At 47.2% G+C, this 57,398-nt stretch overlaps 3 protein-coding genes across 3 annotated transcripts in view; 1 reads left to right on the top strand and 2 right to left on the bottom strand.

Annotated features, from left to right (window-relative positions):
* Positions 1-6,941: 6,941 nt before the first annotated feature.
* Positions 6,942-10,859, bottom strand: LOC149370992 (uncharacterized). Its single transcript, XM_089578967.1, has 3 exons — positions 9,921-10,859; positions 9,633-9,723; positions 6,942-7,048 (listed from the first exon to the last, which is right to left on the bottom strand). Exons 1-3 carry the CDS (start codon positions 10,857-10,859, stop codon positions 6,942-6,944), a joined length of 1,137 nt encoding a protein of 378 aa, XP_089435093.1.
* A 931-nt stretch (positions 10,860-11,790) lies between these two features.
* LOC149370991 (uncharacterized) lies at positions 11,791-15,869 on the bottom strand. The gene is made up of 3 exons (XM_089578955.1): positions 14,416-15,869; positions 12,035-13,350; positions 11,791-11,847 (listed from the first exon to the last, which is right to left on the bottom strand). Exons 1-3 carry the CDS (start codon positions 15,731-15,733, stop codon positions 11,791-11,793), a joined length of 2,691 nt encoding a protein of 896 aa, XP_089435081.1. The 5' UTR covers positions 15,734-15,869.
* A 31,489-nt stretch (positions 15,870-47,358) lies between these two features.
* The window catches only part of LOC149370990 (ras-related protein Rab-7a-like), a 13,620-nt gene continuing 3,580 nt past the window's right edge, over positions 47,359-57,398 (top strand). Inside the window, exons 1-6 of the mRNA XM_089564204.1 lie at positions 47,359-47,379; positions 52,341-52,617; positions 52,731-52,824; positions 53,690-53,749; positions 53,889-54,001; positions 57,112-57,208. Coding sequence (XP_089420330.1) covers positions 52,505-52,617; positions 52,731-52,824; positions 53,690-53,749; positions 53,889-54,001; positions 57,112-57,208 — 477 coding nt within the window. The 5' untranslated portion in view covers positions 47,359-47,379; positions 52,341-52,504. The remainder of the gene's footprint in view (positions 47,380-52,340; positions 52,618-52,730; positions 52,825-53,689; positions 53,750-53,888; positions 54,002-57,111; positions 57,209-57,398) is intronic.

Raw genomic sequence — 57,398 nt, 5'->3', positions numbered from 1 at the left:
AGGAGAATATAAAATACATATAAACACAGAATGATGGTTATATATTAAACAAACTTCCGCGGTGAAGCAACACAAAAAGATAGGTTTCGCGACAACTCATTTTAGACATGAATTAGCGTTTGTGATGGATGACACTGACAGAAAACCGGGGAAAATTTACAAAAACCAAAGGTTTGCATATTCCTTACGGGTACCTATATTGTTACGTACTCAGCGGGCACTGAGCGCGTCTGGGACGTCTTTTTGAGACGTTTTATGACAGAGCGGAGAGCTCAAAACCAGCCAGACCGACCACCTTCGTTTTCCTCTACAGTCCGATCTCCTCCGCTTCGTCGTCGACACAAAGCACGTTGCACTTCTCCCTCCGCAGACGAAGCCGCCCACGGCAAGCTAAGCAGTGTCCCGAGGACTGAATCGTTTCAGCCTAGCAACAAGCACCACCTGGGTCTTTCGTGAGCATCGGCCACTGTCAGTAAGGCGCGAGACGACGTAGTTCAAATCACTGATGCGCTCAAGCACAACAAAAGGGCCAGTGTAGTGAGACAGAAGCTTCTGACACAAGCCACGCTTCCGTAGTGGCGTCCACAACCACACTCGATCGCCAGGGTCATAGGAGATGGGCTGGTGACGGGTGTCGTAGCGGTGTTTAGAGCGCTGCTGTGAGTCCAAAATGCGGAGGCGTGCAATTCGACGTGCTTCTTCAGCTCGGCAGAGTGTGGCGGCGATGGAAGGCTCATTGTGGATAGAAAAAGGAAGGATGGTGTCGATGCAGCGGTGGGGAACGCGAGCGTACACAAGGTAAAATGGGCTGTAACCAGTTGTTTCATGTTGGGCAGTGTTGTATGCATACGTAATAAAAGGGAGGATGTCATCCCAGTTCTTATGGTCAGAATCGACGTACAGGCGCGGCCATAAGTAAACGGAGCACGCTAATCCGTTTGAAGTGCAATCACGCTTTCTCCATTGGTAATGAAGAAGTGTTGTTTGTCTGCAAGAAAGCCCACCAACCTCCTCTACCAGCATGAGCGTACCACTGCTGGAAATTTCAATTAGGTGACGCGTGAAAAATATTCTAAGACAACTGCGTGCTCCGTTTACTTTTGTCCGCGCCTGTACATGGCCAGCATAGTGGTGAGGGTGCGGTTTGTGCGTTCAACGAGGTCGTTCGTTTGTGGGTGATACAGTGTCGAGTGACGAAAATTGCATTCGCAGCTACGAAGCAGTTCTTCGACAACATCTGCGGTAAACTGGCGCCCACGATCACTGATGACGACGCGAGGAGCTCCATGACGGAGAATGAGGGAGCGCAGGAGGAAAATAGACACATCAGAAGCAGTGCCCTTATAAAAATGGTCTATAGACTTTCTATAGACTTTTTATAGACTCTATAGACATCCTATAGACTTTTACTTTTGTCTATAGACAGTCTATAGAAAATCTATAGACTAAAGTCTATAGCTGTCTCAATTTCCTTTTGTCCATAGACTATCTATAGACTCTCTATAGACTAAAGTCTATAGCAGCCTCAATTTCGTTTAGTCTATAGACGGTCTATAGATTCTCTATAGACTTAAGTCTATAACTACCTCAATTTCCTTTTGTCTATAGATGGTCTATAGACTATCTATAGACTAAGGTCTATAGCTGTCGCAATTTCCTTTCGTCTATAGACGGTCTATAGACTCCCTATAGACTAAGGTCTATAGCTGTCTCAATTTCCTTTCGTCTATAGACGGTCTATAGACTCCCTATAGACTGAGGTCTATAACTACCTCAATTTCCTTTCGTCTATAGACAGTCTATAGACTCGCTATAGCCTAAGGTCTATAGCTGCCTCAATTTCCTTTTGTCTATAGACTCTCTATAGACTAAAGTCTATAATTGCTTCAATTTCCTTTTGTCTATAGACGGTCTATAGACTCGATATAGACTAAGGTCTATAGCTGTCACAATCTCCTTTTGTCTATAGACGGTCTATAGACTCTCTATAGACCAAGGTTTGTAGTTGCCTCAATTTCTTTTTGTCTATAGACGTTCTATAGACTAAAGTCTATAGCTGGCTCAATTTTCTTTCGTCTATAGATGGTCTATAGACTGTCTATTGACTAAGGTCTATAGCCTCAATTTGCTTTTGTCTGTAGACGGTCTATAGACTCTCTATAGACTACGGTCTATAGCTGCTTCAATTTCCTTTCGTCTATAGTCGGTCTATAGACTCTCTATAGACTACAGTCTACAAATACCTCAATTTCCTTTCGTCTATGCACTGTACACTAGAGATAGTCTGCTGTCTATAGACCAGTCTATAACAATCCTAATTTAATCTAACAATGTTCGATACACTGACTTTCGACTAAGTATAGAACAATGCCAATTTATTTTTGCACTGCATGCTGCGGGGACCTGCATCTGGTGACCGCAACTATGTCGGGAGTCCTCCACCTCCTTCGCTATTACGGAAATTAAAAAAGTATTGCGTGAGGACATTACAACACCCACCTGTATATTTTCAGGAGCCTTGACAAGCTCCTTTTCGTTATATCGTGACGTATATTGTCAATACAGTTAAATAGTTAATGCTAACAAGTAAGCCGCGGAAAGGCAGCCGTTTTTGAAGTAAAGGCGCCGCAAACTGTACTACATCGAATGAATACGCTGTCCCTTAAAGGAATCGCTCGACACAGTTCCATTCCATCTTTCGATCGTTACTGTCCAACGCGCTGAAATCAGACACATTTCATCAACGCTTCTACATTTCTCTTTAAAACGTCCTGAAAATAAAGGGGGAAAGACGGGTGTGAGAATTCAAGGAAGCGCCCATCGCTTAGAAACACCTCAGAATAGTCTCAAAGAGCCTGGTCCTCTGTGCGATTAACATCTCCCTTTTATACCTTTGCAGTTTGTATTCACGTGAATAAGTTCACCGACGCAACAATCAGAAAGCCAGTATTTTTTCGTTCCTACCCTTGCACCTGTTGCTTCGGAGCCGATGACACGCTGATGTCGAGCATATCAGTTTTCTAAACACGAACACACGCAAAAAAGACGTTATGCTATGCAACATTATAATTATTATTTGAGAATTGTACCACATACTATTCGGTGGGAGATGCGGCGCGTATACAGTCATGCAGTTAGATTTCGGTTCTCTTTTCACGAAAACAATAAGGTTTTTAGAGGGTATGCGAAGAATTCACGCTTATATACCAGTTACCTTCTGTGGTCTTGGATATCAGATCAAGCTCCACACGGAAAGAGTGCGAGCGATAAAGATACGACCGTGAAATGGGTTTCTGTTTCACGTTTTACCGTTTTACCACGACACGGTGGAAAATCATTCGGGCTGCAAACAACCCTGTGCGTGGCTGCATCGGTGGAGTCCGCGTTTTTTTCGCGGATTACGTTTTCTTCAAAATCCAGCTGCATCGTCCGCTTACGGTAAGTCTATACGTTTATATTTTATTCATTTGGTCCCCTAAACCACTCTAAGCAGAGCTGTGTGTGCAGAACAGATTATGTGCGCAGTGACAAACGTCCTATCTTCGTTTCTAAGGCGGAAGCCATCGGGTTCTCGACTAATGCCGCTTATCTCTGTGCCGCTGTCTTTACTAACGCGCGGAGAGGCAGTCTGTGCGATGCCCTTGATGATAAGCCGCTCCTCGCGAGCTGTCTACTAGAGTTTTCGTGTTTCAAGGTAGACGCGCGGCCAGAAATGTCGTTTAGCCTGTGAATGACGGCCGAAATGGAACTGTGCGGTAGTTAGCGCCGTGTGAGCTCAATTTACTTTGCACCTCCGAAAACGTACTTACATACACTCTCGTTCTGTGGTGGATTACATTTATTTTCTAATCTTTGTGTTATCGCTTGTCTGGACCTTGGAGTGCTGTTCTTTTTGAGGTGTGCATTTCCTTCCTACGTATATGGACGCTCGCTCGGTGCGCGTCGTGGGCGCCGACGTTTCAGCAAAGGTGTCTTGTAACGCTACAGACTGGAGCGCGAGACGTTTGTCAAAGTTGTAGTTAAGCAGCGCTGAAGGAATTCTTTTAGTGTGATGGTATCAAATTCATTGCCCGCGCGATTGGCCGGCGTGCTCAAACACCGCGAAGAACCCACGAGCTCCATCCCGTCTCCCCGTCGTTGCACACGTACGGATTCCTCCATGTCTGTCATCAGAGCCGTTGGCCGCCGCCGCTCGCCTGCGGGCACTTCATTTTGAAAGCTGGGTAAAGGTCTGCTCGACAAGAGGTGGCTTACATTTCTTTCCGAGTGGTTCGTTCATGAATCCCGCTCACGCGTGCACAGATTTCTCTAATACCATTTGCGCGAGAGGCAAAGTATGTGTTTCTGATTTCAGACTGCTAACTTACGAAAGCGCCGATGTAATTCGCCGCTTATTTGCGCCTAAAATTAAATTAAGCTCTCGTGTTACTATAGCTGCAGCTCTTCAAAGCGTTAATTGCTTCATTTAAATAATACTTCGTACTTTGAGCGCGTTCAATGCTTTCGTTGATTTTTCTAGCAGCGTTGGGTTAGGCTACCTCCATGCAAGAAACACACCTCTTTACGGCGCTGTTGGGGCTGCACTTGAAGGAAAGACTAATTGAATTTCAGACGGTATTTTATCGTGACAGTAATTTGTTGTCTTAAACTCGCGACTGCTTTTGAAACGGCGCAGCTGCAGCCTCTGTGTGCAGTATGGGTTTTCTGAATAATGAGCGCGGCATGGAAGCGCTGCAACCCGCTTGTTTCTAAGAGCACGCGCAGATGTATGAGTATGCTGTTCCATCTTTGTGCTTCAAGTTATAGGCGCAAATCTGTGGTGAACTGGTCGCTTCTGCCTGCCGGTTTTGTATAGCTTGTGCCCGTTTGAGTATCGACTTACGTACACCCGGCCAAATCTTTAACTGGCTCTGGTGTTGCATCGATAAATGAACCTTGTAAAAAAGGTGCCTTTTGGCTACACTGCTGGCATATTCATGTTGTAATTTGACACGTGAGATGGCATTTCATAGTTTCTTTTTGTTAATATAACGTTTGAGTGGAGTACTTGCGTGTTTCGATCAAAGTTATCAGAAATATTCATCGTCTGCTGCTACGAACAGCCGAAACAAGCGGAATACGCACCAATGGTTCTGGTGGCGCATTTGCACTTACTATAGGTAAACGACTTGTCCGCCATGAAAGGAGTGGTAGTTTACCCAGAGGATGAGGCCATATGGACCAGATTCATTGCTGCGTCTGCCGCTTGTTTCAGCTGTTGTAGTGGCAGACGAATATTTCTGATAACGTTGATCTAAACACGCAAGTGCTGCACTCAAACAATATATGAACAAAAAGGAACCACGAAATGACATTTTACTCGTCAAATTACAGCATGAATATGCCAGCAGTGTAGCTAAAAGGCACCTTTTTTACAAGGTGCATTTAGCGATGCAACACCAGAGCCAGTTAAAAATTTGGCCGGGTATACCAGGCTTCACGCAGGGTATTTTGAAGCGCTTCTTCTATAGCGGTTATAAGAATAAATGCTGCAATATTCTTCTTTTTGGATCCCTGTGTAAGGTGCGCTGAATCTGTATTTTATGGAGGTGGCATTCTTAACACCTCCTTGCGAGTCAATGCAGATATGTGGCACAATTGTTCAATGTCTTCTGTTACAAATAATGTAAAAGGATTGCCATACAGAAATCAGTATCAGTACTGGATTCAGAGTAGAGTGCTCCATGGATTACGGGTCTTTGTTACAATGTTTTATGAAGACACTTATAATCTGTCGTGTATTTACTGAAATGATTGCGCCGGCGTGATAGCTCAGTGGCTATCATGTTCGTCTGGCGACCTGAAAGATGCAGGTTCGATTCCGACCTATGCGGTCGCATTTTAATAGAGGCAAATTGCTAAAGGCTTGTGTACTCTGCAGAGTTGACCGAAATTATTCCGCAGCCTTTCACTTCAGCGTCTTGTAGCCTGTGTCGCCTTGGGTCTTTGAACCCCATAAAACCAAACCAAAAGATCAAGATTGCCTTTCTAGAATGGCATAGCCAGGATATGCCTTTCATTGTAAAGCACATGTGTAGAGATGGTATGGGAATTTTTTTTTTCAGTTCCTCTGTTATTTTTTTCCTTTGTGCTGTACAGGTGAACATGCCCGGATGATTGACTGCAGACAACAGGCCGCAAGAATGCTTCTGAGGAAACTAGCGGGACTGTTACTTTCAACATTTATGTTATTGTGCATTCTTATGGTCCATGTATTGCGTATTCCCGGCCTGGAAAGCTTCGAAATAAAACTAAATTTGTAAGTATATTGATTGTGTCATTTGTGAACTCTGGTGACTTTTTTTCAGTGGTTGTAGACTGTCTATAGGCAGTTTATAGATAATGGTCTACTAATAGTTTAGTAGACAGAGGTCTATAGACTGTCTATAGACAAAGGTCTATAGCACTGCCAGGCCACACACCTATGGAATGTCTATAGACAGTCTATAGACATATGTCTACTGGACCAGTAGACTTTTGTCTGTAGACTGTCTATAGACAGTAATCTACAGGAAGTCCATGGCCATAAGTCTATAGGTCGTCTATAGTCCGTCTATAGACAAGTGTCTATAGACGGTCTATAGACAACTCTATAGGAAATGTATGACCATAAGTCTATAGATCGTCTATAGACTGTCTATAGACATGTGTCTATAGACTTCCTATAGACCTATATACTTTCAGTAGACATTTGTCTATAGACTGTCTATAGACAAAAGTCTACTAAAAGTGTATGGCCATAAATCTATAGACTGTCTATAGACCAGTCTAAAGGATTTGTCTATAGACAGTCTATAGACTTCATAGACTAAAGTCTATAGACAGTCTATGGACTTTCTATAGAAATTTTTATAAGGGTGGCGGAACGTATGGCGGCTGTTTCACAGTAGCGTGTTAGGTGGTCAAATAACCCAGCGGTTACCATTCGCAGACCGTGGAAAAGGGCCTAGCAGGTCGATGCGCACTTGCTCAAATGGTGTGGTCGGAGGTGTGATAGGGTGCAGCTGGCCTGGCGAACACGACGTAGGAAGCTTAAAACGCTGGCATTGGACACAGCTGGCTACGTACTGTTGAATCGTTTGGCGCATTTTGGGCCAGTAAAACCGTTCTTTTGTGCGGTGAAGGGTACGAGCAACTCCCAAGTGGCCAGACATGGCATCGTCGTGCATCAGTTGAAGGACAGGGATTCGAAGGCTTGCCGGCACGACGAGAAGAAACCGCGCACCGCCGGGCGTGAAATTCTTCTTGTAAAGTAAACCGGCGCGAATACAGAAACGGGCAGCAGTGGAATGACTGGCGGAGTCAAAGAGGACCGTCCTTGCGCTGTTCAGTCTTGAATTGGTTAGGATCAGGAAACGTTGGTGATACAGAAGCGAGGTAGTCGTCGAAGTTGTCGCCGTCGCAACCGGTCGTCGGAAGAGGCAAGCGCGAGAGACAGTCAGCGTCGGCATGTTGACGGCCACTTTTGTACACGACAGTGAAGTTGAACTCTTGTAGCCGCAAAGCCCAGCGGGCAAGTCGGCCGCATGGGTCACGGAGGCTTACGAGCCAGCAGAGCGAATGATGATCCGTGACGATGGTAAAAGCATTGCCGTACAGGTAGGAACGAAAGCGCTGCACAGCAAAAACTACCGCCAGACACTCTTGTTCGGTAACTGTGTAGTTCCGTTCCGACTTGCTCAGTGACCGGCTGGCATAAGCTATCACGTGCTGTTCTCCGCTGTGGCGCTGGATGAGCACAGCGCCAACTCCGACACCACTGGCGTCGGTGTGAACTTCGGTGGGAGCAGACGGGCAGAAATGGCGCAGGATAGGGCCCGACGTTAGGAGAAATTTCAGATGGCGGAATGCAGACTCACAGTCAGGGGTCCACTGGAATGGCACGTCTTTTTGCAGAAGGCACGTGAGAGGGGAGGCGACGTCGGCAAACCGGGGAACAAAACGGCGAAAATATGAGCAGAGCCCCAAAAAACTGCGAAGTTCCTTGACTGATGTCGGCGCTGTGAAGTTGCTGACAGCCTCAACTTTCTGGGGATCCGGTCGGACACCGTCCTTATCGACCAACTGACCGAGGACAATTATTTGGCATTCGCCAAAGTGACACTTCTTAGAGTTAAGGACCAGGCCCGCTCTTTCAACGCAGTCGAGGACGATAGCGAGGCGGCTGTTATGTTCGTTAAATGTCTTCCCAAAGATCACAACATCGTCCAAATAACACAAACAAATCTGCCACTTCCGACCACGCAAAATAGTGTCCATAAATCTTTCAAATGTGGCAGGTGCATTGCAAAGTCCAAAAGGCATAACGTTGAATTCATACAGTCCGTCAGGCGTGACAAACGCTGTCTTTTCTTTGTCGTTCGGGTGCATTGGTATTTGCCAGTATCCTGATCTCAAATCAACCGAGGAAAAGTATGAGGCGGAGTGAAGACAGTCGATGGCATCGTCTATGCGTGGGAGCGGATACACGTCTTTTTTGGTGATGGTATTCAGGCGACGATAGTCCACACAGAATCGCCACGTATTATCTTTCTTTTTGACGAGAATAACTGGAGCCGCCCAAGGGCTTGAAGATTCCTCGATAACTCCTCGGTTTAACATGTCCTGAACTTGTTGGTCTATTAGCTCACGTTCGGTCGGTGATACGCGGTAAGGCCTCTGTCGTATTGGAGGTGCGGAGCCGGGGTTGATCACATGATGAGTGCGAGAACGCGGAATGGGTGCTGGATTTTCTCTGGAGAAATCAAACACAGTGACATACTTCGAAAGCAGTTCCACCAAAATGCGGGGCTCGGTTGTGGAAAGAGACTTGTTAACCATAGCTTGAACTTTGGAATCTTCACAGGGGTGTTCCAGCTCTTCAAAAGCGCGGTTACTGAGCGCCGCGATTGAAACAGACAAACTGTCCTCGAAATGCGCAAGTTTCATGCCATGAGGTAATACGGCGGGCTCTTCCGAATAGTTCACTGTCCACAGCGCGGTGTGGCCACCCGTCACGGGGACTATGCAACGAGGCACGAGGACACTCTTCTTAGCGCACGTAAGTGCAGTGGCTTCCACCACGGCGTCAAAGGCGTCGTACAAAATTTTAGATGAAACAACCGGCACGAATACGGCGGACGTCGCCGGAACAACTGTGTCCTCCGACATAGAGAACGCTCCGAAATCAAGAGAGGAGCTTTCCACTAGAGCCGACATCAGAGTTGCGTTCAATGAAATCTCTCCTGTACGACAATCTAATGTTGCACCACACTGCTGCAAAAAGTCAATCCCAAGTATGACGTCATGCGTAGAACGTGACAGCACAGTAAATTCAGTCCTGAACATTTGTCCACCGATAATAACATTCGCAGAGCAGACACCAAGTGGAACTAATCTTTCACCACCAACACCCCGAAACACCACAGCCTGATCCCAGCCGAACATAACTTTTCGTCCCAAACTATTCTTAAACGTCAAACTCATTACAGATACAGTCGCACCGGTGTCTACTAAAGCCATAGTTCGAATTCCGTCTATAAGTACTTCAAGTTTGTTCTTTAGCATAAACACAGGAAGAGGTATTGATGTCATCGCATCGCCGGCGGCCTCACCTCCATCGGCCGCGCCGTCTAGTTTCCCGGAAGGGGAGAGCGGCGCCGAGGGGACGGTGATCGTCGTTGACGTGAAGGTGGTGGAGTCAGGCTGCGGTCAGAGGCAGGCGAGGAGTTTCGCAACAGTGCCGCACGGTAGTTACCCCAAGAGGATGGTGGCGTAGGGTGCTGAACTTCAACATCGGGGTTAAGGGAAGGGTTCGGCCATGAGCGGCGGTCTTGTTGCATGGGGCCTCGTCGGCGGCAATATCGCGATATGTGTCCGGTCATGCCACAGCGGTAACACACTGGTGGAGGGCGCCAGCGGTCAACGTATGGCGCCTGCCAAGCGGGGTCAAAACGTTGGTTGTAGTCAGGTGGAGGCTGCTGTCGCGCGAAGTCACCGCCTGTGTAAGCGCGCCGTCTTCCCAGAGACTGGGAGGCGGACCGTAAATCGCAGGGTCTCCGGTCGGCGATGTTCTGCGCACTGCCAGCTGGAACCCAAGAAGTGGATGGTGTCGCGGCCTCTGCCTGCAATGCGCAACCATCCTGCTGGGCGTCATCACGGTGCACAGGTTCTTGATGCCGGAGGAGTTCCTCGCGCACAATTTGTCGAATCATGTGAGCCATCGGCACTGGAGCAGCGAAGTCAACGCTGGCGATGGAGGTGACATTGGCCAGGCGTCCAAATTTCGGGACAATACGACGAAGCTTCAGGGCCTCGAACGTTCTGCAGTGCCTAATGACGTCGGCAGTAGACTTCAAGCTGTCTTTGCTGATAAGGAAGTTGTAGACATCTTCTGCGATCCCTTTAAGTAAGTGCCCAACCTTATCTTCTTCAGACATCCGTGAATTCACTACCCGGCACAATTTTATGATGTCTTCGATGTACATGGTGCAAGTCTCACCAGGTAATTGGGCCCGTTGAAGCAGCGTTTGTTCAGCTCGTTTCTTTTTGGCAGAACCGTCACCAAAACACTTTTTTATCTCTTCTGTGAAACGGTCCCACGTGGTGAGGGAGTCTTCATGGTTGTCAAACCAAATCAGGGCTGTCGCTTCTAAAAAGAATACGACGTTGGCTAGCTTCACTGTAGCATCCCATCGGTTATACCGGCTTACCCGCTCGTAATTAGTGAGCCACTCGTCGACGTCTTCATCGGACCTTCCAGCAAAGGTGCGCGGTTCGCGGTGATGCTGCGAGTGGCTCGCAGCGGGTGCTGCTTGCTCGGCGTCGGCGTCCCGAGGCATATCCAATGTAAGGGGCGGTAATCCAACAACTCTGCGGCTGCGTCGAGGACCAGAGGGATCCGTGTTGGTACCCCGCAACGTCCACCACAACTGTTACGTACTCAGCGGGCACTGAGCACGTCTGGGACGTCTTTTTGAGACGTTTTATGACAGAGCGGAGAGCTCAAAACCAGCCAGACCGACCACCTTCGTTTTCCTCTACAGTCCGATCTCCTCCGCTTCGTCGTCGACACAAAGCACGTTACAATATGTATAAATTATCTTCAGTGATCTGTAAAAATTCTTTATAAGTTGATTTGAATAACTTAGATGCTAGCGTAAAATCAATGTAGCGTCCATGGCGGTTAAGTATCCTTATTACTTGATAATCAATATCCTGTTTACCATAATTAGTTCTAATTCTTTTAGTTGTATGTGTATGAGTTCGGAAGCTGTAGTGTGGCGACCTACTTGAAAGTGTAGTGTAAAGCTTTTCTTTGTGGATTAATTTCATCAGTTTAGAGTAATATAGTTTATTGGCCGGTAACATATCGTGTCTTAAGAATAGTGGCTGGGTTGGTAAGTCACTTATTCTGCCTTTATAATTTTCAAAGAGACGTAGAAAGCGTTTTTGCAGCACGAGCGACCTATCATAATGTAACATAGCCGCGGCCGATAGGCCACGGCAGGAACGGAACGAGCGTACACGCCTGGGAACGAGACAAGCGAAAAACAACGTTTATTGCAACAGAGGGTGATTATATAGTATTCCAGGGGAGAGGGGAATGGAAAGGGGGGACATGGCGAGGTACAAAGAAAACTTCACGCTTGCGCCGTGTGTAGCCCGCACAATGACACAGCGGCCGATACAACACTTCTTCCTCCTAAAATCGGTCAACTGGTTTCCTCGTCCTCGTCGAGCGTCGTAAGGCTTGAGCGGGTTCGCTTGGCACTACTGCTCCAGATGACGGAAGTGCCGGGAATGCGCCGTCAGCATGATGATCCCCAACTGCAGGCGGCAAAGTAGATCCTTCCAGTCTCATATCGAGCTGTGATGCAGATTCCTCTGGCCTGAATGTATCGCCGTCCGGGCGCGCGTCTTCCGCAGTGTCGGGTGACTGTGTTTCTCTAGCGCCGTCGGGGTGTGCCTCTCCCGCAGTGTCGGGTGACTGCTTTCCTGCATGCCGAAGACGTACCTGGTCCACGTGCCGCCGAACAAGTGCTCCAGGTGTTTCTACTGTAACCATTCTGGTCCCAGAAGTAGATTTCACATGCCCTGGTGTCCATTTGTCTCCTGTCCCATAGTTGCGAACGTGCACACGGCTCTTTAGTTGGGGCAGCCACTCCTGGCTGTCCAACGGTGCGTCTCCACTACCCTTCGGGAAACACGTATCCAGGCGCGATCTAATCTGGTATCCTAGAAGCATCTCTGATGGCGACTTGCCGCTCTTCTGGGGCGTCCTTCTGTAATTGAGCAGTAGACGCATAAGTTTGTGCTCCAATTTGCCAGGCATCAACTTCCGGAGACCATCTTTCACCGTTCGGACTGCTCTTTCGGCAGCCCCGTTAGATTGCGGGTGGAAGGGGGCGGTCCTAACGTGGGATATGTTGTTGTTCTCGACAAATGTTGCAAATTCACGACTAGTGAATTGTGTTCCGTTATCGGAAACGATCGTTCTTGGCACGCCAAATCGGCTGAATATGTCCCGCAAACAGTGGATTGTAGCTGTCGTGGTAGCGTGCTTCAGAGGGATTGCTTCTATCCACTTGGTGTGCGAATCGATTAGCACAAGCACCATCTTGCCTTCTATCGGTCCGGCAAAATCCACATGGATGCGCGACCACTTCTCAAACGTTTGTGGCCAGCTTGCTGGTGGAGCGGCTGGCGGCATGGGCAAATTGTCGATGCAATTCTTGCACTGAGCCGACATTTCCTCAATCTCTCGGTCAAGGCCTGGCCACCAAAACAACGATCGCGCAATGGATTTCATCGGCGAAGACCCTTGGTGGGTTTCATGCAGCAGCTGCAGCAATCGTTTTCGTGCACCGGCAGGTATAACCACTCGATGTCCCCAATAAATTAACCCATGTGCCAGGGACAACTCAAGTCGACGGTCAAAAAATACCGCCAGGCACGGCTCAAGGCCTTTAAAGCTTTTCGGCCAACCGTGTAGCACGTAATATTTGACGCGATCTAGTGTCGAGTCGACAGCTGTGAGTTCCTTCAGTTCTCGTGTCGTAACGGTGCCTTCGTCCAGGCTTTCCAAAGAAAAAACGTACTCTTGCGGCTCTTGGGGCTCCATACTAGGACCGGGCGACTGCAGAGGAAGCCTGCTGAGGGCGTCCGAGTTCAGCAGTTGTCTTCCGGGAGTGTACTGAAGTTTGTACCGATATCCTCCGAGATAGAGTGCCCAACGCTGAATGCGGGCTGCAGCCATAGAGGGTGTCGGGCGGTCGGGTCTTAGCAATCCAAGGAGAGGCTGGTGATCTGTAACCAAGGTGAATTCACGGCCAAACAGATAGTCTCGGAATCTGGTGACCCCAAAAACTAGTGCCAGCGCCTCACGCTCCAGTTGCGAGTAATTCCGCTCGGCTTTAGTTAGAGTCCTTGAACGGAATCCGATCGGTCTGTGGACGCTGCCTACTGTGTGAAACAGAACTGCGCCAATGCCGTGTGGCGAAGCGTCGCACTCTAGCTTCAGCTCCTTTAACGGGTCAAAATGGGCAAGCACTTCGGCATCCTTGAGGCACTGTTTGGCCTTGACGAACGCTGTTTCCTGAGGGTGGTTCCACTGCCATCGCGTATTCTTTTCCAGTAACTGGTATAACGGGGACAACACGGTTGACATGTTCGGCAGAAACCTTGAATAAAATGTTATCATTCCGACGAACGAACGCAGCTCGCTCACGTTACGAGGACTCGGTGCTTTCATGATAGCTTCCACGTTCTTTTCCGTCGGGTGAAGACCGAGACGATCGATACGGTGTCCCAGATAAGTAACCGATGGCTGGCTGAAATTGCATTTGTCGTATCGCAGCTTTACGCCGTGCTCTCGAAATCGCTGCAAGACAGTTTTCAGCCGAGCTCCGTTGTCTGCCGCTTTTTCAGACACAAGCACGTCATCTAAGTATGCCTGAACTCCAGGAAGGCCCGCTAGAATGGTGTCCATCTTCCTTTGAAATATAGCAGGAGCAGAGGAAATGCCGAACGGCAGCCTGTTGTAACAGAAGAGCCCTTGGTGCGTATTAATCACGCACAGCTTGCGTGAAGCTTCGTCTAGTGGCACCTGGTTGTAGGCGTCTTTCAGGTCGAGTGTACTAAAAACTTCACCACCGCTTAACGACGCGAACATGTCTTCAATCACCGGAAGGGGATACTGCTCAAGTGCACAAACCTGATTCAAGGTGGCTTTAAAATCCCCGCAAATCCGCACTGTGCCATCTTTTTTAAGCACTGGTACTATGGGGGTCGCCCAGTCCGAATGTTTTATGGGAGATATTATGCCTAGCGACACTAGCCGATCCAACTCTTTTGCCACTTTGTCGCGGAGCGCGTACGGAAGCGGTCTTGCCTTGCAAAACTTGCTAACTGCACCGTCCCTCAGCACCAAGCTGGCTGGGGGTCCCTTAATCAGGCCCAATTCCTCCGAGAATACATCCTCGTAGTTGCTCCGTAAGGCATTGATGCGGCTGATGGCTTCTCCCGCCACTGGCACTTCACCTCTACTGACTTGCAGTACCGGAACTCCGGCTCTATCCAGCAGGGTTAATAGGTCTCGCCCGCACAGGCTTGGTCCGTTGCAGTCGAGCACTATAAGTCTGCATTCAACTGACACACCTTGGTGCGCAACAACTAGCTGAAGCTCGCCTAACACAGGCAGCCTTCCAGCGTAGCACGAAAGTTTCAGATGTGAAGGCTTCAATTTTGGCCAGTGTTTGCAATGCTTATCGAAAACCTGTCGCGCTGTGACGCATACTGGTGATCCTGTGTCTACTTCCATTGCCAGTTCTACACCGCCCCAATTGAATGTGCGGCGAAGTGGCGGCTCGAGACACTTCGTTCGCGCCGACAGCAAAGTCCAGATATGAGCATTTTCATAGCAATCTTCCGAAGTGGTTTCTTGCACTGTTAATGTCTGGCCACGAGGCGCAGGTGCAGCAGCCCCGAGTAGCTTGGCACGGCGATTGGGACACATTTTTGCGAGATGTCCACGTTGACCACAGTGATAACAGCGCGATTTGGCCCAGCTGCAGCTGTTAGCGTCATGCTTCAAGCTTCCACATCTGCCGCATTGCCGACACGCTGCATTTTCGGCGCTTTGTCTCGGTGTTGGCCGGCGTCGCGCTTGCATTTTCAGTAGTGGTGTTACTTGTGGAGAAATTTTTTTCGCATCGTTTTCCGCGGCTTCAGCGGCTATCGCTATCGCTTCGGCTTCGTCTAGTTTTAACTCTTTCTTTGCCAGGAGTTGTTTCCGTACTGCATCTGAGCGTACACCGCAGACAATTCTATCTCGGATCATCCTGTCAAGGCAACTGCCGAAGTTGCAGTTGTCTCCGATGCGGCGGATCTCGACGAGGAAAGCCTGAATAGATTCTCCCTCCAGTTGGCAACGACTGAAGAATTTGTAGCTCTCCGAAATTTCATTCCGTTTTGGGTCATAGTATTCATTCAGGGCTTTGATAACTTCATCATAACTCAAAGAGTTCGGCGCCTGAGGAGCCACCCTTCCGGCAAGGATCTGAATAGTCTGCGTGCTCAGTGCAGCCACAAGAAGTGCTCTCTTCTTACTTGACTCAGCGATGCCATTTGCTTCGAAATACGCCTCCACTTTGATCAAGTACGGCTTCCACTTATCTGTGCTTTCGTCGAAGCTCGGGAGCATCTGGAAGGCCATGGAAGTCGCTGGCAGTGCTGTCTTCAGGGCCGGAGCGTCTTGGTCTGCCTTGACAGCGTGGGTGTCGTTTTGACTCGTCGCCACTGTAACATAGCCGCGGCCGATAGGCCACGGCAGGAACGGAACGAGCGTACACGCCTGGGAACGAGACAAGCGAAAAACAACGTTTATTGCAACAGAGGGTGATTATATAGTATTCCAGGGGAGAGGGGAATGGAAAGGGGGGACATGGCGAGGTACAAAGAAAACTTCACGCTTGCGCCGTGTGTAGCCCGCACAATGACACAGCGGCCGATACAACACATAATTTCCTTTCGTCGTAGTGCCCCGCACTAATATAGCATAGAGTAGACGTGAGTAAAATAAAGTGTAGTATAAAGTTTTTTTCAGCCAAAGAGGGATAAGTGGAGCTATACGGCTCATACAGCCCACAGCGCGAGAGAGATCTGTTAATAGGTGATTAATATGTGGGGAGCCTTGGGGAGTGAACTTGGGGAGCCTGACCCTTGAATGGTCTGTACGTTAAAGTACGTAAAATTGTATTTTGTCTCATACTGTCACGTAGTGGTGACTGCAGTCCGGCGAAAAGGAAAACAACGAGGATGTCTTCGAAACGGAACTCTTTATTCGGGCTGACTTGCGCCCGCAAAGAACTGAATCACTCGGCGGCGGCGTAGCAAAAGGCGCGCTCGGCGGTCGTCGAACAAAATGTCCGCCGCTCTCGGCCGCGCTCTTTCTAAAGCTGATAGTGAACTTTCTAGATAAAGCGTGCAAAGTTACTTGAACTTCCTGGAACAACGTAGAATCGGCTCCGCCTTAATGTGATCAATCGAGATAAATCTGGTAGCGTCTTGTATCATAAAGCAATAAAGCGACGTGCCGGCAGCTTTGAAGAATGAACAAACACTACAAAATATTCCCGGCAATAGGTTATCTTTGCTGTGAAACACCATAATTGTTGTCGTTATATTTACTCAGTATGAGTGGATCTTGTGTAATGTACAGTGTGAAAGAAAGAAAAGGTCTCATAAAAATATAAATTGTGGGATTTAACTTCCGGGGGCGATACATTGGCTTTGAGGGATGTCGTTGTGGAATGCTCCGGACTGATTTAGGTCGCCTGGTGTTCTTTAATGTGCGTTATACTATCGCACAGCACACGGGGGTTTTTGTGTTTCGTCTCCATTTAAATACAGCCACAGCGGCCTGGATCGAACCAGCGAACTTGAGATCAACATCCGAACAACAAAAGCACTGAGCCAGTGCGGCGGGTCGGACTGAGATTCTTACCCTAGAATGGCATATAATCTTTGCGTTCCCATTGCTCCCTTCCCTCCTTTTCTCTTGAGAACCTTTAACGCGCATGTTATTGGTGTAGCGCATATAAAAGTCTTTGACCGCGGTAAACAAATCTGCAAAGAGGTATTTCGTGTTCCTTGCTTCGTAAATGGCCTCTGCCTGAAACCTTCACATGTCCTGATTTAAAATTTATCGATGTCCTTATCTAGGCTGGTCGTGTTTGTTTCCACGGTGCGCCAGCTTGAAATATCGTCGCGGCAACTGAGGTTGTAGCTTTTCTGTACATTTTTAAACTACGAAAAAAACAAAATCCTTGGATTTCTCTGCACCATTATTTGTGAATGCCAGCCTGTATCATCTTCGTGTTGTTAAGGTGCCGGACTGACCTTGCTTTACCGAACTTTTGTTCTGGCTCATCTGCTGTTGCTGTTGACTGTCAGTTAAGGTATTGAGATATTATCTATTACTTGCAACACAAAACTGCTTACCCTGACATTCGAGAAGTTCCATTCAGTGCGGCCGGACTGCCACACTGACTGACCTTGCGGACTGACCTTGCGTTACCGAACTTTTGTTCTGGCTCATCTGTTGTTGCTGTTGACTGTCAGTTAAGGTTTTGAGATACTATCTATTGCTTCCAACATAAAACTGCTTACCCTGACATTCGAGAAGTTCCATTCAGTGAGTCCGGACTGCCGCACTGACTGACCTTGCGTTACCGAACTTTTGTTCTGGCTCATCTGCTGTTGCTGTTGACTGTCAGTTAAGGTATTGAGATACTATCTATTGCTTCCAACATAAAACTGCTTACCCTGACATTCGAGAAGTTCCATTCAGTGCGGCCGGACTGCCGCACTGACTGACCTTGCGGACTGACCTTGCGTTACCGAACTTTTGTTCTGGCTCATCTGCTGTTGCTGTTGACTGTGCCGGACAACCACCCTGTCTACCCTGTCTGAAGCAATGAATGGCCTTTGTATATCAACTTAATGAAAGCTGCATCGTATCCCTAACGCAGCTGCTAGAACTAATTGCTGCAGACAAAGACGCTTTGGATACTTATATATTCACAATCAACACAACGTTTCTATTAACATCAGCTGACTGACCTTTCGGACTGACCTTGCGTTACCGAACTTTTGTTCTGGCTCATCTGCTGTTGCTGTTGACTGTCAGTTAAGGTATTGAGATGCTATCTATTGCTTCCAACATAAAACTGCTTACCCTGACATTCGACTGACCTTGCGACCGAACTGACCTTGCCGGACTGACCTTGCGTTACCGAACTTTTGTTCTGGCTCATCTGCTGTTGCTGTTGACTGTCAGTCAAGGTATTGAGATACTATCTATTGCTTCCAACATAAAACTGCTTACCCCGACATTCGAGAAGTTCCATTCAGTGTGGCCAGAGTATGGTCATATAAACCACGGCTCTTTCATTTTTTAACTGCACAAGATAATCGAAAAACGCCGCTTATTCTGGACTTCATCTCTTAGCAGGTGACAAATCCGCGTATATCACACGACTCTCTCTGTGTGTGTATAGAGGGAGGGGGGGGGGGGTAACACATAATTAGACACAACAATGAACGCTAAGCATCCTTGTTCTATTCGTCATCCCGCCTATGCCGAGGACTATATTGTCACTGGTAATTTTAAGCCTGACCGAATTGTGTAATGAGGTTATATTGCAAATTAAAATATTTTCGATATAATTTCTATTCAGGAATCATATTGCCAGTTATGTAGGTACGCAATTCTAATTCACACAGGAAATCGCGTGAAACTAGTTAAAGTGGCGTTCTGTAGGGAAACTTTGGTACCATCTATGTGGTTGCCTATTGGGCAACAAAATGTAGCTGGTGTTAAATTGATCGCTTATTTTAGTTTTTTCGCGCTTTATAAGCGCCTATCCTCCCTGCAATGCGTCTCCTAATGTAAAGAAATGTATGTTGCATATGTGGCGCTAAGTTCGCGTTGTTCAGTGAAATGGAAGAATGGAGGCAACAGTGGCTTTGTACACATGAGTGCTATGCGCCCTAACAACAGTATCATGGTAACGTTAGGGCAGTTATTATATTCGAAAGGTCTTCATGCGATTAGTGTGCCACAGTCATCAATTTAATAAAGAGGTATCTAAACAGATAATACACTCTTGATCATGTGCAGCAATTCTGTACAAGCCATTTGCTCCCGTCTTTTTCTACTTTGTCATAACATTGAAGATGATTACAATTTTACGCAAAGCTTGGTTGTAAGACATTTGCGTTTTTGCGTTTTTTTTTTTACGCGAGGAAAACTTCTTTCAGAACTGATCGAACTACCAGAAAATGGACGTCAAACTGTTTCTGCGTGCCACTGTGCACCTGTATGGCAGCAATTTAAAAACGGGTTGGAATCAATTATGCTTCCAATCGTTGCACAACTAAACCTAGAACAACAACTTTAGACCGCCGATTTCTAAGGCAATCTAAACCCCCAATTTTTCGTGCTACCCACAAGTGAAGACGCGCCGTTATCGAGCAGATTGCCAAGACCACTGCGGGTGTTAGACGGTTCGTGCAGGATACCATCAATGTTCGATTAATTGCGGAAACAATAGCGGTTACTATATAAGACTCGACGCTACCGCACGTCGAAGGAAGACATGGGTCGTCGTCGTTAGTTAAGGTCACGGTGCTTTCTATGCATAAAACAAGCGTTGTGTAAGCGCAGTTCTAACTACATCGCTCTAAACGCTTGCCCCATTATTTCTGAGACACGAAGCGGAACGGGAGACAACGATGTGGCATGTATAATTTGATTTAGAGCACAAAGCTGATGTTAATAGCAACGTTATGTTGATCATGAATATATAAGTATCCAAAGTGTCTTTGTCTGCAGCAATTATTTCTAGCAGCTGCGTTAGGGAGACGATGCAGCTTTCATTACATTGATATACAAAGGCCATTCATTGCTTCAGACAGGGTAGACAGGGGGTGGTTGTTACTTTTGCAATTCAGGTAGACCCTTAGTGCTCAGTATTGTATTTACGGGCGAATGCTTTCTGGGATTTTTTTTTTCTCAATACGCGAGATTAGCGAACGACTCAGGCTTCAGTGGCATGCATTTCTGCATGCTCCATCATGTAGTGTTGTTGCAATATTAGGCGCAAAAAAGCATTCATACCCACCGCCCCTTCTCTTAGTTTCCAACTAGCTTGCATTCGCTGTAGCGTTTTCAATAATTACTTGAATTGGCATGTCGATTAAAATCATCAGTAGGAGAAAAAAGATGATTGAGACGTCGATCTTGCGTTATCAAGAGTGACAAAAAGGAGATGAATACTACATCTGGCAGACTGGGGAAATTTACTCAGTCGTTATATCATGACCAGTGACACATTTTCATTTTTCATTTTTTAGGCCCAAGCTCGGCTTCCTATCAGCGCATCCGCGCTACGTGTTAATCAAGCTGCTAACTAACAGACCGGGCACTTCTTTTAACCTGTTAAAGACCGCTGTCACACAATGCTCACAGTTTTACGAATACCCGACATGCCGAAGCGAGGACAGGTGCGTATTAACGAGAAGAGAAGTGCGTATAGATATAAAAATTGTGGATTGGACTTATTAAAGGGATGCTGAAAGGTTTCCCCAAAAAATTGAGTGAAGAGATGCACTTTACAGTTTTCCACCCTCGGAATTCGAATTTCTCATCGAAATTAGGCAGAGGAAAGCGCAAACCTATTTTATTTTGGCGAAAAGTGCGGCAGCAGCCTCGGGCCAGCTCGCGCGCCTCGTTGCCGCCTGTGATTGGTTGGGCGCCTCGTGACGTGAACACTGGCGTTGGCTCGGTGAGCCCGGCTCGGTCGCCGCCGATGTAGTACATGAAGCGCGGCGCGCGGTGGTTCGGGCTGTTGGTTTGATGCTTATATCAAGATGGAACACATCGAAGATTACCAGGAGGATCTTGGCGTCATCCCCTACATGTGCGAACCAATCGCAAAGAGCAAACCGCTCCACGGAAGCAACGATGCTGGCGCAAGCGGCGCTTTTGACTTGAACTAAAGCGAAGTGTCAGCATCTACACGTGTTGGAAATGTCCTTTCGTAAGCATACTTTTCTAGCCAAACTTCATTCAGAGATAAAATAAATTAATTTTGAAGCGAGCAAAATGCAATGTAAGCGGAATGCGATCGTCGGCATTGTTATCTTGCCGCTTGTCGGTGCTGCCGCAAATCTGCTTGTAATCCACACAGACCACTGACATGCGCAAGAAGTTATCAGGCTCTTTTTGTACGCAAATTTTATGCTGGCATCGCTTCGTGGTCGCTGCGTGCCGGCTCGGTTCATAACACACGCGTAAAACAGAACTTCGCGGCGCTTTGCGGCAGAACTCGTCGAGGTGACAAACGTGCGCCTTCCGTTCTGCGTGCCAAGATGGGATTTGGCAGTAAATTAAAATCCTTGTTTAGGCGAGTTGCTTCATACTGCAAGCCCTTGCAGGAATATCTTCATCCGTTTGCGGTCGCCTTTATCGTGCTGTTCTCAGATCAAGCGACAAGTGATTTTTTTCACTAACTCGATGGCCTCGTACTGCAACCGAGCAGGCCGAATCGCAAGGCTGGCTGTAGAACACGTAGCGCACAATTATACATTATTATAAATGTATGAAGCCATGCTGCACTCGGCAATTTTTTACGACTACATGTGTTTTTATAAATGTATTCCTGGCAGAACACTTTACTGGTATTGGCTGCATTAGAACGTGAACAGACTTGTCAGCCTTGTCATCACTTTTAGAAAAGTTCGATGCAGGGTCCTCAGCAGCATCTGCCAGTGGCATTCGACTTGTTGCACAGTCCTGATTTGTATTGCTGTTTGGTGTGTATTCTTGACTGTCTGGTGTGGAGCCTCCAGGTGTGATGTCGTTTTCCATGCACTCTTGATTTGCACTATCGTCTGGTGTGCAGTCTTGATCTTGCAGCAGTTCGGCAAGAACCTGCAAGGCATAAGCAATATGATGTTATTTTTGCAAACAGAACAAAAGTGTGCTTCAGTATGAGTAAAATCTTCTGGTTTATTTCATAAACCATTTTGTTGATTGGCGAGCTCCGTGCAAAGTGCGGTCATTTATTATATACCATGTTGTTTCTTTAGAAGGTCCAAAATTTATTTTAAAAAATCGGTAACTAACCTTGTATTAATTCTATCCCTGGGGCTATATTGGGGGATATGGCAGACACCAGTAATAGGCAGAAGGCTTCCATTAGCTCACTAAACTGCATATCTTAATTAAATTTTTATTTTCATATTATGTTGTATTTGCAGATTTGGAGCACCTCCAGCAAATACTATAGCCAAGCGAAAAAGATCTCTTTAAAAACTTACACCCTGACAGGTAACTTCACGCGCTAACACAGCGCCAGCGGGCGCGTCCGACGTCGATCGCTCAAAAAAAAAAAGTGTACGCTTTGGGGCCGGACTGCAAGCGCCATGACTGCGCACATTGGGCGCTGACGAGGCGGCTATCAGCCAGGCCCCGGGCGAAACCAAATAGAAAACGAACCGCCGCGCGCCCGTATACCAGAAACATCTGCAAAGAGTTTTCTCGGCGCTCCGAGCACGAATAAAAATGTACCGCGTATGTTCTCGCCACTGAGGGCTACGCATGAATCCTAGAATATGTGAGCTCGAACATAATTGAGTAAAGAGGCTGCATATAACATCTTTTCACGTGCTCGCTTACCAAACGAAGTTCTCTGCTCACGCGCGGTGCGCAGTCTCCGGTTGTGAGGCGCACTTCGCGTCGCTCCAGCTCTTGCTTTTTATTCAGCCAAAAACTTTAGGGCCGAGCTCTGATATGAGCAATGCTGTACGAGATGCATGATGCATGCCTGCAAGCATAAAAGCTAAGCACTTATTTTGTAAGCTGCAGTTTGCTGCCGTCCTGACGTTCTCATTCCAGCGCCGTTCATCTCACTACTACCGAAAGTCTTGCATCCACGAAATTACGCGCCATACACTACACAGAACACCGGTTCGCGCAGTCAAATTCGCATAGAGTTAATACACAAATTCTTACCTTGAGCTTTCTCCTCTTCGCGAAAGCTGGCCTCGGCGGCGGTGACGAGCTCCTGTGCGCGAAGACAGACTGTATTGCGCCGGGTTTCAGTCGAGCTGACTTTGTTGATGAACGCATTATCGACAGGCTCTGGTTATAGTCTTCATCACGAAAGTGGTCAGAGCATAGCACTGTAGTCTTTGAGGGCCTAAAATCTCTGCGCTTCACAGCAGCGACCCACCTCGCGGAGAGCTTCTTACTTTGCGGGAAATAATGAAAGACCCCATCGTCGCGGCCGCTGATGTTAGTGCAGCCGAAGGCTGCGCAGAACGCCGGCATGATGGTCCACCGCTTCACTCGATGCTGCACACGTTTCTGTACGTCACCACAAACATAAAAACGCACAAATACAGGAACACACGGCAGATCGAAGCAGCTTACGATGGCATGCACGCAGAAACAAGCACGGTCGCGGAGGCTGCGAGGCGACGGAACACCAGTGTTTACGTCACCACCCCACGGTTTCCGGTTTCGGCTCGCATCGTCAGTGTCATCAGCAGCGCTCGGCGGACAGCGGGGGGCGGAGCTACCGCACAGTTTTAAACGGCGATTACGTTGCTCCTAAGTGATTAATCTGCAAAAAAATTTCACCCGCATGATTTTTAAGGTTTCCACATCCATACGTGAGCATCTTAATGAATTCGAAAATCTCTTCAGCTTCCCTTTAACAGTCGGTGGCTTCATATGGGTCAGATCAAAACAAAAACACGACCAGGCTCAGCTGACACATCAGTGCGCTGTGTAAAACTATTGCAAAGCACCCTACATACGGGAGCAGGATTCACAAAACTTCTCCTACATACGCTCCTACATACTTCTCCTACATACTGACCAGCGCACAGCATTTGGCTAGTTAAGATGACAAACAAAAAAAAAAGCGCCAATGAATGCTGATGTTAACTGGCATAAGATAAGCAGCCGAGATAAGCAGTTTTTCAAATGCAGAAGTTTCCCACAAGCTACAACAGTTGTCTCGTACGCAGCCCGCATATACAGGGTGTTTCACCTAAGACTTTCTGCAATTTTTAAAAATAAGCTTTTTGAATTAGATGCGCGCTTTTTCTGGCATAGCATTGTCAGTGGTGTTGTACATCATAATTCAACTGAGACATGCTAACTAGCATGCTTGTTAACCAATATTTAATAGTTAACTTTTAAACTATTCCAGTTGGGCTCCTTAATTATTGAGAGGCATGTAGCCCACCGTAAGTAATGTCCATATCTGTTTTTAGAATTTCGAGAACGCAAGTATCCTCGGCGCTGTGGCCCAACAAATTTCGCCTACATCGCGCCAAAATACATGCGGTTTGAGAAGCTTGCAGGCAAAGCAACCTCTCCAGTGAACCTAACTCGTCGAAATAGCCAAAATTTGTTGGGCCACAGCGCCGAGGATAATCGCGTTCTCGAAATTCTAAAAACGGATATGGACATTACTTACGGTGGGCTACATGCCTCTCAATAATTAAGGAGCCCAACGGTAATAGTTTAAAAGTTAACTATTAAATATTGGTTAACAAGCCTGCTAGTTAGCACGCCTTAGCTGCATTATGATGTACTACACCACTGACAATGCTATGCCAGAAAAAGCGCGCATCTAATTCTAATAGCTTATTTTTTAAAATTGCAGAAAGTCTTAGGTGAAACACCCTGTATACGTAACAGCAGTGTCACTGGTCCCTCTTATTTCTCGCTTCACGAAGTTGCCGCCTCGTATGCACGGCGATGAGGAACCGGGGCCTGCAAGAGGCGATACTGCGCTGCTGATTCCGCTCGCAGACAAATGGTTGCACCATCGTTCAAGCGGAAACCTCTCCTCAGGAAACGGTAGCTCGTGCGACCCTCTATGCAAAACTCGGGCTGCACGGACGTTCGTAGTGATGCAAAACTATCGATAGTACTATCGATACTATCGATAGTTGAGTCACTATCGAACTATCGATAGTCTTTTTTACCATCGATAGTACTATCGATAGCGCTATATCGATAGTACTATCGATAGCGCTATATCGATAGTACTATTGATAGTTATTACTATCGATAGTACTATCGATAATTCTGTTGATAGTACTTCGATAGCCGTGTCAATACTACTTCTTATTTTTAGTGCTACCGATTCTATAAAATCAGCCACGCGTATCCACTGAATCCTAAACTTGGTTTCCCGAGTGTGTGGTACGGAGGTGATGGTCTGAGTAACGACAGGACTCGCCCGTTTACGCGGCCTACGCAATAGTCTTACCATCGACAGTTTCGCTATCGATAGTCTTGCTATCGATAGCGGTACTATCGCTAGTAATACTATCGATAGCAACACTATCGATAGTGTTACGATCGATATTAGACTATCGTTAGTAATACTATTGATAGACTATCGATATTCTATCGATAGTAGCACTATCGATAATTTTTTTACACTATCGATAGTTTCAAAAAACTATCGATACTATCGATAGTCAATTTTTCGATAGTTTTGCATCACTATTCAAAAGCCGTCGACCAGAATATCATCCGACTCAACTGCCGGTCTTCCGATGCTACTTGAAGCTCTGCAACGCCATTCGGTTCAAATGTCATTCGAACCGACAGAGCGCTGAGGAGACATTCTAAAGTTTCACCCTTTGAAACACGACCAAGTATTCCCCCGTGTGTAGTAGCGACACGCAAACACTAACTGAGAGTATACAATACCTTTAAGTTAAGTAATTTTAGTTTTTTTTTTTTTTACTGTAGTCTATGTATCTGCCCAGTACGGCGACTCCGATGGTGAACTTGATCCCGTCGGCTTCTGTATCGGTGGCGCTTCTTTCAGCGTCCTTTATGATCATAAAAGAGCCGATACGAACTACATGCAAAAAGTATACGAAGGGCCAAAAGGAACTTAACGTAGCGAATGCTGAAGGGGCCATTCGGCGTCTGGAATGTAATTCGACTCAAATGCCGCTTCAACCTGTCCTTGTAGCACAGGTATAAGCATACTCAACACACGGCTGCTAATTCACCAAAGGAGCGATTTGCTCCCCTATTGCTTACTACTATTACTACTATATTGCTTCATACAGGAAAGTCACCATGACGACGCAAGGCTCAGTTAAAAACACACTGGACAAGCGTGCACAAGCTGCAGAGTTGAGGTCTGCATTGCAGACCACATAACGGTCACTTGTGAGGCACGAGATGGCGGCAATTTTAGTGCCTCCACCTGTTGCACATAACGAGAACTGCTGTCTGTAAATGGTCTATGGGGCTTTTCGTAGAGAGGTTGAAGGACGGCTCCATATCAGTCACCGAGCTGTGCGGGACAGCTACCTACATTTGCTCGTTGAGCGGAAAAGATTTGAGCTACACTTCTCGGGCGCACTCAACCCAAAAGCTAGCTGCATTGAGAGTCGTGAAAACATCTTACAGGGACCTAACGATTGCCCTGTTCACTGTCTCGTAGCCTGTCGATCCTGAAAGAGAAGCTCACATTCATTTCACAGCGAAAGCTGGTATAGTTCATGGTTTAGCCATAAAGCCCTGCATTCTACCACGCAAAAATATAGTGTCAGCCGCAAGACCTTAATGACTGATTTAATCGACTTCATTTAACGTAATTATTATTTTAAGTTAATTAATTTCAATTCAGTTGCATTCGACTGAATTAAATTGAATTTGCTACTTGCCACGGTTGGCAGGTGGCAAAATGAAGAGAGGGGGAAATTCCCTCTCCACATTTAGGGTAGAGGTTGGAGAGAGAGGGTAGGAGGCGACGGGTGGCCAGATCAGATTTAACTGATTCGCATTAGCACGGCTAGGCCTTCTCTTACGGCCGACGATGCAGATCACACGGCCAGACGCTGGTATAAATGGCTGAACCAAAGTTGTGACAGTCGTCGCTGATTAATGCACTGAGCCAGTAAGCTTAGTTCTGTAATTTTTTCTTTTGCAAATCATTTAATAAGCTTAGCCATCATGACTGCAGACGTCAGGCATCATGAGTCAGTCCCACGTCACGAGCCAACCCCAAACCGCTCCTGCGAGCTGCACGCTTTGACGAACCGGCGCCTTATTTGCTGACGCCAGCTGAAAAGAAGCTTCAGAGAGGCTGCCGCATTTTAGAGAGATAGAGAATAGTTAGTCTCCGCGTTGCCTAATTGTTTCTCATTTTTATTTTCCCCCGTCATTCCCCTAGCAGGCGCGCCGCGCATTGTTAGAGGCGTTAAAAAAACATGTTCCTCGCGACAGGCGAGCGAAGAGCGGCGACTCTGTCTTCCGGCAGACGCACAGCTGCACACGCTCGTCTGCCGTGCTGCGCGAATACTATGCGTCGCTTCCTCTTCTGTCCGCGCAGCTGCATGGCTCCCCTGCCGAGACGCCTCTAAACGAAAACAGAGAGAGAGCCGAGGCCGTCTTCAACGCTGGACAAGGAGGAAGATGGGTGCTTCGGCGGGAACCCGTTGTGGTGAGACCACACTATACCCTTGGCTAGTTGTCTAAGATGCTGCGCACCACTGCGGATCATGCGGCCTCCTTGAGTAGTATAGGCTACACGAACCAAGCTGCTGTTTCGCTTTTTTGTTTTGTTCGTGTTGTTGAGCTTTAGCATTGACATGAGAACGACACGCTGGCCTTTTTTTTATCTAAATGATTTTTTTGTTAAGAAGAAGTGTATGCAATATTCTTCATATGAGCATCTTGAGAATGTATAATTGCTTTTGATCCAAGTTATCTTTCTTAACTGAAAAAAAAAAACCTGCGCCGTATTCTTAACGCAAGAAAAGAGAGTGGATAAATTACAAACAACAATAACAACGGGCAGATATAATGATTTACAAGAAAAAGGATTTTAATCAAAGCGCGTACGATTTCCTTAATATTTTAAGTATCTAACTTAAATCGATAGCATAATTTCGAGCAGTGTTGTACGGGAGAAGTTGGCCTAATCGCAGAGTAACGCCTTGCCATACGCTCACATAAAATGATGAATATATAGTGTCATTATTTTTTAAAGTGTGCGACACGTTCAAATTTCATGTCCTTAACCTTCATGATGATAGTAACACCGGGAAGCTGTTTCAATATTTCTACTTTAAAAAAAAAAAAGGCTGCGTACAAAAGCGCAAAATGCGGTTGATGTTGTACTGAGGTATCAAAATTGCCTTGCAGATAAAGCCGTTGTTCTCGCTCAGTAAATTGAGAAAGTATGCATAAAACCATAACATAGCCTAGAAGCTAGTGTTAGCAAGAACTTTCAATATCGAAATGACGCTTGTCACACCCGAAATATTGCGAAAACGCTTCGCATAATAAGAATAAGCTTAGTTGCTTGACAAAATGTCTTTTCTGGCGAGGCATGTGGCTGTTCAGCGTTAGCGACGTTAGCGTAAGCACGTAACGGGTGAACGCATAAAATTACGAACGACAATAAGTTCGCCTGCGTGGAACCACACCAACGGCTTCTTAACTGAAAAAAATAAGCAGATAATGTCATATTTTACGCCCGTGTGGAATGGGTACGAGCAACCGCTTCATGCAGATGTCGCCGCGATTTGACAAATATCGGCTCACAAGTCTTTGTCTCCTTTTTGTGTGTGTGCCTGCATTACAAGCCAGAGGAAGACTGCAATATGTGAACAGTGATCTTTATTGCGAGCCCTGCGTTTTCGCGCTGATGGTTGAGTAACCGTTGCGATGCAAGCCGTCTTTAGGGCTTGCGGCAGAAGTGTGGGGCGCTACAAGGGCTGGTGAGGGTGGGGCCGGTGTCCTCTCCTTCTTCGAGGCTGGGTGGCCCCGAAGTCAGCCCTGCAAAATAACGGCCAGGCCTTTCCGCTTTCCTGAAGTATTAAGGAAAAGCCCGCTAGAGCCGCGGAGTGCGTCCTGAGGCCCGATGTGCGACGGCAGGTAGATTCACTAATGCGTCGTGCCGGGTCGGTGCCCGCCTAGGGAATGTATTGCTCTCTCCAGGACCTTGTCAAAGGCAGGGCAACGCCACAGAACTTGTTCGGTCTTGCCTCTGGCCGGACATTACGGGCACGTTTTGGTCGGGTATGAGTGCGGGTTTATGAGATGTAGCCTTTGCTTTCGACAGAAGCGGGCCAATCTGGGCTCGACGAAGAAATACCGCCTGAGGAATTCTCTGGATAGGCGGCTCTAATTTTTTATTTCTGTGCCATCACCGTGTAGCACGCATATTTCACTTTCAGCCTGGTTTAAGATATAATTCTCAACTAGCGTTAAGTGATTTGTAGTAGGCTAGTTGTCCTATGGATGGCTAAAACCTCCGGCATAAATTACATGAATGTTATTTATGCGCTTTCTGGTTTCCTTCAGGCTGCAGTGAATCGAGTGGAGTAAGCCACAGGAAATTAAGCGCAGCGAAAGATTTGTTGAATACACTGGGGAATGAGAATAGCTACTTTCCCTAATACATTATGTGTGCGAGTGAATTATCACTTGACCGAATATCATTTCAATGGATCTTACAGAAGGTCAATCTTTTGCGAAATGCCGCTCCGAAACTCCTTTCGTATCTAGTGCAGAGGACTTTCAGTTGGACCACGTTCAGCACAGTGCAGCTTTCGGTTAAGCGAAAATTTTGGAAAGCATTCTTGCATCGGTGGGCACTGAAGACAACTCCATCTACTTGGCGTTCACTGCAGAAATTTATTCCATGGCTCTTTCTGGCTGTGTTGCCGCTTGTTCGGCAACAAAAGACACATTTATTGGCGAGAAAGATGTATTTAAAAATCTCCTCGCCAGCCGTTTCAAACTTGTGACGTTCGTACCAAAAAGGATCGGTTGTCACTGTTTTTGAAGTGAATGGCGGTGTAGCGTAGCCTCAGGGATCCGCACCCAAAAATTGGTGTCGACGCAAGCATTTTAGTTGAAAAATAGGCCGGGGATGGAGACACTTGTATTTCGTTTTTTTTTTGCCTTTTCTAGCTTAGTTTTTGGTGAGAGTTGCCTCTTTGTGACCCAGGTTGCTCTTCCCGTGCGACCTCTGGCGACCAAGCATTAATTTAACTGTCACGTGCCACTTTGGGAAGTTTGCTCACAATCCGGGGGGTAGGTTGCCAGTTGCCACGGTGGACAGGTTGTGATGACGTCACAAGGTCATGTGACCTAAGTTGCAGGTGGGCAACCTGCTTTTCCGCTCACTACTCTCATGACGTCGACAACGTCCGATTTTCAGCAGAACGGCCGCCTTAACGATATCGCGTTAAACCTCCAACTGGCAGTTTTTCACATGCATGTACAAAACTTTTCATAAAGTGCCACAATGGTCAAAAGTTCGAAAAAATGCCAGAATTTGTCAGATAAATACCCCACGCACCTTTAAGTTTGCCTTTCAAAAATGTGCATGACGCTCGAAATTCAGAGAAAAAGAAACGATTTTATTATAGGTGCCAAAATTTGTTTGCATAGGAATGGCAGATCAAAATAAGAAAAGACCTCATTTTCCACGTGAAGAATGTTAAATTCGTCAGAGATAAATAAGTCCCTTCTAGATCCACCCCACTCCCAGAAAAAGCCGCTAGCTCGCCACTGCGTGCCCTGACGGTTAAAGGTCTCCCTCACTACTGCAGAATTAAAAATAAGAGAAAGAGGCCGCGATGAGGAATCCTTACAACAGATGCGCTCTGCGGTACACTAGTACGCTGCCATAAGCCACCGTGCACGAGACCAGCAGATCTTTTCGGGGCAGTTTATCGCGAGCAACATGGTCTGCCCTGTGCGATATATCGTGGGAATCTTTGCATATCAGAGAAGAGAGGAAAAGCTAGCAAACACGAAAAGATGCTTCCTGCTTCGTCTACGTGACTCGCTCCATAGTGCATATAGGCACTCTACGTGATAAGGTCATCAGGCTGTACGTATACACTTGGCGTCAGAAGCAAACAGAGCACAACTACGATATAGATCTGAGTACAACTGCGCTGATTTGTTTTATGTGGGATGTATTGCGGAATTCACAATGAATTCTGTTTTTGTATGTGAAGATTTTTGGTTCGGAATGTGCAACAATAACATACCACGCGTCAAAATCATCCGTACTGCGGACGCCAGCGTGTTTAAATCGTGTAATTGTGCCCCGCTGGCTTTTGACGACAGTTGTACACACGCACGCGCACACACGCGCTCTTCCGACCCCAGCCATACAAAAACGCACCAAGGTGGCGTTAACAACCCTCCCCACCTTTTGTGTCGCGATCTTCGATATAAATATAAAAATAATACCTATAAAAAGTTATTTTTGTCTATATTCATACTATATAGACATTCTATAGACAAAAGTCTACTAAAAGTGTATGGCCATAAATCTATATATTGTTTATAGACTGTCTATAGCATTTGTATTGCCTATATAGACTGTTCTGTAGGATTTGTCTGTGGAGAGTCTATAGTCTTTATATACAGAATTCTATAGACAGTATACAGACTGTATAAAAAAAAATTGTAAGGTTTGCACGCAATGTTTTGGAAAAGTTACCGCACCAAAAATGATGTAACCTCGGTATGTTCCTAGCGCTTTTTGGCTGCAGTGAATAGTTTTTAGAACCGACGCTAAAAAAAATGGCACAAATGAGGCATATTACAGACTTCATAGCTTACCATCTAATTGATAAAACACATGTGCATTTTGCACATGTGTGATATGTGCATATCTCGTTAAATGTGCAAGACGTTTTTGAGCAGCACTTACCAGCTCTCTAGTTTTTGCTTTTCAAAGCACCACACCTCCATGGGTCGCGTTTCTGCGATGTCGGTGAAATTTTAACGGAAACAACAGCTGCTTGTGCAACTCAAAGAAAATTTTCAATTAGATGGTAAGCTATTATGCCTCTAATATGCCTCATTTTTATCGTTTTTTGATATATTTTAGAGAGGAGGTTCTAAAGAACTAATCACTGGAGCCGAAAACCGATATGAGCGTACCTAGATTACATATTTCATTTAAACGCCGCAGAAGCAGGCAAATAGAACAAAAGTATTGTTTCGTGCACTACGTTTTTCACTCACTCTACTCGTACCAACAACTACTGCTATCGACAACGCATACCGATGAAACTTAACTACATTTATCTTTTAAATGAGCTGAAACTCGTTGAGCTGAAACTCCCAAAACCTAACTATGTTCAGTCTTCTACCACCAGACGTACACGACACACTAAGGAACACACACTGCAGCCTATCTTTGCACGAACAAATTCATTCAAGTATAGCTTCTTCCCCCGAACCATCTCCGACTGGAACTTGCTCCCAGGATCCCTTTTCAAAATAGTAATTTTAGCATTGCATTGGAAGAACATTTCCTTGGTTAAGTTGTCTCATTTTATATTTTTAATGCTGTTCTTTTTATCTTCCCTTTGTTATCGCCGAATGATGCTGAGTGTTGTTTTTTCGTTTCTTTTGTATGTTGTTATGTTGTTTGCCCCTCCTGCTTGGGCCACATAGGCCTGCAGTATTTTGAAATAAATAAATAAAAATAAATATATCTCAAACGGGAGGATTATAGCGATAACGCAAAGATTTTGAAAAATGGCTCGTGGCCGCGCAAGCGCAGAAGCCCCGCCTTAACGTTCAAGAACACAAAAACAAGTGTCTCTAGATCCCCAATCCTCTGTTTTCTCGCGTCCTCTAAATAAAAAGCAATTACTGTTCACCACTCGAGGGGCGTCGCTACGTCACAGGATCACGATATGAAACTTTTGATTGCGTCAGCACAATCAACGTCAAGCGGCGTAGAATCTGCAAACAATGTTGCGATGGAATGTTGCGTCGTCGGCAATGGCCAATCTTCGCTATCTGCAAACATCAACGATAAGGAGGAGAGCAGGAGCCCCGATATCGCAAGCTGCTGTTCAGTGTTCCTCGCGAGCACTTGACCGCACGCACGATGCACGCCTGAGTTAGATGAAGCTTGCCCTGACTTCCCATTCCCGCTGTTATAAAGCGAGAGCATTATATGTATATGTACAGTCTTTGTCAAAAGTAACCAGGCTGCATGGTTTGCTTCTAGCTCGTACAGTGGAGCCCTTACAGCTTCCCTAAAGGGCTCCACTATACAATCTAGAAGCAAACCATGCAGCCTGGTTACTTTTGACAAAGACTGTACCTGTCACACACACACACACACACACACAAACACACGCACGCAGACACACATACACGCATACGCACGCACACACACACGCAAGAACGCGCATGCACGCGCACGCACACACACACACACACGCACAATCCATCCCAGGAGATTTCCAAGTCCACCTTACATTTTTTTTAGCCGTCCGCAGGTCTCTCCTTTCCGAGAAGTTCAACAGCGGCGTCTCTTCGTTTGCGAACTCCCGGCGTGTCCATTTTCAGTCAGAACGGTGTCTCCTCTGCAACAGCGCACTTTGCATATTATGCCTCAGGTGAAGATTCTCGGCCTTCTCATTAACAACACACTCGATGCAACCGCCACCCTTCAGCTCTTGCAGAGACAGACCAAACCGGTCGCTGCACTTATCAGGCGGGTGGCAGCATGCAATCATGGGCTGTCTGAACGCGAGACCCTCAATATGACAAATGCACTAATCATTGGCCGCATTACATACAACCTTCCATACCACATACTCACTCAGCGGCAAAGACAACAGGCAGACATCCTAATACGCACGGCTGTCACCTCTGCCCTACGTCTTCCACGGACGGTTAGTACGAAACGTCTCCTGGCCACTGGTACCCACAATACAGTGATCGAATTAATAGAGGCTCAACGCACCAACCAATTAGTCCGCCTGAGTCGCACGGAAACAGGACAATGCCTACTGCGACAGCTACGTCTCAATCCACCAATTCCCACCCCAACAAGTCCTACACCTTACATGATTTCTCTGCGCACGCAGGATCACATATATCAGAAGCCCCTACCGCGCAATATGAGTGCTAGTCTCCATCACGGTAGGCGGCAGGCACGAGCGAGCTATTACACCAAAACATACAACAACCGCTCCGATATCCTTTATGTCGACGCGGCACAAAATTCTAAACCAGGATATTTCACGGCAGTCGCAGCCTATGAAGACGGCACAGTGGCGGCCGCCGCCACTATCCCAATTAATTCGCCTGCAGAGGCGGAAGGAGCCGCCATATCGCACTTGCTCTGGCCCACTCCATAATTGACAAAAACATAACCGAAATTTGCACAGATTCTCAGGCCGCGTACCGCCACTACCTAAAGGGCGTGGCGACTCCGGCAACACACCGTATTCTTACCACGGCCACCTCTCTCGACCGAACGGTTACTCTGTCATGGGTCCCTGGTCATGCCTCGATCCCCGGTAATGAGCGCGTTCATGCGCTGGCCCGAGAACTCTCCTCCCGGACCCCGGTGGTGGTGAAAAACATTTATGGGAAATTAAGTTCTTTACAGAAAGGTGATTGGGGTAGGACCCTATTGGCCCTTTCCCCTTACAATACTGGGTGGAGCCCCTATTCCGGTGCCCCATTGGCAAGCAGCGCCGCCCGCGTCCGTTGAACCAAAGCCTTTTGGCTCTTTAGGTCTTGACAGCCGAGCAGGGCCGCCTCCCAGTCCTCTCTGGTGGGATTGGGGTTGGGGGGGATAGATGGGTTTGATCGACACGCCCAAACCATGTGGAAGGTGTCAGCCACCTCCCCACAGAACTGGCACGCGCCACCCAACCCTGCACAAGAAGCCCCATCGGTCCTCTTTACATATCACCAAATCACCACATTTTACAAATTCGGCCGCATGACACTGCCACCACCCCACAGTACCTTGGACGGACGGACGGACGGACGGACGCACGGACGGACGGATGGATGGATGGATGGATGGATGGATGGATGGATGGATGGATGGATGGATGGATGGATGGATGGATGGATGGATGGATGGATGGATGGATGGATGGATGGATGGATGGATGGATGGATGGATGGATGGATGGATGGGTGGGTGGGTGGGTGGGTGGGTGGATGGGTGGATGGATGGGTGGATGGATGGATGGATGGATGGATGGATGGATGGATGGATGGATGGATGGATGGATGGATGGATGGATGGATGGATGGATGGGTGGGTGGGTGGGTGGGTGGGTGGGGTGGATGGATGGGTGGATGGATGGGTGGATGGGTGGATGGGTGGATGGGTGGGTGGGTGGATGGATGGATGGATGGATGGATGGATGGATGGATGGATGGATGGATGGATGGATGGATGGATGGATGGATGGATGGATGGATGGATGGATGGATGGATGGATGGATGGATGGATGGATGGATGGATGGATGGATGGATGGATGGATGGGAGCGCCCCCTTTGAGACGGGGTGGTGGCAATTGCCACCATGCTCAGCTTTTCTTCTTTATTGTTTTTTTGTTTACTGTGTTGGCAATTCTCATTAAGAATGGCCACCATCTTTACCTACGGTTTCCTACAATTCTAACCCTATGCCACATCTCTGCTTTTCAGCCACCAATCCTCCAATCGCTTTTTGCTGACTTCCACTGCAGATTTATTTACATGACCATTGTTATATTTAAACCCTAGGGCCTCAGGAAGAGTGACTGCGCCTGCATCGACATCCGGATGGATACTGTCACATTTGATTATGAGGTGTTCAATTGTTTCCACAGATCTACCACACACTGCACATGTGTCATCTTCTTCGTTAAATTTCTTTTTGTAGCTGCGCGTTCTAAGACACCCTGACCTAGCTTCAAAAAGTAGGGCACTGCCTCTTGAGTTATCGCCCTTATCCAGCGCCACATGGCGACAATTACAGACAGGCTGCTTTATTTCACCGCACCGTCTCTCATGCTTTCACCCCACATTTCCTCCTGATTGTGCCACCTGTGGCGTGCCCAGATCCACACTTTTCCACTACCTTTGGGAATGTCCTTCCCCAAAGGCAGTACCCCCCCATCCCCAATCCCACTCATTCTTCCTGGGAGGCTGCTTACGGACCGCTCAGCCCGCCGGCCAGAAATGGCTGGTGGATCGGGCTTTACGTGAAGCACAAGCCCGTAGACTCCTGGAGCAGTAGGCGACCACCCTGGAAGATTTGTGTGTGTGTGTGTGCGTAATAAAGTTGTTTCCACCCATTCACTATGCATACCATGCTCAGAAGGTGTATATGAACGCATTGTTTTCGCAGATCGTAAGATGATCCCATAAAGAAATTAATATAACCGCAGATTCCCCGTCGGGACGCTTGTAGATTCGTACTCTTTATTGTCAAAACCGCGCCCCATTTGTTTTCTGTGCTACACCAGTCATGACTACTCGGTGCGAGCTCAGGACAAACTTTAGAAACTGAACTCTGCTACGCATTGAAAACTTAGACTTCCCATCACTATGTTTATAACAATTCACGGCTAACGAGCGCGAAAAAGACGAAGTCGAAGAGAAGAAGACAACACCCGTCTTCTTCTCTTCGTCTTTTTTGCGCTCATTAACCATGAATACGTACCAACTATCCCAACTTCTCACGTTTACGTTTCTCACAATGTCTTACAATATTCCATCGTTGCCTCACAATTAAAAGCGATGTCCAAGAAAGCTGTACTTAGCGGTTCTTGAGACGATATCAAGCCATTTTTAATGCTTATATGACGGACGTCAGAGCAGCTCGAGAAAGGATCAAGCTATGCAAGTGTGCAATCTTCAAATTAATGAAGCTGTCATTTTAAATGTTATAATGAATGGGCTTATGCTGCGGTTAGGATGTTATAAACATAACTGCCTCCAGCTATAGCAAACCTGATCGATCGGGAAACCAAACATAGCAGACGGCAAAAAAGCCGAGTACAAAAGAAAATGAAATAGAGGGAAGGATGCAGGCCCCAGACTCGAAGCACACTTCGGGGAAGTCTTATAGCCACAACCCACTTACCTGAGCAACCAGTGTGAATGAAAATAAAAGATTGGTCATAGAAGTCAGTAAGTTAATTTTATTCTCATTTTGAATATTTTTATACCATTTTTGAAATAAGGGCGGGGGGGGGGGGGGGTTGCAAGGGCTGGGTCAAAAACGGTCGAACGAGACGAGAGTTCTTCGTCCATTGGACGCTGCCTTTGACAGTTCTTGAAATTCAACGCGGGGTACAGCAATGGAAGTGTGCTGAAAAGAGGGGAGCACGCTATTTTATGCAGTACTGCAGATGCGGTACCCAAGTGATTACGTTCGCAAGTCGACAGCCGCCGTTTTCGCTATGTAGGAGCGAAAGTTAACGGCGAAGTCTGCATATAAAGTAAAGGTCAAATAACTCCCCTTTAAGAAGGTATTTCTCATTACCCACCAATGTCCAATTGTTAGAGAAGAGTGAACAGTGATTTGAGAAACAACGCCTGAGTAACGGAATTTTTCAGGGAAATCGTTGGATAAGGATTTTAGAGCGCAGCTCTTAGGCGCCAGTTTCTGCTGTTCGCGGTGTCGCCGTTGTCCGTTGTAACCAGCAGTGGACACCCTTTAAGCTGCGAAAGCAATGGAGCGGGAGCTTGGAAAGGAGAAAGTAAAAGCGCAACCTCCTCCCCTCCTTAGCAACCGGCTCGCAAGTGGGGGGCGCAGCTGTGCATAGCAACCATGACGTCACACAGTAGCTGTAGAACGAGCGCGCGCGAGTCAGGGCGGTGGCAGCTACACCGCCGCTCCTTCGCCAGACGTCTCGTTGCAGTCGAGTGAGTGAGACGCATGGCTCCGAAGCGGCCGCCGAGCGATTCCGCGTGCAGCGGCTCGGGGAAGCGGCAGTGGGTTGACCACAAGGCTTTCGCCAAGTACAGTTTAGAATTTCCGAAGTGTCTTCGGTATTTTTTGAGGAAAGGAAATGCGCAGTATCTGTTTCCCACAGCTGCGAAACCAATAGAGCGGGGGTTTGGAAAGCATAGGGTAAAATTTGTAAATTGGTTTTTGAGGAAAGGAAATGCGCAGCATCTGTCTCACACATCTCGGTGGACACCTGAACCAGAGGGAAGGCGTACAACTGCCCTCTTGGAACAGTGGACGCCTCAATCGTGCTTTAAGCTACGGGGCTGTAGTGACAGATGGATGGATGGATGGATGGATGGATGGATGGATGGATGGATGGATGGATGGATGGATGGATGGATGGATGGATGGATGGATGGATGGATGGATGGATGGATGGATGGATGGATGGATGGATGGATGGATGGATGGATGGATGGATGGATGGATGGATGGATGGAAACAACTATTACACACACAAAAAAAAATCTTCCAGGGTGGTCCCCTACTGGTCCAGGAGTCCACGGGCTTGTGCTTCACGTAAAGCCCGATCCACCAGCCATTTCTGGCCGGCGGGCTGAGCGGTCCGTAAAGCAGCCTCCCAGGAGAGAGAGAGAGAGAAACAACTTTATTGCCATAGATTGGCGGGATTTAGGGCAGGTGGGCTTGGTGTGGCCCCCAGGTGGGGGCGACTTCCTGGGCCCACGAAATGAGTGCCAGTTGGATGCTCTTGTCTGGCCTTTTGAGGAGTTGGTTCCATCCGTCTTCGGAGGGAGCTGGCAGTAAGGTTCGAGGGGGCGGATTTCCCGCGCAACCCCAGAGGATGTGAGCCTGGGTGGCGATTTCTCCCTGGTAACAATTTTGGCAGACGGGGTCGTATTCCCCGTCTGTGATGAGTGAAAGTCTAGAATGCTTAAGGATAGAATGTGTCTGCAACCTGCGGAGCAAGGTGGCTTGCGCTCGATTCAAGTCGGGGTGTGGAGGCGGGAACTGGCGTCTCATCTCTCTGTAGAGGTTGGTAATTTCGGCAAAGGTCTGGGGAGCCTCGGCAAGAGCGTCTGGGTCCGTGGGGCCGGCCGCCCGGTTGGTTAGTCCTCGGGCTAGTCGGTCGACCCCTTCGTTTCCAGAGTTTCCCGCGTGGGCGGGTACCCAGACCAGGTTGATCTTATGGTCGGGAGTGCAGCCGCGAAGGATGCGTGCAGCGGGGAGGCAGATAAAACCTTCCGAGTAATTTTGTATCGCTTTTTTGGAGTCGCTTAGGACTGTGCGCGTACGTGGGTCAGCGATGGCCAGCGCGATGGCGGTTTCTTCTGCCACTGTCGGAGAGTGAGCTACTACTGTGGCGGCGGTGACGAGAGTAGATTGTGGCGTGGTTGCACAAGCCACGTATGTGTTTGCACTTTGCCGTGCAGCATCTACGTATATTGCGTGTTCATCGGCAAGGTATGTGGCATCTAGTGCTTGGGCTTTCAGCTGACAGCGCGTATCATGGCGACCAGGTAGCATGTTTTTGGGGATTGGTTTGATAACTAGGCGGCTATAGACCCCTATCGGAACGGGCATCGTGGGGTGGACGTCGCCTATGGGGTTGATGTTGAGACGGTCAAGTATGAGCCGCCCGTGTTTAGTGCGGGAGAGGCGGTGGATTTGGGCGGTCTTGTGTGCCTCTATGAGTTCTGTGAGCATGTTGTAGATGCCGAGTTGGAGGAGGTGCTGTGTGCTGGCGTACTGAGGTAGCCCCAGTGCCGCTTTGTACGCTGAACGTATAATGCTGTTCACAGCTTCCTCGTCCTTCCGGCGGAGGTGATAGTAGGGGTATAGAGTAGACTATCCTGCCAATAAGGAAAGCTTGCGTGAGCCGACAGAGGTCATCCTCCTTCATACCTCTGCGGCGGGTGCTGATGCGGCGGGTGCTGATGCGGCGGGTAAGGAAGAATAAGTGGGATTGGGGATGGGGGGTACTGCCTATGGCGAAGGACATTTCCAAAGGTAGTGGAAAATTGTGAATCTGGGCACGCCACAGGTGGTACAATCAGGAGGAAAGGTGGGGTGAAAGCATAAGAGACGGTGGGGGAAATAAAACAAAACAGCCTGTCTGTAATTGTCGCCATGTGGCGCTGGATGAGGGCGACAAGGTACTGTGGGGTGGTGGCAGCAGTGTCATGCGGCTGAGTTTGTATAATGTTGTGATTTGATGATATGTAGAGAGGACCGATGGGGACACTTTCGCAGGGTTGGGTGCCTGATCATCCGGAGTCCGGAAGGAGAGTTCTCGGGCCAGCGCATGAACGCGCTCATTACCGGGGATCGAGGCATGCCCAGGGACCCACGACAGAGTAACCGTTCGGTCGAGAGAGGTGACTGTGGCAAGAATACGATGTGGTGCCGGCGTCGCCACGCTCTTTAGGTAGTGGCGGTACGCGGCCTGGGAATCTGTGCAAATTGCGGTTACGTTTTTGTCAATGGTTGAGTGGGCCAGAGCAAGTGCAATGGCGGCTCCTTCCGCTTCTGCAGGCGAATTAGTCCGGATAGTGGCGGCGGCCCCCACTGTGCCGTCTTCATAGGCTGCGACTGCCGTGAAATATCCTGGTTTCGAATTTTCTGCCGCGTCGACATAAAGGATATCGGAGCGGTTGCTGTATGTTTTCGTGTAATAGCTCGCTCGTGCCTGCCGCCTACCCTGATGGAGACTAGCGTTCATATTGCGCGGTAGGGGCTTCTGATATATGTGATCCTGAGTGCGCAGAGAAATCATGTAAGGTGTAGGACTTGTTGGGGTGGGAATGGGTGGATTAAGACGTAGCTGTCACAGTAGGCGTTGTCCTGTTTCTGTGCGACTCAGGCGGACTAATTGGTTGGTGCGTTGAGCCTCTATTAATTCGATCACTGTATTGTGGGTACCAGTGGCCAGGAGACGTTTCGTGCTAACCGTCCGTGGAAGACGTAGGGTGGAGGTGACAGCCGTGCGTATTAGGATGTCTGCCTGTTGTGTTTGTCGCTGAGTGAGTATGTGGTATGGGAGGTGGTATATAATGCGGCTAATGATTAGTGCATTTGTCATATTGAGGGTCTCGCGTTCAGACAGCCCATGATTGCGTGCTGCCACCCGCCTGATAAGTGCAGCGGCCTGTTTGGTCTGTCTTTGCAAGAGCTGAAGGGTGGCGGTTGCCTCGAGTTTGTTGCTGGGAATCTTCACCTGAGGCACAATGGGCGCTGGATTCCCGTACATGTGCAGTTCAATCTGGGGATCACTGGGGAAGGACTTCAGCTGTAGGAGTTCCGATTTATTTGGAGAGCAACGGAGGCCTGTGTTTGCTAAATGAGTGGTGGTGATGTCTATGGCAGATTGCAGGATATCCTGGGCTGTTCTAAGGGATCCTCCCGTTGTCCAGAGGGTTATATCATCTGCGTATATGGCTGTGTGGAGCCCTGGGATAGCAGCAAGCTTTGCCAGTGGCGCTAGGGCAATGTTAAAGAGTAAAGGTGATAGAACCGCCCCTTGTGGGGTACCCCGGTTAGGCAAGGGGAAAGGCTGGGAGGCAATATCCCCAAGGTGGAGTTCTGCCGTGCGTCCCAGAAGAAAGGCCCGAATATATTGCCATATGCGGGTGCCGCATCCCGTGGTGGCTAATGTCGTGAGTATATGGTCATGGCTTATTGTGTCGAAAGCCTTATGAATATCCAGGGCCAGTATGGCTCGCGTACTGGCTGTACGGCGCTTGGTACAAAAGAGGGACTCTTTGAGGGCAAGAAGTACGTCTTGCGCCGAGATGTTTGGGCGGAAGCCGAATTGAACGTTTGAGAGAAAGCCTGTTGTTTCTAGAAACGGTTGCAGCCGATTCAGAATGACATGCTCGAAGAGCTTGCCGACATAGCTCGTTAAGGAGATGGGGCGCAAATTTTGAAGGGTGAGGGGTTGGCCCGGTTTGGGTATAAATCGCATGCTGGCATGGGTCCAGGCTGATGGGAGCGTCCCATGGAGGGTGGGGACTTTAATATCCGTATAAATACAAGCGGGAAGTTCTTACCACTTATGAGGGAGAACATCCCGTTCCTGTCGCTCGTAACGGCTCCCACACCTGTGACAACCTCGCGAAATATACTCACGCAGACCTCGTCTTTGAGAACCAGGCATTGGTGCAGCAAGTCGAGCATATATCCATCTATTTCTCCGTCCACAAAGCTTCCTTCATCGCAATCAAGAACTGTTAGTGGAGTGTTTCTGGAAGGAATATGCCTGTTGTCTGTAATTGTACAAGTTGTCTGTAATTGTACATGCATGTCTTGGTCGAATTCTTTGCCTCAATCTATCGAAAAGCTGAAACAGCTGATGAGCTGCGCTCAAATTTCGCACTGGGAAGTAACGTAATCGTCGGCAATTTTTATGTTGCTAGTTGTCCCATAAAGGCGACAGCTGGCATTTTATGGCTGCATGTCGTGTTTATTTCTTTAACTTCTTTATTCCTAAAGGGGCTCTCAAACACCTTCCGAGGAGAGCACATCAACTCGCGCATTCAATGCATTGTGTTTTCGTGAACATCTGAGCCAAATAATGCACTTCTACACGCAGCAGAGAACCCACAATGACGCCCGAAAGTCGACGAGCCCTTTCGACTTTTCCATGCTTGCACCCTCCTCCGTTACCTTTTGAGACATGGCTATTGGTTAGGCGTAGCTCCGGCGGGTGAGGTCGCTCCTCCCCCGGCGAAGGGGCCGGCTGCGAAGCGCCGACCTTCCAGCGTGCTAAAAGTGACGAGAGGAGAGGGAAGGGCGCGAAGACGCTGAAATTCAAATTTTCACTACAGATAAGTCAGCTTCGACACAGCTCATAAAAAAATTCTTGCCGCAGGACATTCGTGAAGCGGCGTCCTTTAGCATCCCAGACATACCGCAACTTCATTAGAGTCCCTTTCAGGGTCCCTGTTAAGTGAAGTGCCAAAAAAAAAAATAGAATGAGAACTTGCTAGATGCACTCGCAGCAAATGACAGATCTTGTATCGACCCCATTAGTAGTATATCGCATACGCACACTTTGCAGCATGCTATCTCCTCTCGTCGCCGCCGATGTCGCGTTGTTATCGCTCTCGGCGGAAGAAATAGACCAGGATTTCCCTTCATAACAAGCGGAAACTCGCCTCTAGCAGGATTCTTGAGTGCGGGCGGCAATTGAGAACTCGTGGCGTTCGGGTGTACAAGCGCACGGAGGCGAAATCCGAAAACGCTTTTGTATGTATCTGATGCATGTTAAATAACCCGAGATGGTCGAAATAAATTCCAAGCACCCCAATTTCCATGTGTCGCCATAGAAAACAGCGTGCTTTAAGAGGTACATGGTAATCCATTAAGCTTGAAGTTAAATTTTCAAAGCATAAGCTCATCTAGGTTCCGGATATAGCGTCACACTGTAAATGGTACAGTAATATAGTTTTCCAGGAATATATATAGTTAGAAAATGCCACTGAAAAATGACAACGCCCGCCCCACGCCAAAATAAAAAATAAAGTGCGGCCCTTAGTCGAGTGTACACGGTATTTTTGTGCGGAACTTGCAAAATCGGCATTGCAGCACCCAACAAAACGGATACGCTTTCGACAACGTGGTCATGCTCACTTCGTCACTTCCAGCTCGGCATGTTTCTACCCTATACTGGCTTTGGCTTTCATTTTCTGTGTTACGAAGCCCACGCTCCTCGAGTTCTACGTTCCTGTTTTGCGAGGGCTGAACAAATTTCGGGCATAACGTTCGTTGTTAGCGAGAATACCGTACAACCCCTGTTAAGAAGTTAATCTGCTTGTATCACATGTGGCATGCACAACGTTTCATGCAGAGGCAGATAAGAACTCCTTGTTTGTACCCACTACCATAAGAGCACACTAGGCTGCCTGCGTCAAAGCGTTGCGCTGTCATGGCGTCATAAGCCCGATAGAGTTACTGGAAAAGAGTCAGTGGATAAGAGCCACTTGATACGTATCCAGTGAATCTTAAGTCCGGGCACAAACAGTACCTCCTAGAAAGAAAGGACACCTGCACTACTCCTGTTATGTCACGCACCTTTCTCAATTGACCATGACATAGGATGACCATGACAATCGATTTTTAACTCTCCTAATGTAGAACAAGCGCTAAAAACATTTTTGCTTCAGTAAAAAGGAAGTGACTCTCCTCTATTCAATTTTCAGCATGTATTTCTCTTTGCCGTTGCTATGTTCATCTTTTAAGTTCCATTTTTGCTGTGTGTCACATGAAATGTTTTCATGTGGTGTTGTGATTTGTGTTTTCTCATGCCCCTCCTGCTTGGGCCAAAGCTGGCCTGCAGTATTTTGAAATATATAAATAAATAAAAAGTCAGAGCACAAAGCTCAACAAGCAATGACCACCAAGATAAGAAGCAACTGCCGTCGCTTTTTGAGCCTTGTGTTCTAAGTTCATGCCGTGGCATGGTCAACCGGTAAAGGCGCGTGACGTAACATACGTTACAGGAGGATTGCAGAGGCCTTTACCTTCTAGGAGGCATGACACAACCCGAAAGTTCGTCAAGTATTGTTGGGTTCCCGGTAAACGACGTCGCTGGGTGCGTACACCCCTTGGGAAAAGTTTATGGAATGCAATATTAGTGAGAAATTTTAACCTCGCTGCTCTCTATCAATGCATCATGGAATATATTGTATGAGCATAACTGTCACTGAGCGAATTACACAGTGCATTTTTTTAAACCCACTCCTGCTTAGGGCTTTGCAATAAAGCCAGCAGTCTTTTGTAAATAAAAATAATAAATAAATAAATTTCAGGCAATTAATACTCTTTCGACGCCAAGAAATTCAATTTCTTCGACAGAGTAGCCTTCCAGAAACTTTTGACGGTGGTTGTACATTGGAAACTACCGGCTGTTAGCCACTTCGTGCAATATGCGAATGGCGGCAGTAAGTTGTCTCCTGCGCGATAACTTTTCTGTTGTTCTTTTGTAGTGATCCGGACAATGAGAGAGATAAGCAGCCAGGAGAATAAGATTGGGATGGAACACATTTGGTAGGTACTTTCAGGTGATGAACAGCAGCTCAGCAAGATATTTTAATAGGAAAGTATATAATAGTTCCAGCTTGTCAGTACTCACCTATGAGCCAGAAACTGGGAGGCTGATGAAAAGCTTTGAAATTAAATAGACCTCTCCCTCGAGTAAACAACGTGACGTCACGTAACACACGTGCAGCGACTGCAGCGCTCTCCTTCCTAGCGGCGATGGGCAAAACGCGCTCTCTTCGGCTGGCATCCAACGTTCTCGTACGTGCCTCGGAAGCGATGGAGCTGTCAGAGTACGCGAAATCACTGCCTGAAATCGCCCGGCAGCGATATGTTGAAAAGTTGAAAGTCGACGGGAAACAGTACCCTGACCCCTTCGTTTTGAAGGACTGGAGAAACGACCGGAAATTGTGGCCAAACGTGCGTTTTGGCGACATATACGTTTATCTCGTTCAGACGCCCGGCCCTTACACTACTGAGAGCATGAAGTGCTACCGTTCGCTGAATGCGTACGTTCTTGCAGCGGAAGGGCACGTGCGCCAAGTTTTGGCAGCCGACTTTGGTTTAGAGTGCTGCTTTTTAAAAGCAAAAGTGACCCCGTCGCAGAGGACCACCGGCGAGCCGTACGAAGCGTGGACGCTTTTGCGAGAAGAAGGAAGCGTACAGGCAGCTCACTGCACATGCATGGCCGGGTAAGTTCAAGTGTTCGGCAGGATGTCGAACAACAGCGTTTTAACGCGCTACCTTGATCAGCAGAAAGCTAACTGCATGCGGTAGATTCGAAATGCATTACACGCTAACCGTCATGTCAGAATACTGTTCACGTGTGAAGTCAGCGTACAATAATGCAGTGCGTAGGATGTCACATATTTTGATTGTGTTAGTGCATGCGAGGTCTTATATTTTGATTGTGTTATCCGGTTCTGTATCGCAACCGCCGCCGCCATGGCATCGCTGATTCGATCTCGGCCGCTTGTCGACGGGGCTGAAGCTGAGAACGCTGACTGTGCGCCGGGACGGGGTGCCTGCGTTGGCGGATAAGACGAGAAAAAAAGTTCACAGTGCCATTCACCTCGCTAACTCTTCAAAATCAGCAAGTGAAAGAAAGGAATGCTTCTCACCAGAGATGAAGTGCGCTCCGCATATCCTATCTGCCGGTCTTGGCTTCCATTATCTTCAGGAGATCCTCGTCCCACGGAAAACGAAAAAAGCCTTTCTTGGCACGGTTAGTGCATCCCACGGTACAGCAGCTCGTAGGCATCACGAGACAGGGTCGAGGCACGGGTTCTGGCGCCCGCACTGCGATAGCTTCCTTGCTCGCCCAGCAAAACTATACGGGATCGCACGCAAACGGAGGACTGTTTTGCCCATCGGGTTCCCGGCGTGAGCCGGAAACGTCATCGCTGTGACGTCACTCGCCTCGCGTGACGTACCCGAGGAGAGGTCTATTGAGGACAGCGCAGTGAGATATGGAAAGGAAAAAGACGTGTAGCGTAAAGAGACAGGAAGAGAACAGAACGAGTCAGAAAACAAACACGAGTTAATGATATTCCTAGTGGAAATCAAGAATAAATGGGTATGGGAAGGGCATGTAATTCGAAGGCAATATAACCGGCGATCCCTTAAGATAACGGGGTGGATTCCAAGCGAAAGCAAGAGTAGCAGCGAGTGGCAGAAAGGTTGGCTCATCTGATGAGATCAGGAAGTTTGCGTGGGTAAGGTGGCCGCAACTGGCACAGGACGGGGTTAAGTGGAAATATATGGGCAAGGCCTTTGTCCTATAGCGGATGTAGTTAGGTTCATGATAATGATGACGACGATGATGATGATCATGAAATTATTTGCAGATGTTACATTCCAAGGAAAGTTTGAATATGTCCCCAGGAGCGCGTCACTTTTTGAAGCAGCATACCCGCCAGTGGCAGTGGATGGATGGATGGATGGATGGATGGATGGATGGATGGATGGATGGATGGATGGATGGATGGATGGATGGATGGATGGATGGATGGATGGATGGACGGACGGACGGACGGACGGACGGACGGACGGACGGACGGACGGATGGATGGATGGACGGACGGATGGATGGATGGATGGACGGATGGACGGACGGATGGACGGACGGATGGACGGACGGACGGACGGACGGACGGACGGAAGATTGGAGCGTCCCCTTTGGAAAGGGGGGGGGGTGTGCAAGTGCCACCAAGTTCGGCTTTTTTGTTTGTATTGTAAACACAACTGTAATTAAAATGTTTAAAAGTAATTAAACAAACTGTCATTAAAATTCGACATTTTCTTTCAATACGGTTTCCTACACTTCGAAGCTTATGTCACCTATCTGCTTTTGAACCACCAATCTTCCAATCCCTTTTTGCTAACTTCCACTGCAGATTTATTCACATGACCATTGTTATCTCTAAACCCTGGGGCCTCAGGAAGAGTGACTGGGCCTGCATCGCCATCCGGGTGGATACCATCAAATTTGAGTATGAGGTGTTCAATTGTTTCTACAGATTTACCACACACAGCACGTTTGACATCTTCTTCGTTGATTTTTTTTTTGTAGCTGCGCGTTCTAAGACACCCTGACCTAGAGAGAGAGAGAGAGAGGGAAAGGCAGGGAAGTTAACCAGAAAGGATTCCGGTTGGCTACCCTGCACAGGGGAAGGGAATGAGGGGAATTAAAGAGGAAAGAGAGAAGTAACGGGAAATAATCACAGTCTGTCAATTAAGGCAGTCGCTCTCAAAAAGCGAAAGAGTGCCTTGTAAGCCTTGATGGCAGTTGACTGTTGTGGCCACGGACCGAGGATCTTGGCCTCTGTGAAAGGGCGAGGGTCCAGGCGGTCCAAAGCACATCGCAGCTTATGTCTTTCGGCTACAAAGGCAGGGCACTCACACAAGATATGGGTGATTGTCTCATCACAGGCGCAGTTCACACAAGAAGGGCTGTCGGCCATCGCGATCCGGAAAGCATACTTATTCGTGAAGGCAACACTGAGCCATAGACGACACAGTAGTGTTGCTTCACGACGCCTGACCTAGCTAGCTTCAAAAAGTAGGGCACTGCCTCTTGAGTTATCATAGAACAATTCCTTCCTGATCTACCTTTTCCAGTATCGATATAGTTTTACACTATGCTTCTTTTCCATTGAATTAATCCAATTTTTACCTTCTGCGTTCTTAACCTGTCGTTTAATGCCCTTTCTTTATCCGTCCTCGTGTCCGGCATACTTGCTGGTTAGCCTCCTAGTTCCTTTCCGCCACTGTGAGTCAACGCTCTTTCTTTATAAGTATTTGAATATCTTAGCTGCCCACCTGTTATCGTCCAATTTCCTCAGGCGTTCTTCATATAGTATTTTACTCTGAGCTTCCCGTGATTCGAACGATGCCCAGCCCATATCCCCTTGTACTGCCTCGTTTGTGGTTTTGCCGCGGACACCTAGTGTTAGTCTCCCAACAGCTTTCTGATTTACTTCGAATCTCGATTGAACTTTTGCCCTTAAACACAGAACCGCGTTCCAGAAAGTAGGGGTGTGCGAATATTCGAAATTTTCGAATATATTTCGAATACTATATTTTTAGTATTCGTATTCGATTCGAAAATCCAAGTATTCGTGTTCTTTCGAATATTAGAACCGACGCGAATATTCGTATATAGCCGAATATTCATTGTGAGCACCGGCGTTCAATTCGGTCCGCAATCCCTATCGACCGAGACATAACAACATGGCGGCGCCCAGAGCAATGCGCATGGATGAAAGAAAATTTTTTCTTAGAATTTTTCCTTCCTCCAAGGGCCATGCCGTAGCTGACTGCGATGCTGAGCTTTTTTGCGGCTACACCTGCGAAGCTGCTATAATCAGAGCTGTGCGTGTTGGCTGTGCACGAAGTACCTTGCAATACGTGCTAGGTCAGTGCCAAGTGAGAGGGCATTTTCTGTGGCTGGAGGCGTCGTTCCAGCTAGAAGGGACTGCTTCTGCCTGACCATCATGTGGAGCAGCGGGTTTTCCTTCACGACAAACTTTTATGTCCATCCCAGCAACGCGCTTTTGTGCTGATGGCAAGCTAGCCTTAATCAATGCTGTGTACTAGCCATCCTTTCTGATATTTCCACTCTACTAAGAATAATGTTCGAGACTTTTATACATTTGTGCAGCCACACATACCTTTTGTGTTCATTTAATCATCGATAGTTGATGTTCTTTGGTGCTCAAATAAATGTTTTGTAGTGGTTAAATGCGTCTGTCCTTGATTATTCGATATTCGATTCGATATTCGGAATCAAGTATTCGTATTCGATTCGTATTCGAAAAATTTGATATTCGCACACCCCTACCAGAAAGTAAGCCCCGACACCATTATTCCTTCCCAAATACCTCTTAGTACTTCATATTTTTTTGTACCCCCATAATGCCCTATGTTTCATTATCCCGGCATCTCTTCGGCTTTTTGCCATAAGAGACTGTTCGTGCTTTTCCATGTATGTGCCCTTCGTTTAGCCTTATTCCGAGATATTTGTATTCGGCCACTATGGATATTTCATGGCCTTGTAGTGTCAGCACCTGATCAGTTGTATCGTTGAAAATCAGCACACCTGACTTTAGTTGCGCTAAAACTGAAACCCAGAGCGTCTCCTTCGTCTCCACAACGACTAACCAGAGTTTGCAAATCTTCTTGGCTATCTGCTAAAGCACAATATCGTTCGGATACGTTAAACCAGGAAGCCGTCGCTCAACTGCATTTCCGCCTAATCTTTACGACAGATAATAACGTAGATTACTTCCTTGTAGCCTTCTTTTCATATTTATCACATGTAGCATGAACAGCAACGGTGATAGAGGACAACCTTGCCTTAATCCTTTGTGTACCTCCACTGTTGTCGTACTCTTTATCCCTTCCCATGTAATTTCAACTTTATTATCTCGGTGGATTTCCTGTGGAAAATCAGCTACCTCATGACCGATACCTTCATCTTTTAATATGTTCCACAAGAGCTCCCTGTTCGCGTTGTCGTATGCACCGCTTATGTCCACAAAGGCTAAATACAGAGGTCTGTTTTCCGCCTTAGCTATTTCTGTGCATTAGGTATCTCCGCCGCCAGTGCCCTCTGTACATGCTGTCGTCGAATAATAAGCGCTGCTGCTCTTCCTCACCTAAAGCCCCTCAATAGCCTCACCCACACATTACAGCCCAGACCTGGGCCGCAATCAGACTCCAGGCTGTTTTCCAAGATAAAGGAACATCTGGACGGTACGTCTTGCCCTCTGAAGAAGAGGTCGCCAATTCAGTAGGCCGTCGGTGCCGCCAACAGCCACTACGACGATTTGTGCGCACTCGCGTACTAGTGGTGAAAATTGTTCCCCGTTGGTAAAAACTACTAAATGGGAAAGCGCACCTTTGAGGTTTTAATTTGGATGCAAAGTCTTTGAATTCCATCACTCAATAAAAAAATTTTTCTCCCCAGAGGGCTGAACTTATTGAATGCCTCTCGAGCGCCACGATTCAAGCAAATAAACGGCCATTGTCATTGTAAATTGCCGCGTTTTCCCCACAGTCGCCTGGCTGCGATGAAGGAACGTAAAACCGAGGCTGCCTCTCGCCGGTTTTGCCTCTTCAGCTTTCCAACCAACTTGATTACATGTAATACCCGCTCTACATAGTTTCCATTCCGTCAGACGCGACCTGTGGAGTGGACAGACGTGTCGGCTATAAATAATGTATTTGTTCAAACTGTTCTATGTGAAGGTCCATATGATAAAACGATCCACTGGTTTGGACAACGTCCACCTCGTAGTCCGCGCGTTAACAAGGTTGGATGAAGCCGAGGAGTTCGAGCTTCCAAATTTTGTCCCCCCTCCCCCCACCCCGTCATCTTGCCTTTGTAAAATCTTTTGGAATTTAAACCAAAATATAAAAAAATACATTATGCGCATCCTATGTTTTCCGCCTTTGTTCCTTGTTTCCCCTGCAAACCCCTCTGCCCAATTTTAAAATCCGACCATCATTTCTTTCACTCCCCCCCCCCCCCCCCCCCCCTCAAACACACATCACACTGAGAGAAAAGGCTGTGCCGACAGTAAGAGATATCACTGCACATTTCAGGCACTTCAAAGTTTTAAATTTACCATTCTGACGAAGAAAAAGAATAGATGAGTGCCATTTGCCAGAAAAGTCAGTGCCAAGCAACAACGACAAAGTAATAAGACTTCCCCGGCTCACTGAACATTCGCCTTCGTTTTGGGCGGGAGCACGGGCTTGTCTGTTTCAGTGCTGGCATGGAACTAAAATTTTTCCCCCGTACGTACTTTTTTTTTTAAGTGCCATAGTTTTGTTTTCATCCATTTCTACTTTCAAGTGACCTTATTTCATGATAGTTAACGAAGGCCAAACCTTCCTTTACATTTTTAGTTGCTTGGCCGCAGTGGCTGCAGGCGACAATCATTTTATGAGTCAGTAGCCTTGCTTGTTCGTCCTCGTCTTATTTGCTCCGTTGCTCGCTGGTGTCTCAATCAAACTTTCTCATATCTCTCATGGTCTGTCGAGCTTGTCTTCCGACGTTCGACCATGGGCTGCCGTTTTAGCCACAGTCGAATTCTTTACAGCACCACAGAATGTTGTACCAGCAGCCTGCATTGCCAGAGAGTATGCAAGATTATCGTTAATTAATTTATACCTGCAACTAGCTAAAAAAAAAAAATACTGGTACTTCGGAAAAGAAAAAATGCTGTCGTCGTGTTTTCTTTCCGCCTAGACGTAAAACGAATCTAGAACTATTTTCTTACAACTTTTTTTATCGTCCGCAATCTGATAATAAACTGGTGCAATGTAATAATTTTGTTGGCGTGGGTTTTTCTCGAGATATTTTGTTATTGCGCATGAGTGCACATGCATTGCCCCAGTTGTAAAGATAACGACGCGTTCGCGATCACTGTGAATAATATGACGAGAATTGTGCAAAGAATTTTTTTGTTATTCTGATGCTCCTTATCATGACAGGAAACTAATGAGGTGGGAAAATTGAGTAAGGCACGTGATATGGCTCTCCTTCCACCCGCCCTTTGGAGCGCACGATAACAAAACCAAAACTTCAGACTGTTTGTTTCAGCTTAGTCCTGTGGCTTGGCTTGACATTCGACTACAGATCTTTCTCGCACCTTCTTTTGCTGCTGCCTTGTTTGTTTACGTGTCTTTTGGCAGGCTTTCCCGTTCGCGAATAGGGATTAGCGGCTTTAACTGCGCTCTCATTTGTGCTAAAAGCTTGCTCATAAGTTGTGTTTAACCTTCAGCGGTCGGTTGTTTACCTGCAAGTAGAAAGTCACTCGCGTGCGGGAACTCCTCTGCGCGAATAGCTCTGCGACGCGCGAGCCGCATGGCGCCGCAAATTAAAATAGGCTGCGCGGTTGTCGACTGCGCGGGACAAGCGTTCTCTATGTTATCTCTTTGGCAGGCCATGCTGCGCACGGGTGCGTCAGCAGCGTCAACGAAAACAAACATCCCACTGGTTCCTGGCTGTCTGTGGAAAGAGTGAAGGCTTCCCGCCCCTTCGCCGATGGCTCTGATAAGTCAACCGCAAAGAAGCCGAGGAGCCACAATTTCACTCCCCGTTCCCACATGCCGCACATGGTATCCTTACAGCAAGAGCTGCCCGAACGGCGTGCGAGCCGTGAACACCGATCTAGCTGGACATCGACACGACACAACATGGGCGTGAAGCTACAGACCGCGTACGTACGGATTGACGACCGTTGCGCTTCTTTTGTGCAACTCGGCTGCAAGCGCAAACACGTATGCCGGCTTTTCACTCTAGCCGTTCGTAATTGTGTTGTCGTTTGTGCAGTGACCTGAAGGTAATCATTCTGGGGGACTCGAGTGTCGGCAAGACCTCCTTCCTCATACGATACCTCGAGAAGCGGTTCGAAGAATACCCAAAAGTAAGTTTTGGCTCCCGTGTTTTCCTCCGGCACCGTCTCCTTATGTCGCCAGTTCCTGACTTTTTGTAACTGCATGTTGAAGGTACTTGGTCTCTCTTTCGTGGATATAAAAGATTTATTCCTCAGTGATAACGTTAACAACACTACGTTGCCGCTAAACGGTTGCCGCGTAATCAGGCCATGGCCGGTAGAGCTGTTTATCTTCCGCGTCGCTATCGTGAGCAAAAGCCGCAACTGAAACAAATTGGAGTGTAAACATGAGCAACTCCCGATTGTTTGCCTGAAATATGCATAAGGGAACGGCATTCGTTGCTGCCTTCCGAAGGCATGCATTTGGCAGCACATGCATGCTCGGACGTAATCGCAGGTTTCAAAGTTACGATAAGCATACATCCTCTGACTCATTAGTGTGCATTAATTGGCATGAACGGCTGAAGTTGTAGTATTTCCGGCCCCTGCACACGCATTTACAGATGCAGCAAAACCGCACGGCAGGAATGTTTTAATATGCTGTCTGCAGTGTCTGCCGTCGGATACAACTTAAGTCTGCAGTGAAGCTCCGCCCACATTCAGCCTCCGCGCGCAGAATTCCTCCACGACAAAAAGTAGTCTGTGGCTGAAACATTTCTTGTTACGTAAACAAGAAGCTTAGCACAAGAAAAAAGTTACGAGCTCTACAGTTTTGATACGTGGATTGTTTGATATAGTCAAGCATTAAAAAATTGATTTCGTTTACAGTTGCGATTCGCCAGCGGAGTAATACAAAACGCCGCGGACCGCGGCCCAGTGTTAGCAACTGCTGTTTTTATAAGTTGTATCCTACTATAGTTGTAATTTCCACATTTCCGTTCTTTCTGACTCATAGGCCACACTAGGTGCAGCGTTCACTTTGAAAATGAGGGGGAAGCACAACATTGCCATATGGGTAAGCATTTAGCGATTTGACTTTACTTGTGCGTTTTAAAAATATATGTTCAAAACATGTCATAATCTATGGCTCTCAAAAACTTGTTTCTAAGCTCATTGGCATCTTCGAGTACTTACCAGTCTTCTTGTTTGCCCAGGACACAGCAGGACAAGAGCGCTATGTTGGCTTGAGCATGTTCTACTGCAGAAATGCTGACGTTGCTATAATGGCATTTGATGTTACCTCTCGGGAAAGCTTCAAGGCACTAATGTAAGTGATCTAGGCACTTTTATAGGACTTTCATTGGAACTTGCAGTGCTGGTAGTTTGTGTCATGGACAAACATTGCTGTGTGCAATGTATGCATTTTCTTGCCAAGTAGTGAAAAATGCACTGCCTGCGTTTAAAGCCCTGCCTTTCAACTCTCTTTAGCTTTAGTTGAGATAGTTTTACTGATGCCTCATAAATGTCATAAATGTGTAGGTTATACCCCAAACTCCAGTACGGGCATTTAGGAACCCTTACAGCTGCAGTGAACTATACGGTAAAAAATCGTAGGTTATGCATCCTATTGCAATGAAAACTGGGCTGTTTTTATTGACATGCGCATAAAAACAATCCACGGATCATTGGACTAGTTCAGTTGGTTTGTTTTATGCTACCGGCAGCACACAACTACATCCTTTTCTTGTTGGGTTTTTAATGTCCCTGAATAGTCAAGATTTGATCCATATACTGGACTAAGCGCATGGCTCTTCATTGTTTTGTCAAGGTGCCAAGAAAGTTTAGTTTAGTTTTATGGGGATTTAACGTCCCAAAGCGACTCGGGCTATGAGAGACACCGTTGTGAAAGGCTCCGGAATTTCGACCATTTGGGGTTCTTTAACATGCACTGACATCGCACAGTACACGGGCCTCTAGAATTTCTCCTCCAAAGAAATTCAACCGCCGCGGCCGGGATCGAACCTGCATCTTTCGGGTCAGCAGCAGAGCACCATAACCACTCAGCCACCACGGCGGCAGGTGCCAAGAAAGGAGGAGGCTTTAAGATTCTAGAAAGGCCTTTCAAAACTATTCAGTCTTGGATACCTTGCACAAATCCTTCTGTTTATCCGCAACATGCTGCCGTGCTGCCGTAGTGTTCTGCCACATGTGACGTAAGAGGGAGGCTGGAACAGGGGTGTGGATTTATTGCTCTTTTTACTCTGTTAACCTGCCCAGAGTACTAGTTCTGCTCACTTCAGTTGCAAACAGTTCGCTAGATAGTTCTTCCTGCAACATCGTTTATGGGATCTGCGATGTGTGGTGCAGCGAAGCAAAACAGCATCTGCCATAACAAGGTGTGGTGTCAAGGCTCATTGCATGCCTGGCGCGAAAGTGCCGGGAGCCTAGACCTATTGTGGCAGCTGGCACAGCAATGCAGTTCTGCTTTGCTCCACCACACATTGCAGATCCCACAAACTTTTGCAGCTGACAGTACCTGTGTAACTGTGCAGCCGTTTGATTTAAGCGTGCCAGTTTTGATTTAGAACAATCTTTCTTGCCTGTTGGGAAAATATATATTCTGCCCACTGTAGACGTCCTTGGGCAGTTCATGGCAGCCAAACATGTGCACGGGTCTCTGCAGTGCACCCCACTTCTTTATGTCTATTCAGAGTGCCACTGCCCCCTTTGCCCCTTTCTGGAGATGTCTATGATCAGAGACATTATTTAGCATCCCTTTATGGAACCTCTGGGTCCCTCCAAGAATCTTGCGGATTCTTGTAACAGATGTTCATAGAGTAAGGTGTCTCAGTGTTCATAGTGAAATTCATTACAGGACGGAGTGTCAGGCATTCGGATCAAAGTCGCTGCTCTTCAGATTTGCCATGTGAACCGGTTATGGCCAAAGCTGTCTCAGTGATTCTTTTCCTTTTATGGTCCTTGGACGCGTCTCAACCTAGCATTCGAGGACTATATGTTGAAATGCAAAATGTTAGTGCATGCATGAATAGCATAGTACTGAAGAGGTGGCTTTGCTTTGTTCTAATTTTTCATGCTCATTAATTGTTGACACATGGCAGGTATGACTTGCGTGTGTTGTTGGGTGCTGCATTTATTATTTATTTTATTTACACATACCTTACAGGCCTCTGGAGAGGCATTGTGTAAGGGAGGTCAAATACAGAAGTTTGTGTAAAATAGGTTTGAAATAAAAAGCCTAGCAAGAGTGCAGTAAAACAGATGTAAACAAGTGAGTTCAGATAACATATCACAGTTCACAAAAATTGCTCAAGGTACAAGGCAACTATGCGTCATGGAACAAAAATGGGTGAAATGCACAAAGGGTTCCACAAAAGCAAGAGAAAATATTTCTGGCATACATGAGGATAGCTGTGCATGAACAGAACCAATGAGGCAGAATTCTCAAGCAGCTGAAAATAAAGCTATATGAATCATGAGTATATGAATGACGTGCTAAGCGTTATCAACCAAGTGTTTGAGTAGATGTTCACAAAAGGTGTCATGAGTATGCTGCAGGGCGATGCAATCCGGAAGATTGTTCCAGAGGCGGATGGCGGATTAATATATTTTCTTCACTTGCACAATGAAATTTGTGACCTTGTGGCCTTGTTCACTATATAAGAAGCTGCTGTTTCTTTTCATGAAGCTTCCATAGTTTGACATCATTCTACTACTCTGCGTTTTTACTCTGCTCGTATTGCCCAGACTGCGTTGTGAACTGTAACTGGGCAGTGGGAACTGCAATGCACTGTGGACTGAAAATGGGTTTCCATTCATGTCAGCCACTCTTCTGGCAGTTGGCAATTTTCAGAGGAATAGGTTTGCTAAGAATAGCTGGCGTCACAAGTCATTGTTTGAGTGGCTGGAGCACTGCTTGAGAACATGTTGAGCAGTTGCCAAGCATGCGTTTAGGCGGAATGAGATATCGAAAGAATTGGAAAGTCTCTGGTTCAGCAACAATGGCTCGATTAACCCTGTTCAGATTTTCCAGCTTAGGTTGTTCAGCAAATCGCTTCTAATGGATGGCTTCCTTTTTCCATCCAGTGCTTTCATTTTCCAATTGCAACAATTTCTTTGGAGGAGAAATTCTAGAGGCCCATGTGCTGTGCGATGTCAGTGCACATTAAAGAACCCCAGGTGGTCGAAATTTCCGGAGCCCTTCACTACGGCGTCCCTCATAGCCTGAGTCTCTTTGGGACGTTAAACCCCATAAACCAAACCAAACCAGCAACACTTCTTGCTTTGAGCTGGTGCTCGTTAAAACCACCACATGGGCACCTGGAGTGCTCCATTAAGACATCCCAGATAGCTGACATGCATTTGAGCATTAAATCTTCTTATACCTTACCATACCACATTGTGTTGTTTCTTTCACAGGACGAGGTACGTCCAGTTACTGAGCATGGTGGATGACTTTGCTTTGAAGGTGATTGTTGGAACCAAGATTGACCTGCTAGGCACAGCAAAACGGCAGGTTGGTAAAGTCAACTTGATTCTTTTATGCAGTGATTGCAACATTCAATGGCTGCAGTGCGCAGACTTGGCCGAAGCTGCCAACTTGGCATGTTTTTCATTACGTTTAGTATTCAGTACTGACCTCTGAGGGCAGACCATTGCAGAAACATGCTTAATTAAGGACTGCTATGCTAATTCTAAAAGTGTTT

Source organism: Amblyomma mixtum, chromosome 1 (assembly GCF_055824585.1).
Source record: "Amblyomma mixtum isolate Tamu chromosome 1, ASM5582458v1, whole genome shotgun sequence".
NCBI classification, from domain to species: Eukaryota; Metazoa; Arthropoda; class Arachnida; order Ixodida; family Ixodidae; genus Amblyomma; species Amblyomma mixtum.
Note: the sequence above shows the minus strand (reverse complement) of the source record. Positions and strands in the feature narration are given on the sequence as shown.

Coding starts and splice junctions, on each gene's coding strand:
- LOC149370992 (XM_089578967.1), bottom strand. CDS start 10,859: ATGCCTCGGGACGCCGACGCCGAGCAAGCAGCACCCGCTGCGAGCCAC. Junction 9,724..9,920: donor ACCGCTGGCGCCCTCCACCA/GTGTGTTACCGC, acceptor CTCTGACCGCAG/CCTGACTCCACCACCTTCAC. Junction 7,049..9,632: donor AGACGGCGCGGCCGATGGAG/GTGAGGCCGCCG, acceptor CGTGTTCGCCAG/GCCAGCTGCACCCTATCACA.
- LOC149370991 (XM_089578955.1), bottom strand. CDS start 15,733: ATGGCCTTCCAGATGCTCCCGAGCTTCGACGAAAGCACAGATAAGTGG. Junction 13,351..14,415: donor CGGTGCAGTTAGCAAGTTTT/GCAAGGCAAGAC, acceptor ACTATCTGTTTG/GCCGTGAATTCACCTTGGTT. Junction 11,848..12,034: donor TTCGGCGGCACGTGGACCAG/GTACGTCTTCGG, acceptor TGCCGCCTGCAG/TTGGGGATCATCATGCTGAC.